General features: G+C 43.6%; 1 protein-coding gene across 1 annotated transcript; it reads left to right on the top strand.

Moving 5' to 3' along the window:
- Window positions 1-14,712: 14,712 nt before the first annotated feature.
- On the top strand, window positions 14,713-48,262 carry LOC147450323 (U-box domain-containing protein 62-like). The gene is made up of 7 exons (XM_086519581.1): window positions 14,713-14,989; window positions 45,965-46,046; window positions 46,165-46,222; window positions 46,325-46,413; window positions 46,602-46,703; window positions 47,677-47,747; window positions 47,925-48,262. The coding sequence occupies exons 1-7, from the start codon at window positions 14,772-14,774 to the stop codon at window positions 48,001-48,003; spliced, it is 699 nt and encodes a 232-aa protein (XP_086375707.1). The 5' UTR covers window positions 14,713-14,771; the 3' UTR covers window positions 48,004-48,262.
- The last annotated feature ends 23,827 nt before the right edge of the window (window positions 48,263-72,089 follow it).

The following is a 72,089-nucleotide window of genomic DNA, read 5'->3' as shown; positions in this document are numbered from 1 at the left end:
TCTACCTAAAACTGCATATGCTTTTTAATTGTGTATGAGAATGCAATTACTGTGCCAATGTTGTTTGATTTTGCAGTGACTGAAGAAGGCTAAGGACATTCATCTCAAAGGCTCTTCCACCTCGACGAACGAGCTTCAACTCAATAGCTTCCGAGGACGGAATCTACATCAGAAAGGGGGGCATGTTAACCCTCACGGCTCACGGACACCCTATCACCTACGACGGACGTTGTATTATTTACTTGGTAGAGTCAGGTACCGGGCTTGTCGGTTTAATAGGAAAAGGGTAAGAGTGATCGCCGATAAGAGGCGCACTCTAACTGGAACATTCAAGGGATTAGTTGGCTAAGCATGGGCGCCCAAGTGTGAATAGGGCAAGCTCATATAAAAGTAAACTAAACCTAAAATTCACTCATTCTCTTATTTGTGCAATTGAAGAGTGCTCTTGCTCCATCTCCATCTTCTTCTTCTTCATCTCCTTGTGTGTGTGTGTGTGTGTGTGTGTGTGTGTGTGTGTGTGTGTGTGTGTGTGTATGCATGAGAGAGACAGAGAGAGTGTGTGAGAGTGTGTGCGATCGAGCATTGCGGCGGCACGATGGCGGCGAGGCAGTTGAGCGCGGCATAGTGGCGTCTCCCTCTTCTTCGCGGTGAGGAATCCTCCACGACAGGAAGCGTAGAGCGGTGAGTAACACACCAACGCCATCTTTGAGCTTACTAGTTTAGGCTTGTTGTGTGCTTGGAGCCATTTGTGGCTCGCACACAGTGTATCGGCAAGTTCTTTGCATTGACACGTGCGACATACGGGCACATTCCACAAATACAACATCACGTGAGACCAGAATACACTTTGTTTGTGGATGGTACAACCTGTGACCTTTGCTTTCAGCACTATAACCAAAAAAAATACATTTGACAACCTTATCATCCAATTTTTTGCGTTGTGCTTGTGGCACTAAACCATAAGCCAAACAACCAAAAGCACGCATGTGCTCAATAGATGGCTTTCTATCATGCCATGCTTCATATGGAGTCATAGACTGCAATGCTTTTGTAGGACACCTGTTGAATACATAAGTGGCACACATGACAACCTCGAGCCAAAACGAATGCGGTAAAGCTTGACTCTTGACCATACATCTTGCCATTTTTGTAAGAGACCTGTTTTTTCTCTCAGCAACACCATTTTGATGAGGTGTATGTGGCACTGTACTTGGTGTTTTATCTTACGACTAGCCAGAAATGCATTGAATTCATGAGACATATACTCCCCTCCTCGATCGGAATGGAGGGTGCCCATAGTACATTTTGAGACATTTTCAGCCATAGCAAGAAATTGCTTGAAGCACATGAACACTTTGGACTTAGATTTCAACGGTTATACCCACACACACAGGTTGAAGGGGGAGAGCCGACACACACTGTGTGCCTCCTTTCTTTCTTCTCTATCTTATGCACTAAGGCACAATACACATCGTACTTAGTGTTAGTGGCTCACACAAGTGTATAGTTGTACACTTAGGGTTAGTAGGAGTTAGTGATGGGCGGTCGGCCACATGGCCATTAAACCTAACATTCTCCCACTTGATGGCCAATGTGGGAGACCATAAGAATGGAAGAGAACCACTCTCCACTCAATGCCCATCAACTCACGAAGTGCTGAAACTGATGGCTGGAGAGACTTTTAGTGAGTGCATCCACTGTGTTCTGTGATGTAGGAATCTTCACGAAATTAAGGCTCTTGTTTGCCAAGCATTCACGACTGAAGTGATAACGCACATCAATGTGTTTTGTTCTGGAATGAAACACTGGATTGTTAGCCAAGGCAATAGCACTCTAATTGTCACAATGAAAAACTGATGTACACTGCTCCAATCCAAGATCTTTCACTAGGTGAGCAAGCCAAATAGCTTCTTTGTATTCCTCACTCAATGCAACATACTCTACCTATGTGGTAGGAATGGATGTACAGTCTTGAAGAACGGATCTCCAAGAAATAGCAGAACCAGCAAATGTGTAAATCCAACCTGTTGTTGATTTACGACTGTCAACACAGCCTGCATAATCACTGTCTACAAATCCCTGAATGGATGACTCTCCACGACCATAGCATAATTGTCTATCCGGAGTGCCACTCAAGTATCTGAGAATCGACTTGACAACATCCCGATCCTTTTTACCAGGGTTACACATAAATCTGTTGTCAACTCCAATTGCATGTGCAATGTCAGGTCTTGTACCACCATGGCATACATGAGACTACCACAAGCTGAAGCATAAGGAACCTTAGCCATTGCAGCTTTTCCCTCAACAGATTTGGGACAGTCGTTCTTGCTAAGTTTCAAATATGGAGGCAATGGAGTACTCAAAGCCTTCCCCTTCTGCATGTTGAAACGATCAAGAACCTTGTGCACATACTCTTTTTGAGAAAGGTACAGCAACCTCTTCTTACGGTCATGAGTAATGCGCATACCCAAAATGTGATTGGCTTCACCCAAATCTTTCATGTCAAATTGACTTTTCAGCTTGGTTTTCAAGTCAACAATGTCCTTCTTGGAATGACCAGCAATAAGCATGTCATCTACATAAAGGATAAGCATAATAAGTTGTCCAATGGGTTATCTTTTCATGTAAACCATTGTCTGAATAATTGCTTGAAGCCATAGAGACTTTCCAGAAGCTTACAGACCAAATGTTCCTTGCCCTTCATCACAAACCCTTCAGGTTGCTGCATATAAATCTCTTCCTCGAGATCACCATGTAAGAAAGTTGTAATGACATGCATTTGATCAAGCTCCATATCTTCAGTGGCAACCAAAGCAAGCAACATTTTCAATGTAGTCATCTTGACCACTAGAGAAAATATTTCCTAGAAATCAACACCGTATTCTTGCTTGAAACATTTGGCCACTAAACGAGCTTTGTAATTGTCAATCTTCTTCTTGTAAACCCATTTACAAGGCAATGCTTTCCTACCTTTTGGCAATGGAACAAGTTCCCATGTTTTGTTCTTTGCAATATTGGACGCAATATTGGACATCTCCCTCTTCATAGCATGTTCCCAATGAACCTTATCATTGGCTAGCATAACCTCTTTGTAACAAGAAGGCTCACCAATATCTGTGAGAAAAACAAAATCCACGCCTGGAACAAAACGTTCTGGTGGATGTGAGACTCTTTGAGATCTCCGCGGCGGATTAGAACTCATACTAGCCTGTGTAGTAAGTGGCTCGGGAGCTGTCTGGATAGGAGGTGATACATCGAAAAATGTTACTTTCCAAAATTCAACCTCTTTCACTAGTTGTCCATGCATCTTAGTCTCATTAAAGACAACATCACTGCTATGGATCACTGATCGACTTTCCAGATCCCATAAACAATAGCCAAATTGACCATCTACACCATATCCAATGAATATGCATTTCCTGGACTTAGGATCTAGCTTAGCACGCAACTCCTTGGGTACATGTGCATAAGCTTCACAGCCAAATGTGTGGATTTTTTCATAAGATAATTTATGTCCCGACCCATAACTCCAAAGGTACACAAAACTGTAATGAAGCATGTGGTGATCTATTGATCAAGTACACGGCTGTGTATAATGCTTCAACCCAAAAGGTAAATTAGCATGTGATAGCATAGACATAATCCGCTCTTGGATGGTCATATTCATTCATTCCGCAACACCATTTTGTGTAGGGGTATAAGGAGCTGTAAACTCATGCTTAATTCCCCTACTTGAACAGAAGTCTGTAAACTCTTTGGAGACATATTCTCCACCATTGTCTGAGCGCAAAGATTTCAACTTATCAGCCTGAGTTTCAACATTAGATAAGAACTTCCTAAAGCAAGAAAAGGTCCCATCTTTAGAATTCATGGCGTAAACCCAAACATGTCGTGTTGCATAGTCAATGAATGTAACATAATAGGACGCACCAGTATGGGATTTAGAAGGCATAGGTCCACATAAATCATTGTGCACAAGCTCTAAGGGTTTTCTTTCTTTGTCAAAAGAATGTGTACGATGTGTTCGTGTTTGCTTTCCATATTGACAATGCTCACAAAAGGGAAAATCAAAAAATGACAAAGACAGTAAGTAGCCCAAACGAGAGAGTGTCTCCATTCCTTCTTTGACATATGTCCTAACCGGCTATGCCACAAAGCAACGGTTGGCAGCTCGGTTACAGAAAGAACATTGTTTTTATCAGATACATGAAGAGGATAAAGTGAACCAACTTTAGAACCATGGGCTATAATAAGATGACCCTTCACAACAAGCTAAGACTGCTGATGAAAAGTAACTTTGTAGCCCAAGTCATCAAGACGTCCAACCGGAATCAGATTGCGTGTCAAGGCTGGAACATGATGCACATTATGGATGATAAACTTCACCCCATTTTCCATAACCATGGCAATATCACCTACGCCAACAATGTCACAAGAGTAACTGTCACCAAATGTAACAAAGCCAACGGTTTCCTTGTATATAGTAAACCAATGCCTATGAGGTGTGACTGCAATGAAGCACCCGAATCAAAAATCCATGTATGGGATACTTCACCACTAACAAAGAGTTCAACTGGAATAGAGCTCTGCAAAGATAGAGTTTCCTTTGCATCATAAAAGACATCAGTATTTTCAGTCAACATATTAATGTCTTGCGCGTCACTGTCATCGTGAACTCTGCTCAGTTCTTCAATCTTAACCAAACTCTTTGGTTTCTCCTCTTTATCATCATAATCTTTGCTTTTACCTTTGCCCTTCTCTTTGTCACACTTCCAAGCATGACAATCCTTCTTTATGTGACCAAACTTATCACAATAATGGCATTGAACATTGTGGCGACCACGAGACTTTGATCTGCCCTTTGATGCATCTCTAGTGCCCTCTTTCTTGGACTCACGTTGCAAAGAATGGCCCTTATGTTGCTTATCATCCCTTTGCACATAATGAGCTTTGCCATGATGTGAGCTAGTCATGGTCTTCTGACGCATCTCCTCTGACAAAAGTGCACTAGTAACATCATCGTACTTTAGCGTATCATTAGGAGCAGAGTTACTAACAGCTGTGCAAAAGATATCCCAAGAGGGTGGCACAGAACAAAGCAAAAAGATTGCTTTCATCTCATCATCAATGGTCATGCGTTGTGCACGAATCTGGGTAAAAAGAGAATCAAAATCATTGATATGGCTGGCAACGCTAGCTGACTTCTTCATACGAAGGCTGAAAAGTTTTCGCATCAAAAAAACCTTATTGCTAGCCGTATCCTTTTTGTAAGTGTCACATAATTTCTGCCATAAAGCATGAGCAGTCTCGCATTCTAACACTGAAAAGTACACCGACTCACCAAGGTGTAGTCTAATTGTAGACCTACATAGCTCATCAAGCTTCTTCTACTGAAACTAAGTCATGTGCATATCTTCAGTTCTAGCCGCATAGGCAATATACAACTTTTGCTTCTTTTGGACAAGCACATCATGCATTTGGTTCTTCCAAAGCTAAAAATTAGTGCCATCAAACTTCTTTATGTCATTAATGTCATGGTCTTTTCTAGTAGACACGGTGACAAAACTACCAAAAAATTATGGGAAAATTTCGGTAGAGTTTCCTTTGTATTTGGGACTATGTCAACCAAAATATGAGACAAAATGACCAAGTATGTCACTCACAAAGCATAAAAGAGGGCAATGCATCTCAAAAGCACACTATATAGAGACCAACTGAGGCGCATAAACTGTTAAACTAACCATAGATTGTCAACTCGGTATCAAAAGCACCTATACCACTCTATACATGTCCTATGGCTAGGCCTCGTAAGGGATGCTCCAGCTACCTGTATCACCGAAGGTATCTCCACATATGAGAATACCCCAACTCAATGAAAACCTCATACTGTCGACCCTCAACAATGTAGGTTATGCAACAAAACGTATATCCAAGTCTCAGAAATGGCTATCATCCAGACCAAGTCTCATAAATGGCTGGGACTACCGTACTAGCCAAAAGATGGCTCCACAAAAGCGTACAATGACAAAATCCACAAAGACGTACAAGTTTGTCACGACACTCAAACAGGTGCCAAAAGCATGTGCATGCAAAGAAATATCCTTGTGGAGAGTCAAATTGCTCTCAAAAGAGCTCAAACAATGTCAAAAGTGCCAACATATGCATGTATGTATAAAAGACTGCTCCCACTGGAACCACACATATTGCAAGCACTGAAACCTATAGCCTGTGAGTTGATGCCGATGCCGTAGCCAAAGCCGAGATCGAGGCCAAGAAAGCACAAAGAAAGCTAATCAAGCCACTCTATGTACATGTACCTGTAGTCGAAGAAGACAATGCCGTCAAACTCCCACTCTGTGTGTGTGTGTGTGTAGGAGGCCACTCCGAAAGAGGCTACACACTCCCGAATGAGTCGTGGGCTCTCGTAGATGGAAAAGACTGCAACAATAGTACTTGCAATGGCTATGGAAGCTTTGCAACAAAAACTACCAAAAGAGGGATGAGAAATTCAGCTCCTGAATCATAGCTCGAATGAGGTTTCTGATGGCATGAGTGGCTCTAAAAGGGGGGTAAAACCACAGGTCACCTGCTGACAACGCTCTCGAAATGCTAAATTTACCGATGCCAAAGTCGGAACCCTGTTTGCACTCTTGAAAGTGCGCGCGCGGAAGCGATTTCGATAATGAAACCGCTTTGATACCAGATGAAGGAGAGGAGCCGTGAGAACAACGAAAGAGAAAGAGAAATACGCACGCACACATGCACACACACATGCACACAGGTTGAAGGGGAGAGCCGACACACACTGTGTGCCCCCTTTCTTTCTTCTCTATCTTATGCACTAAGGCACAATACACATTGTACTTAGTGTTAGTGGCTCACACAAGTGCATAGCTGTACACTTAGGGTTAACAGCAGTTAGCGATGGGCGGTCGGCCACATGGCCATTAAACCTAACAAGGATCATAAGTGCACTCTGCACTAAATGCCCATTCTGCATCAACATGAGCATCACAATCTCCTTTGACAAAAGACTCTACAATCGTTGCACTTGTATTGGACCCTGTAGTGGATCCAACCTCTTTCTTCTTAGCCTCTTTTGCCTTCAATTTCGGACACTGCTTGATCAAGTGATCATTAGCTTTACAATAATGGCAACACATCTTCTTTTTTCCCTTATCACCAGAATTTCCAGACGAAGTGCTATAGCAGAAGCATTAGGAACAAAAGATTTTTCGCTCACAGCAGAACCATAAGAAGTGGTTACATTGCTGTTCCCACCTTTTCTTTGAGCTGCAATAAAAGCCTGTTCAACTACACGCTGCCTAGTCCTGTTTTTTTTGGAAAGTGACTCTTGCCCAGGAATGTGCATAATGTATCAAACTTGACAAATTCATGATTTCCTTAGGTCATAAGTCTTCAAGTACTAGCAAAAGTCTGGTAAGAATCCGGCAAAGCATCAAGAACAGTCTGCACAAGTGAACTGTCAAAAATGACTTCTCCTGCAGATATTAGTTGCTCATTGACATCCTTGACATCAGCAAGGAAAGTGTCCATTTCATCTTCCTCATGCATAATGTTTGATTCCAACTCTTTACGCAGCAATGCACTTTTAGCCTCATTGCGGCTTGCATAAAGACCAGTCAAAATATCCCAAGCCTGTTTTGCAAATTACGCACAAATGTGAGGGTAATGGTGCGCTTCACAGACAACACAATCAACGCATGAGCATGTGCATCCTTTACATCCCAAAGAGCTTGTTCTGCCATAGGCAAAACGACTCTAACAACAGCAAGACCTGCAACATCCTCAACATCGCCTACATCCTCAGAACCAAGACGTACATCAATGCTCTGCACAATATTCCAGACACCCTTTGACACAAGAACATGTTGCATCATGTAAGCCCACATAGGGTAATTGTCCCCATCAAATCTGTCCTCAGTAGCAAACATCTTGTGAAAGGCCTTAGGGAGACTGAACATCGGATCCTCCTCCCAACCAATCTATTATAGGAGGGCCCATGGCCCTTTGTCCAACTAACTGGATCCCCTGTCCACACCTTCAGTCCGGCCCTTGGCCTAAGTCCCTGACTCCCCTAGGTCGGGCCCTGCCCTCTAGCCCTTGGCCTGACATTACTCCCCCCTTGGAGAAGCGTCTTCGTCCTCGAAAACTAAAGAGGTAGGATCTTCATAAGAACACTAATGTTTTCCATAGTGGTATCCCTCATGGATCTAGATGTTAGTTTGATCGAAACATGGTGCAGTAGGAGGTCCAATATAATCAAGAATAACATCTTGATTTTGCACATTGTTGTCCATTTGCAACCATCTTGTGTTTGTGGTTCCAATCCAATCGTAGTGCATAGACTCCATTTAGAACGCACATGAGCATACTAAACGAGTTATCACAACAAAGATGTACCTGAAAGAGTACCGCTTGTTACTTTCCATGAAGGTAACTTGCTGACATAACTCATCAACCAAGTGTAAGTCCTTGACTTGTTCTCCAATTTCATCAATAAACAACCCCACCATAACTAGTGTTCCAGGTTGAGAACCTCACTTATACATGAAGAGACTAAACCTAGTCGCAAACACGCTTTAAATTATGGTAAGCAAACTCCAAGTAGAGCATTTAACAGTAAACAAATGAATGCTTACTAATTGGATTGCTTGTGCTAACGTATGCAGTTTGCATATCCTTTAGCACAAGATTACGCTTTGTAATCTGCCTATCCCCTTGGATAACGGACAGTACTGAGGTGTTTTTTCCCCACAGTTTACAGACAATCTTTCTAGATGACTGGTAAACGAGGTTGACCATATCGTACGTCACTGAGGAATCAACAATTTCCTGAATAACCATCTTGGTTATCTTGGAAGATCCACAAGCACCCAAACCGAGCCATGACCTCTTTTGGTGATTGGTAGACCCAATAGTAATCTCATAGAAATACTGCACATAGAGTGCAAAATGCTTCATAAGCAACAACTTGATGAATACTCATGCCATTCCAAATCAGCTTTGGCTAAACACTAGGGCCCATAACACCGAGTGTGCATGCATTTAGCAAAAAACAGATTTGAACCTAGATCATCCTTGCCAATACTTATGGCGAATGTCATGTGCATAGCACACAGTAAAGAGAAATGTAAATAGTTTTGAAAAGAAATTAAATACTTTCAGCTACAATCATTTTCAAGCCTTGCTAAAATGTTTGAACCATAATAGAAGGTGAAACATGAATCACTTCTAGGGACAAACAATGAAACTTTTTCATTAACAACTCAGAGCCGTGCTATATGTATAAACAACCATCTGTAATGTTGTTTAACATTACTTGTACCTGAACAAGTCATTCTAAGTATCCGACAATTTTTGGCCACCGAAATTGCTCATGATACATCGTGCTGAAAATGGTCTAGAAAACAGATTTGACCCGCACCTAGGGACTTTGTCGTGACACATACTTGAAATAGTGGGCACCAGTGTTAGTCCCAGAGACTCATATTCGCCACATGTAGAATATATCTCTACTAAGGATGTCTGAAAAAAGAACATCCAACAAGTACAAGATGTACTTGTGTGTGGAGGTAACTGCAAACACTCTACGACGGGAGTGAGAGGGACCCTCATTAGCCTTGCTCCACACTGGCTAAACCGAACTCCTTGACTTCCTAGACCATGTTGCATCCCATGTGACAACATGTGCCAAATAAACCCTACAAGTGGGTCTATTACTGCATAATGCAAAAACTTATTTTGGACACTATAGCCCAAATGTCTTTGGCTCTTACATGACCTTGTCATCTCTCTGAAGAGCAAAAATGGATATGCATCCCACGTAGAAAAAGCAAACGAAACCAAAATAGATGCGTACCTGTAGCAGAGTGAAAAACACCTACCCAAATATCCCGCTGGCAAGGCCTAGGAACACTAATCAAAAATTAGTGAAAGGCAAGTAGTATTGCACATGGAACCCTGGGTGTTGCCTTTGCAAACCAGAACCCTTGGGCAAAATCAGCATTGTCAAAACCCTTGGTTAAACCTTGTAGAAAAACTGCTCAACTAGTAGTAGATAGTATCTTATGTCAACTCTGGAAGCTGAAATTATCCACGAGCCCTTGGCAGCTTATGGATTTCTTTCCTTGAAAGTGCAAGTGTGAAGATTCCAAGAATTGACCATCACACGGAATAAGTGATTGAATAATCACAAGCTGGGTCTTACCCCAAAACAGGAGTTGTACAGACACTCTTAGTGCTGTAGATAAAATAGAAGATCCGCTCAAGTTGAAATCGTATTCACAATGGGATCTTGTCGAGACTCGAAATTCATAAACGAGGAGTTTTGTGAATAGCCTTGTTGTTTGAATTGCGTGCTTCATCTATACACCTTGGTAGAGAGACACATTTTTTAGTTTGAGACTTTCAAAAGCTCAACTTGATCTTCACACTCAAAGTGTGTAGTGCTAAAATAATACCCAAAAAATTAGTAATGGCAAGATGCCTGCTTGGCCATTAAAATTAATGGATACTCAAATGAATAGATTTGTTCGAGCTTGAAGGCAATCACTGATAGACTACAAATAGATGGCTCTTAGCCATTCCAAAATAGGTGGCTCGTAGCCCTTCAAAAACAGATGGCTCTTAGCCCTGCTTGTTATCATATCGACATAGAAAGATTTGAGAATAATCATGCCTAGTTTCACCTTGCCCGCAGCTCGCAGAGAATTAGGAAGGAGAGATAGAGAGAGAATGTTGGGTTGAGAAAAAGTTCATATTCTACTGTATCGAATGTCCCCTACGTATGCCTCTAGGCAAACAATAGTTGTGTGATAGCTTATGCTGTAAGCATACAATAGTGTGCATGTGCAACACTCTCCTAGAGAGAGGTACCATGAGTCACATCTTATCGCATGTACCTTGTATGTGATCATGACTGTATCATGGTAATTGAAATGTGGCACTTTGCCTGTGAATAAACATAAAAAATAACATACCTCGTCCTTGACAGAGTAGCGAGTATTATAGCGAAAGCGTATGCAATGATGGCGGTTGTACGCCCATGGACTAGTATGCCATGCATACAAAGCAAGAAATAGAATAATAATCCCTTGGCTTCATACAGTCTCAACCATGTGAGCCGTTGGTATATGTGTCGTGCACAATTACACTGGATGGATATATCACAACAACGTTGCCTGTGAGCTTATATCCACGTAGCGCTAAAGATGTGTGTCATTATCGTTGATCAAAAGTCAATCGAGAATATCTTGGCACATAAGGGAAGCCTTGCTTCACATGAAAGGTGGAAAAACACGTTGCTTTGTATAGCAGCTTTGTATAGAGTTTGTCCAAGCACTTTGCGTTGCAGAGCAGAGAGATATTATGTAATGTAAACGAGTTTTTTGAAAATTTGCTCGAATCTGGCCCATAGCCATATGTACTGCTCGAGCGAGTTAGTGTATGTATCATATACACCCTTGTGGGATGTAAAAACATGCAGACATCTTGGCAAGTGTTCACAAGTTCGTATACTAAGAGCCGATTCCAAATTGTGGAAACCACGAAGCCGTGCTTCACATAAGTACTCATGGAGATTTGGTGCGCATAGCTAACATATACTCTTGCCCATTTACAATGGCATAGCAAAAGAAAGTCGAGCATGTCGAGCATTCACAGATAATCGACCTTGTCAAAGTGTGCAATGTATTGACAAAACAAAAAAATAATGAAGGATATGTACCTCATACCTACATTGCTTGATTATTGTTGTCCTTGACCATATAAATTTGTCTTGATCGATTGATGTGAAAAAAAAATAATGTACCAAGAAGCCATGCTCTAGCAAAATTTCAAATCTTGAATATGCGTATTGAGAAACTCATATGAGATTCTTAATCTGCAACAAATGGTTGTCCATGCCACGTAGTTGACGATGCCAAATACCTTTGTTGCAAGTCTAGCAATCGGCCGTGCTGATCTACTGGAGATGCCAGAACATTTGCGAGTTTCCATGCTTTTGCCCCCACATGCTAATGCATAGCTTAGTAGCCCAACTTTGGATTGCTACCCTGGGTATTAAGTACATGGGCCAATGTTCATGGCAAAAATATTAAAAGCATGAATTGTCGTACTTTGCCCTTGTTGAACAAAGGCAACCTCTACTTGCCATGCTTGAAGTACGGGGAGACCTACAAAATTTCATGAATCTAGGATGTAAAACCTTTAAATTAACTTGGTTACCGACTCTTACGATAATGCATGTCGTAGCATCCACAAATCCAATGTAGTGGCTTGTAGTCTTATGATATGTGTGAGGCCGTAGTCTTGGATTACTCCCCTACTGTGAATGCATAATCCTTGTAGGCACCACCAGACGCCGATAATTAGCCATGCTAATTACACCCGCAAACATAAATCCGGGCAAAAACCAAGCTGTCATGCAACGTTGTTTGTTTGGGAGATAACCAAAATTTTACTACGTCGATTGGAAGTGATGTCGTGATTCGAAAGGGTCTGAAATGCGATCCTGTTGCATTGACGGTTGCTGCCTGCAACGCTATGGCGTGTCGAGCAATGAGGTCGACTGACAACACTCCAAGAGAGGGGGGGACCTTGTGCATGGGTACCCTCCCTTGTGCAAGCATATGGCCCTAAGGCCTTATGGCCTTGGGCGTGCCAGTTTGAAAGGAAGATTAAAAAAAAAAAAAAGGCCCTGTAATCGGCCATGGCGGGCTCGGCACATGCTATAGGGAGAGTGAGAGAGAGCACGCTTTATGCGTCGCCTTGCTGCCCATGGGCCAGTGTGACGAGAAGTTCTAAACATCGCAGGGCGATTCTGTTGAGCTCATCACCCTGTATTTTGAGCAGGTCGCCCCTCAACACCCTCCCCTAGTTAGGGTTGATACCTGCAGCCCTTCATCTTGACGGGATAAGGGTTCTTGCCTGCACCCTGTCGGCTGTCGGTCCCTTCTCCTCGAACCAAGAGGCCATGCCCGCCATGGGAACGAGAGAGAGAGAGAGAGAGAGAGAGAGAGAGAGAGAGAGAGAGAGAGAGAGAGAGAGAGAGAGAGAGAGAGAGAGAGAGAGAGAGAGAGAGAGAGAGAGAGAGAGAGAGAGAGAGAGAGAGAGAGACCATGCAATGCCATGAAAGCACTAGTCTTCTCCTTCCTCCATGGCTACTCCTCCATGCCCCTCGCCCCTGAGCTCTGATACCAGTGAAAGGCCTTAGGGAGACTGAACATCAGATCCTCCTCCCAGCCAACCTATTATAGGAGGACCCATGGCCCTTTGCCCTAACTGGATCCCCTGTCCACACCTTCAGTCCAGCCCTTGGCCTAAGTCCCTGACTGCCCTAGGTCGGGCCCTGCCCTTGGCCTGACATCTTGAACACATCTGTGTTGTTGTTAGCCATGGTAAATGCTGCACGTGATGTGTAGCCCTAGAACGAATGGGTGTATATACAGTGCACGGGGGAAAACACCTCCTAGAGAGGCAGTCCTAAGTGTGTTCACACACATCACTACCACATGTATATGGTAACAAGAGGGGCCTCCAAGTTTTGGCATCAATAATAAATCGAATATCAAATAACAAACTCCACAAGAGGTGCCGTGGAGTTTGGGGCTGCAATCTTTAGGCCTTTCTTGTGTAGATTCTCTTAATTTCCCCCTTTCCTCTCTCTTATGCTATGATGTGTTTCTCTGTGTACTCCATGATTGTGTCTACATCTCTTACACATCTCTTACACTCTTCCCTTGTCAATTTGTTCTCTTGTGTGTGTGTGTGTGTGTGTGTGTGTGTGTGTTTGGAAATTGGACAAAGAGGTTGACAGGTTGATGGTGATGTTTGTGAGCAAGTGTTGAATTGTTTTAAGCAACCGGTCTCCTCGTCTCCCAACATTTGGAGATGGCCTCTAGGCGTTGACAAAGTTTAGAGTCTGTGGTTTTGTTGTCTGCTATAGCCAACTGCAAATCTTTCTCGCTTTGAGAGGGTCCACAAGACCCTTTACATTCCATGAAAGAAGCTTGATTTGTGGGCTTTTCTATATTTTCTATTTTTGTTGGGGGTAGTGCTGGAAACCGCTGCGTGGGAGCGTTGTTGTCTTTTTGGATCTCCATGGGGGAGGGCTTGAGAGTGAGCATCATGCTGTCATCCATCTTGTTTACTTGGGTTTCCAGTGAGGGAGGGAGAGATTCTTCGTCCTTAGATTCTGAGGCTATTGACTCTGAAACTTCGTTCTTCTCGTAGAGAGGGAGCGAGGCAAGGATTGTGTACCGATTTGGTTGGCAGTTCATGGGGTTAAAGTTGTCTCTTCTCTTGTCAGCAGGAGGAGGGGAATTCTTGTTGCTAAGGGGAGCGGGGTTGGCCTTTGGGGGGGGGGGGGGGGGCAACAATAGAGGGGAGAGGGCAGGGTGGAGGGAATTTGACTGGGCAGTTTCTAACGAATTTTCCTTTTCCCCCATAGTGGAAGCATGCCGTGGGGAGGTATTTGTAGTGAAGAGGTTGCTCTAGACAATGGCCATCGTCTGTGCGAATGTCGATGGCTATCGGAAGGTCGACCAAGGTAAACACATTTTGCATTTAAAACATTGACATATTATTCAAATAAAAGAAACCACATCTCTCTCTCTCTCTCTCACACACACACACACCCGGTCTTGAGTTCAAGACTTGTCGCATAGATCTTTTCTCTCTTTCTCTCTCTCTCTCCCCTCCGTCGTGAGTTCAAAACTGTTGGGTCCTGCTTTTGGAATGCACACATGGGGACACCCGCACCAGACTCAGAAATAGTAGTAGCGGGAGGAACTGCCGTGGTGGTGGATGCAGAGCAGACTTCTAAAGAACCGCAACCTTCCATCAAGTCACCACAATTGTGCGATGGCAGCCTTGCCCTCACCCCCGTTGTTAAATCCTCCCCTTCTCCAACAGGCCAGCATACGGAGTCCTCCCTTCGTGTTCTCCTCTCAGACCCTCTCACGTATGTTACCATTTCCTATATTGAAACTTTACCCCCCCCCCCCCCCCCCCCCCCCCCCCCCCACACACACACACACACACACACACAGAGAGAGAGAGAGAGAGAGAGAGAGAGAGAGAGAATTGGTCCCGCCCAGAGAAGGATGAAGTTTTAGCAAGGGATTGCTGCCGGCCCATCTTTCAGGTCCATTAAATGGTGCTACCTGGATCAGTGATCTGGATCTTAAAAAACAGCACTACGGCTCTTTGGGGGCAAGCGTTAGTCTCATGCATGATGATATCATGTATGCATTTTGTCTCCCTGCTACACAGCTACATTAAATAAGGGGATTGCACATACTTGCGCTCAGAAAGGATGGGCCTCTTGATCTAGTTTCAGCAATGGTAGAAGGTTTTTATTGATTTTGTGCATAGTTTTCTATAGGATGATATGAGAGTTTCAAACTAGCAAGACTTTGGGATATATTTGACGTGGAGGTATATGTTTAGTTCTATTTTTTATAAGAATAAAGAAATACCAAAAGGGGCGCAAGGGTTGGGGGGTTGCAGGGTGTCACTGTCTGCATTGTAGCACTCTAGCTACCAAGCTGTGGTTTGTTTGAAGTGTTAATTCCAGGCACAGGTTTATTCGTAAAAAGTTTTTTTGTGTCGTGAAATTCAAGTAAATTTTTTCAAGAGAAGATTCGGGTGAAAGCTAAAGTCCACCACCCTACGGGCCCGGTTTCATGAAGTGACTATAGTGGTAACAGAGCTCAGTTTGCTTCCTTGCCTTTGCAAATCGAAGCACAATCCTAACAGCATGGATGGAGAACATGGATATTCTACAGAATTTGTTTTTTCCCTTTTCAAGAGAAAACCCTATCCTACGTCAATCTACAAGTAAGAGCTATGGAGTGGGATGAAGAAGAAACAACAAGAGGAGGAGGAGAAGAAGAAAAAGGAGTTCGTTTTTGCCCTAAAAGCTCTGAAAACATGCTTTTGTTTTCATGTTTTCTGTGTTGCAGAGGTGTTTGAAAATCTCTTGAACACTTGAGAATTTGGATATGTAACATAAGTAAAAGTTAATCCTCTCGAGGAGCTCTACGCACTGAAACAAATGGATTTTTGATTCCAACAACTTTGGAAAATTAGAGTTTTCAGCAACAAATTAGGGTTTCCGCATAAAATTTCATTACATGTAAAATTAATGTTTTTAAGAGCTCTTGTTATTTGTGTACTAATAACACTTAATAGGAGCGAGAAACATGCATTTGAAAGCGTTTGGAGCAATGACGGCCTAGGAATGAATCAATAATTTTTCGGTTGACAATAAGAACCATGAATTTTGTTTTGTTTTATGAAATTGGAATGAATGTATAATAATGAGGAATAATGAATGATGGAATGAGATTCCTATCTAGATGAGATGACTGGATACTATTGTGAGCGCATCAAAAGTTCCAAAAGGATGAGATGGCTGCACAGGGTCTAGGTGCATCAAGAGTGCTAGACGGGATGAGATGGCTAGATTGAATGATTGAAACACAGTGTTCAATGTGAACCAAGTGTGTGATTTGTTAACTGCATGTTCTATGAAATTATGAATGTATTGACTTGTGGAGTCTAGAACATGAGTGCATAAAGTGAGTGTCTACTGAAGAAAGTTTCTGTTGTTTAGCTGTTTTGTAGGTATAGTTGAGGACATTTACTTTTCTTTAAGAGAGGGGTATGTGACAAGTCACTGACATGGCACCACCAAGTTCAAACCAATAGAATAGATTCTGACCGAGGGGCCTAAACCCTAGTAGAAGAAGAAGACACAAAAGACTTTACCAACTTATTGAAGATGTCTGAGAGGTCTAAAAGCTCAAGAGGAGTCAGTATCGAAATTCCTACCCAACCAACTTACTGAACCTTGGCCGAGGGGCCTAAATCATAATTAAAGCAGATGCTTTTGGTACTTAGTGCTTTTGGAACTGATGCTTGTGGGGCTTTGCTTTTGGGCATTCTTGGTATTGTCTATAAGTGTCTTGAGGGCCACTCTTCTGAGAGCATTTAGACACAGAGCTAGACCCTTGGGGAGTTGTACGTTTGCGAATCAGTAATAATAAAATAATGAAAGGGGCACTAGTCTTTGGGGCCATTGCCGTCTTGGTGTAACGGGAGGGCACCATGTGCCAACAGAAAAAAACAGACTGAACAAACTTCAAACCTTCAAAACAATAAACATTGCACGCAAGAAACGGAGGGGCGGAGTTTCACTCCAAGAGAGCATTAACCGCAAACGATGGCGCCCCTTTGGATATTTCTTTATATTGCTTCAACATGATACAACACCTGTGGCTCTGCTCTACATTTGACCGCGATAGAATGCCAAAGAGAGAGCCCACAATCCACTTTTAAAGGCCCTTGGCCCTCAAAAACAGTTTACATGAAAAGCAAATAGTGTAAAACCATTTGGTCTTCCAAAAGCTAGCGCCTTTGGTGGCTATTCGTACAACAACTCCATATCAGCAATCAGTGCATACTGCAAAAACCCGTATAGGCTATCATCGCGTTTCGCAGGGGTGTTCGTACAGTGTCACCTAGCAATCAACGTAAGATCCGGCAATCAACGTAAGATCCGAATGTCCGTACACCTGGCTCGCTATGTCATGACCTTAATTGCGCATATTTTTGTGTGTGTGTGTGTCCACTTTTCTTTGGGCCCCATCGGATGGGATACCCTAAGGGGTTAGGATTATTAATCGTAACCCAACTTGTCACAAACTGCTGACATGTCAAGCCACTAAAGAACGGAGCCGACTTGCAGACTTGGCCGAGGGGCCTAAACCCTAAGAAGCAAAAGCAGTAGAAGAAGTAGAAGTAGCAGAATAAGTGTTACCAACTTGCAAAGTCTTGCTGAGTGGCCTACTCATAAGAAAGAGTTCCCACCAACTTACAGGACCTCGTCCGATGGGGCCCAAGCGACCTAAAGGAATTAAATAAAGCCGGACTCACACACTCACACAAAAACCTATGCGTAACTAGCTGATCACATGGCAGGTTTGTACGGACAACTTGAAAATTCACTGGACTCTTGACGTGGCAGATGTACGGAACTCTGCATTTTATGTTGATGCTATTCACGTGGCAGAGTGTACGGATTTGCTGATTTTACGCTAGCAGTTTTTTGGGTGCCTACTTTTGGGCCATGTGCTTTAGAGCTTTTGATTGTAACTCCTTTCAGAGGCCAAGGGCCTTTAAATATGAGCCAAGGGCTCATTCTCTGGCATGCTTCTGCGTGAAGGTGCAGAGGATGGAGTACCTGAAACCGGCCTGTTCAATCCAAAAAGGGCGGTAGACTTTACTTTAAACCTTGATTTAGCTTTCACCAATTATTAGTCGTCTATTTTACCTGTACTTTCAAGACACAACAAAGGGGAGAGGGACACAGGTTGCTAGATTGCACCTGTATGAGTAGACGGACACCAGATTGGCCCCTAACTTAGGCGCCCCTTTCGGTATTTCTTTATTGTTCAAAAGAGGGAATAAACGCTGTGGTTCCCTACAAGCTGCCCCGCACAAACTCGGCTGAATTTCCACTGTTCCAGCCTGATTTCGGCAACATAACTGTACTAGAACCCTTCACGGTCAGTATTCCCACGCATTAAATGACTTTCCCGACGCATACGGGCACTTTGTAAAACCTGGCGAGAATCTGCAGCACGCTGAATTCTCTGTTTTCAGCCCTGAAAATGCGCCAGATCACCTATACAACGGTCCCCTTGCGTCCCCGAACCTCCTGGGGGTATTAGGGTCCGTTTAGGGCCAAAACCCTAAACCTGCAAAAATACACAGCAGGCTGTAATTTGCTGTTTCGGGCTCCGTTTCGCGTGCCGGTCGCATCCGTAGCAAGTCCTCGAGCTTCCGCACCTGTAGGGCTACTTGCCCTTTGAATCGGACGAGATTTCTGGCGTGAAACCTCTCCGAATTCACCTGTACCTGCGGGGGGATTAGCCGCTAGCTAATCCAGTACGTGTGCAAGAGGCTCTTGCCTCGGCAATCGCGCATGAACCCACACAACTGTACATTGGTCAAATGAGGAGCCCACTAGAGGGGCATAACATACTGCCAAAGGGGAGAGAGCGGGCAGTGCGTAGCGTGCAGGGCATCACTCCTGGCACCGCACTGTGCATAAGAGGGAAAGCAAGCACTCCATATCTCTTAACCTGTGACAAAATCTGAAAATGAGGCTCTCCCCTCTTCAAATTCAGCGCCACTTCTTGTTGCATGAGGCAAGTGCACCAGAATGTGCCACTTGGCACATTTACAAGCATTTTCCCGTTTCGGGGTTGTCGCCTAAAAATATCCCAACCGGTTGCCCAGTTGACTTCACGGCAGAGTAAGAAAATGTTCCCTTTGTCATTCCGGAGGTAATGACGCCAACACATTTTCAGGTCCCAAAATAGCAGTTCCCTAAATTTTAGGAGATGCTGCCATTGTATCTTTCTAGGTCATCCGACCCTCTTTGTACACTGCGGCCACATCCAGAACTGAAATGTAGCCTCTGTAGCAAAGGATTCCACTTTGGCTAGTCAATGACCCCACTTGGCTAACCATAGTCCTTGTCCAACCTTAGTGCTCTCTTGCCCTCAGGCCTGGACTCCCTCTGGACAGTTCCACACTAGCTATGCAATGCAGGGCAGTTAGATTTCCCGAGGGGTGTTTCCAAAAAGTGAAAGTAAATAGATAATAAGAAAGAAATAAACAAAAAGGATAGATAGTAGTCACACGCTGGTGACATACCCCCCTCTTGAAATCTCAAACGTCCTCGTTTGCATCTATGTCGTACAAGCTCCTAGTCAACATTGATGTATTCAACACCTGTCGACACATGTACGACACATACATGCTCATTGTCAACCCTGGTGTATTCAACACCTCGTCGACTCATGTATTGCCTGCGTGTGAACCCTGTCCCAATGACATAGTGGTAGCTGCGCACTGTGCCATTGCTTTGAGTCACTAACTGTCCAATGATAAAATGGTAGCTGCACATTTTGCCACTGTCTTATAGTACACGTTGGATCCCGTAACACTTTCGAGCATACCCAAACCGACAGTTTAAGAATGCAGTTACACATGTACTCTTGAATAGAAGCAATCACTGTATCCTTGACAAACTGACAAGAAATACTCACTTCTATAGCACTAATCAAACTTTTGGACATTCCATAAGAGCAATTGTTAAACTGACAATCTGTACAGCTCTAACATTCATGTAACAGGTATTTCATTTGAGCTCACTTTAAATACCATGTACATCATTTGTTTCAGAAGCCATTGTCACACTGACAATCCATGTAGCTTTGAAACTCAAGGGGTGAAGGTAGGTTGCAAACCGAAGGCTTCAAGGTAAAGTGATAACACAGTTGGTGACTCTGCAAGTTCACCTTCTTCCATCCACTTAGCATCCATTGGTGGATAGTTTTTGAACTTTACCAAGTAACGCCTAGCAACCTTGCCTTTCACTTTCCTTTCTTTGTGTGCCAAAATTTGTTCAGGGACCAAGATCTCGTCAAGTTCCTCGACTTCCGGCTGATCTTCAGCTGGCATATCTTCTGGCACATCACCCACATAGGGTCTGAGAAGACTCACATGAAACGCATTGTGAATCTTCCAACTGTCAGGCAATTTCAGCTTATATGCAACATCACTGATTATGTCGCATACTTAAAAAGGCCCATAGTAACGCATGCTGAGCTTTGGAAACAGTCTTTCCTTGCCCTTCATCTTCTTTAACCTTGCCTTTTCAAAGCGTAAAAGCACCCAATCACCAAGTGAATATACCACTTCACGACGGTGACGATCAGCTGCTTTCTTTTGCTTTGCCTGAGTCTTTTCTAAGGCCACTTTGACCTTCTTGTACATTTCATCCATGTCCTGAACATACTTATCTGCTTCAAATATCTTGTCCTTTGTATGCAATATGGGAGGAACTTTCTTGCCACCTTCAACTATCTCAAAAGGTGCCTTGCCAGTTGATGAATGCACTGTATTATTGTATGCACTCTCCATCAATGGCAAATACTGCTCCCACTTTCCTTTATGCTCTGACACATAACACTTCAGCAGATCTAGGACAATAGAATTTGCCTCTTCTGACTGCCCATCTGTTTGAGGATGAAATGACGAAGAGAATTTGAGCGTTGTGCCCATATTCTCAAACAAACCTCTCCAGAACAAACTTGTCATGCGTGGATCACGGTCGCTAACAATCGACTGTGGCATGCCATGATACTTGAAAATATTGCTCATAAACAAGCGTGCCATCTGATCTGGCTTTATCTTCTTCCTGACAGGAATAAAATGAGCCTGTTTGCTGAATCTGCAAATAATGGTCCAAATACCATCGTTTCCTGTCTGCGTTCTCGGAAGATCAAAGATAAAATCCATAGCAATACTTTCCCATGGTTTATCTGGAATAGGTAGTGGTTGCAATAACCCTGGTGCCTTTTGCCTGTCAAACTTGACCTTTTGGCATATTAGGCATTCTCGCACAAAGGCATCCACATCCCTTCTCAATGTAGGCCAATAGAAGAATGTCTCAACCGCTTTAACTGTAGCATCGATACCACGATGCCCTGCATACGGTGGGACATGACTCTCTTCCATAACTTTGCGTCGCAATGGCTTTGTGACACACAATCTGCCATGCATCATCATGAACCCATCTTTGAGAAGATAGTGTTCATGACGTCCATCCATTAGTTGCTCGAAGACCCTTTCAAAATCTTCATCATTTGCATACTGTTCTCTCATATCATCAAGTTCATCATGATAAGGAATCGACACAGCTGAAATTTGTGGTTTCCTTGACAAGGCATCAGCCACAACGTTCTTCTTGCCTTCCACATGCACAATCTGAAAATGGAACATGGACAAGATATTTGCCCATCGCATATGCTTCTCAGATAACTTTGTTTGTGTCAAGAAGTATCGCAAGGTCTGATGATCCGTTTGGACAACGAAATCTGCACCTAGCAGGTAGTGTTTCCAACTTAAGAGCGCATGAATCACAGCCAGTAACTCTTTCTTATAGACGTGCATGGTCATCTCTGGCCCTTGCAAAATTCTGCTCTCATAGGCTACTACCCTGCCATCTTGCATTAGCACTGCACCAATGCTACTACCGCAGGCATCACACTGGACAACAAATGACTTCCTAAGATCTGGCAACACAATGACTGGATCTGAAGTCATCTTTTCCTTTAAGAGATTAAAAGCTGAAATCTCTTTCTGTGTCCATCTAAAGGTGACTGCCTTCTTTTGAAGAGCATGTAAAGGTGAAGCAATCTCAACGAAATTTCGGATAAACCTTCTGTAATAGGAGCATAGTCCCAAAAAGCTTCGGACATCATGCACCGTCTTCAAATTTGGCCATGACTTGATCGCTTCAACTTTTGCAGGATCCATTCTGACACCATCCTTTGAGACAATGTGTCCCAGAAAGTGAATCTCTTCCAAAAACTCACTTTTCTTTGCATTGATGAGCAACCTATGACTGCGTAGCTCTTTGAACACAATGGCCAAGTGATGCCTATGCTCCTCTTCATTCTTTGAGTAGACTATCATGTCATCAAAGAATGTACCAACAAACTGCTGGTGTGGACGGAAAATTCTGTCCATCATCCTATTGAACGTAGCAGGAGCATTTGTGAGACCAAAGGGCATCACTAAAATTCGTAAAGGCCAAACGTCGTTCTAAAAGCAGTCTTGTGCACATCCTCTGATCTAATGCGGATCTGATGGTACCCACTCTTTAGATCTATCCTGCTAAACATAGCTGCTGCTTCTAATTTGTCCATAATATCATCAATTCTAGGTATAGGGAACCTATTCTTGATGGTATTCTTGTTCAGTGCACGGTAGTCTATGCACATACGCCATGAGCCATCCTTTTTCTGAACCAACAACACTGGAGAACAGAATGGAGATGAACTGGGCTGAATCAGCCCCTTTTCTAACAGCTCCTGTACTTGGCCCATTATCTCTTTCTGCTGAGCCGCACTAACCCTGTACGGAGGCTTATTTGGTGGGCTACTGCCTGGCACCAAATCTATCGCATGGTCCTCGGGTCTCTCTGGCGGTAATTGAGACGGTAATGAATCGGAAAAGCAGTCACTATACTGTTGTAAAAACGTTGACCTTTCTTTATCTAGCACAGATAAATTTGATTCATCACAATCTGACACTTCACGTGCAAAAACCAAGTACACAGAAAGATGCTTTTTCATTACAGAAGTAATAGCAGAAGCTGATACAGTAGGAATAGACTCCCCTTTAAGCTTTACATCCAGAATGTGAGTCTTTCCCCTGCTCTGTACAGTGATCTTTTTGTTGTAGGCATCGAGGATTCCCTGTACACGAAACAACCAAGGAATACCTAACAACACATCACATCCGTCCAGTGGCATGATGTAAAATTCTTCAGCATCTACATAGGACTGGATATGTAGGCGCAATTTTCCAATGATGGGTGTCACAGTCTCTGTATGGCCAGGACATGCCAAACCTGCCTCTGCTGTATACCCCATCCCATCTCTTCAGGTCTGATTCCCAACTTTGAAGCCAATTCTGGGGAAATGAAGTTGGCTTTGGCACCTGGATCAAAGAAGATAAGTACTGTTTGATCCCTGACCTTTCCCCATGCTCTGCAAAGCTCACTTGCATCTGAATTTGGCTTGTCGCCCACCATATCTGGCACTAGACCAGCCATGGGCTTCTTTCCTTTCCTGTCCTCCTTGTCTTCAGAATTAGCTGGCCTTTTCTTTGTAGGACAATTGTAAGCAATGTGGCCAGGCTGCTCACATAGAAAGCATTTGTTCTCTGTCCTCAGGACCTTCTTTTGCTCTTCTGACTTGCGAGGAAAACGTCTTTTCCATTTCTTTGCTGGTCCTTTTTCTGATTCAGCCGTAGCTTTGTCTTTCCCTGCGTTGGCCGATTCCTGAGTCCCTTTAGGAGACTCATTGGGAACGTGCTTCTTGGCTGAATTTTTCTTGCCTGATCCTGCCTTGACGCCAGTGTTAAATTCACAATCTTCTCCCTTGAGCAAACCATTGCCAGTGTTTGCTACCTCGATGAGCTTCGTCAAAGTAGTGACTTTTGTCTTCGTACAGTACTTTCTCAATCCTTTAGGTAGGCCACAACAATATTTTTCAATCTGTTCTGTCAATGGCACAAACCTATAGGAAGTTACTGGAAGTAGAGCTTTCCAAAACTTCCGATTGTAATCATCCAGATTCCTGCAAGTGGCAGCATTAAGCTGGTGCCATTCTGTCATGACATCTGCTTCAAAGTCATCAGATAACCATGCTGCTGCAAAAATCTGCTTGAAATAAATCCATGTGGACGGAGCTTGCCCTTGAAGCAATAAAGTTGTCCACCATTGTCCCGCATTCCCTGTCAAGAAAGTGGCTGCCTTGCGGACCTTTGAAGCCTCTGTAAAGTTTCCCCCTGCATAGGCCTTGTCAAAGTGCTGGAGGAATGAAAGAGCCTTCTTCTTGTCATCAAACCCTGTAAAGGTCGTGAATGACACACCTTTGCCACCTTTGTACGGAGTTGGCCTCTCCAGCGGCGTTAAATTGTCATATGGAAGTGATTGAAACATGGGAACACTATTAGGGTTCATCTGTGTTCCTTGGCCGCTATTAACTTGACCTGGAAATGCCATATTTGGCTGCTGATTTGTAATTCCAGCCATACCAAAATTTGCCTGTGGCATCCCAAATTGGCCCTGAGTGCTCTGAAATCCTGGTTGCATACCCATGACACTGTACATGGGGTTAGGCATCATCGTTTGAGCAACCCCAAACATTGTTCCTGGCGTGTAAAATTGATTTCCAGGTGCATGACCAGCCATGCTCTGGAATACGGATCCACCTCCAAAATAGCCAGGGTGTACTGAAGGTGGTGGGAAGACCTGTTGCATAGCCTGTAGGTTGCTTCCCTGCCCATTAGAACCAGCTATAGGCTGCTGAAAGGTGGCGGGCTGAACTGGTACAGCTTGAAAGACTGGCATCTCAGCCACCTGTTCTTGCACCTTAGGCATAGGTTGTGGAGACTGCATGTTCTCCGTCAAGTGTACAGGTGTTTCCATTGACTGTGCGGTATGAATCACCTGTACTCGAGCCTTAACAGGCTTTTGAATATGATCCAGTGACCCAACTTGCTGAGACGGAACAGGAGGTTGCAAAAAGGCTAAAAACCTCGGATTCTGCATTACTTGTGTGAACATAGCCACAGCAGTAGCCAACTGGGTCCTGAATATATCATCATCTGTCTGTGGTGGTCTTGAGGACTCACCCACTTCATGTGTCTGTTGACCCTGTGAAGAGGAAACCTCTTCAGTCACATCATCTGGTCTGTCAGCCATAATTGCAATTCACTGTGTCTGGTCTATTATCCCCTGTGTCTTCAAGCCCAAAACTGACCAAGGCTCACTTCTATGGGAAAAAGTGATTTAATCCAGTCGATGGAACCATGAAACCGGCCTGTTCAATCCAAAAAGGGCGGTAGACTTTACTTTAAACCTTGATTTAGCTTTCACCAATTATTAGTCGTCTATTTTACCTGTACTTTCAAGACACAACAAAGGGGAGAGGGATACAGGCTGCTAGATTGCACCTGTATGAGTAGACGGACACCAGATTGGCCCCTAACTTAGGCGCCCCTTTCGGTATTTCTTTATTGTTCAAAAGAGGGAATAAACGCTGTGGTTCCCTACAAGCTGCCCCGCACAAACTCGGCTGAATTTCCACTGTTCCAGCCCGATTTCGGCAACATAACTGTACTAGAACCCTTCACGGTCAGTATTCCCACGCATTAAATGACTTTCCCGACGCATACGGGCACTTTGTAAAACCTGGCGAGAATCTGCAGCACGCTGAATTCTCTGTTTTCAGCCCTGAAAATGCGCCAGATCACCTGTACAGCGGTCCCCTTGCGTCCCCGAACCTCCTGGGGGTATTAGGGTCCGTTTACGGCCAAAACCCTAAACTTGCAAAAATACACAGCAGGCTGTAATTTGCTGTTTCAGGCTCCGTTTCGCGTGCCGTTCGCATCCGTAGCAAGTCCTCGAGCTCCCGCACCTGTAGGGCTACTTGCCCTTTGAATCGGACGAGATTTCTGGCGTGAAACCTCTCCGAATTCACCTGTACCTGCGGGGGGATTAGCCGCTAGCTAATCCAGTACCTGTGCAAGAGGCTCTTGCCTCGGCAATCGCGCATGAACCCACACAACTGTACATTGGTCAAATGAGGCTCTCCCCTCTTCAAATTCAGCGCCACTTCTTGTTGCATGAGGCAAGTGCACCAGAATGTGCCACTTGGCACATTTACAAGCATTTTCCCGTTTCGGGGTTGTCGCCTAAAAATATCCCAACCGGTTGCCCAGTTGACTTCACGGCAGAGTAAGAAAATGTTCCCTTTGTCATTCCGGAGGTAATGACGCCAACACATTTTCAGGTCCCAAAATAGCAGTTCCCTAAATTTTAGGAGATGCTGCCATTGTATCTTTCTAGGTCATCCGACCCTCTTTGTACACTGCGGCCACATCCAGAACTGAAATGTAGCCTCTGTAGCAAAGGATTCCACTTTGGCTAGTCAATGACCCCACTTGGCTAACCATAGTCCTTGTCCAACCTTAGTGCTCTCTTGCCCTCAGGCCTGGACTCCCTCTGGACAGTTCCACACTAGCTATGCAATGCAGGGCAGTTGGATTTCCCGAGGGGTGTTTCCAAAAAGTGAAAGTAAATAGATAATAAGAAAGAAATCAATAAAAAGGATAGATAGTAGTCACACGCTGGTGACAGTACCGGTGTTGTATAGAGTTCAAGCAGTATAAAGAAATACGGAAAGGGGTGCCAACGTTTGGGGCCAGTGCTTGTTAGAGTTTTGTCATCTCAAGTGAACTGCCGAAAGTGATCCCATTATTTATTTTGGCTTTAGGTATTTATTTTACTTATTTGTCAAAGTATGGGTAGGGCAATTTACTGAGGTGGGTATATATGTGACCCCTTGCCCCCATTGTACATTGTATCAATTATTCATTGCCAAGGTCGATTGGTTTAGGAGACTCTCTCTCTCTCTCTCTCTCTCTCTCTCTCTCTCTCTCTCTCTCTCTCTCTTGTGCTTTCTCCACTTGGTCTCTACGCTTCCGCATCGTCGAATTTGACATGGTATCAGAGCCTTGGTGGAGCAAGGCGTCCCGTGGAGATCTTCCCTTGGCGGTGGTGCTTTACCCATAGTAACAGGGAATGGCCGTTTTTAGGTCTCCGTTCCCCGTTCCCATTCCAAGTTCCCATTCCGAATCCTCGTTCCGTGTTTCAAACGTGAGTACCTGTAACTGGGAATGGCATTTTGTTTCGCGTTCCCGTTCCCCGTTCCTGGTAACTATGGCTTTACCCCTTCCTTCTTGGCGGCATCTCAGAACGTTGGCGTTAGTCCCTCTGTCGGTGCCGCTTGTGCCCCCCGTACCGTGGGCGCTGTGTAAGCAGCTAGCGTTTTAAAATGTTGCGCAATTGAGGGTGTTGCATTAGACGAAGCCGCCCGCGTAGTGCCTGTTAACCTTGCGAATTGTGAGTGTTTCAAAACGCTACCGACAGGAGCGCCGTCAACATCACCTACTGTGAACTTGGTGTTGTAGTGCGCGCCACTCTCCATCTCCCCCCCCCCCCCCCCCCTTCCCCCTTTTAAAACCGACCTGTAGGGCGGTTTTCTTTAGCTTTCACCCGAATCTTCTCTTGAAAAACTTTATTGAACTTCACGACCCAGAGAAACCCTATGAGTAAACCTGTGACTTGAATTAACACTTCAAACAAACCACGGCTTGGCAGCTAGAGTGCTACCAAGCAGAGAATGACACCCTGTAGGCTGAAAATGGCCTACTCTAGCCCCAATTTGGCAGTCAACGATAGTAGGAGGCTTCACAGACAAAATCTTCATGCAAAAGGTGGCTTTCCCCGCGCATACGGGCACTTTCCCAAACTTAGTGAGAATCTGCAGCATGCTGAATTCTCTGTTTTCTGCCCCGAAAATGCAGGAGGAGGCTTCACAAACAAAATCTTTATGCAAAAGGTGGCTTTCACCGCGCATACGGTCCCAAACCTAGCAAGAATCTGCAGCATGCTGAGTTCTCTGTTTTCTGCCCGAAAATGCACCAGATCACTTGTACAGTGATCCCCTCGCTTCCCCGAAGCTCCTGGGGGTATTAGGGATCAATTAGGGTCGAAACCCTAAGCCTGCAAAAATACACAGCAGGCTGTAATTTACTGTTTCGGGCTCCGTTTCACGTGCCGGTCGCATCCTAGTAAGCCCTCGTACTCCCGCACCTGTAGGGCTACTTGCTCTTTGATTCAGATGAGATTTCTCGCGGGAAATCTCCCCAAGTTCACTTGTACCTGCGGGGGATTAGCAATTAGCTAATCCAGTACTTGGACAAGAGGCTTTTGCCTCGGCATATGCGCATGAACCCCCACAATTGTACATACAGATGGAAAGCCCTTGAGCTGAGCATTACGATTTTGTATTCAAAGGGTGAGAGGTGCGCGAGGGTTGAATCATCACGCTACATAAGACAAGGGAGAAGGCAAGCGTTCCATTAAAGCTGTGATCACTTGCACCCAGTACTCACACACACGTAAGTTCACTTAATGAAGCAAACTAGCCTCCACTCTCAAATTGGGTGCCCCCTCTTGGGATGAGTTTGGCAATTCGACTTGGAGCCGCCATGTGTGTTGTTTGCCTCTTTTCAGTTAAATTCCTAGTACCCACCGACTTATAAAGTGTGGCGAGGGGCCTAAATGACTTTGAATTGAGCCTAGACACACTTTTACTGGTCGGTTTTCAATGCCGACTGGCCTGACCAACTCGAGGCGATCTGCCCTTCTCAACAGCAGATGAAAGTGTCGACCATCGACCGTTTCACACTGGCCACACAATGTCCGGCCATTTGTTGTTAGACGTACACCACTCTACTGCTTCACAGGTCTAGGGCATACTTGTACGGCTAGTATGTCTCCGGGCTGGCCACCCATAGTCTAGGTTGTACCTGGTCCGGCCGCCCGAGTTGCGGGCGGCCGGACCAGGTACAACCTAGACTATGGGTGGCCAGCCCGGAGACATACTAGCCAACTCGGGCGGCCGGACCAGGTACAACCTAGACTATGGGTGGCCAGCCCGGAGACATACTAGCCGTACAAGTATGCCCTAGACCTGTGAAGCAGCAGAGTGGTGTACGTCTAACAACAAATGGCCGGACATTGTGTGGCCAGTGTGAAACGAGACGGGGAGTGGCGGAGTTCCATCCCAAGAGAGCAATGGTCCCAAACCTTGGCGCCCCTTCCGGTATTTCTTTATATTGCTTCAACTCAGTACATCGTTGGTACTTCCGTAGAAGCATGCCAGAGAATGAGCCTTTGGCTCTTGTTTAAAGGCCCTTGGCCTATGAAAAGCAATTACATGAAAAGCATCAAACTCTAAAAGCATCTAGCCCAAAAGCTGGCGCTGAAAATCAGCGAATGCAAATTACGAAAATCCGTCCAGGTGTTACGTCAGCACAATCAACGTAAAACGTTGAATTCTGTAGAGTCTGTCACGTCAGCAGTCCAACGCGAATTGTGGGCTGTCCGTATAGGGGCTGCCACGCCATCGGTTCTCCACGCAAGTCTTTTGGGTGCTTTATATAATGCCTTTAGTCAATTGGGCCCCATAAGTTAGTGGGAATTCTTCTTTAAAAATAGTCCACTTGGCAAGACTTTATAAGTTGGTAAAACTTCTTTTGTTGCTTCTTCTTCTTCTACTGCTTTTGCTTCTTCTGCTGCTTCTATTGCTTCTAGGGTTTAGGCCCCTCGGCTGGAATTTGCAAGTTGGCTCCATTCTTCAGTGGCTTGACACGTCAACAGTTTGTGACATCCCTCCTTCTTGAAAGAAAGTAATCGTCCGCAATTACGCAATTACAACATATCTGCAAATAACTCAAGTTAGCTCAAAAATTTATGAGGGACACTCCGAGGGACAATCAATTTTCTCATTCTAAATTTGAGCTCTTGATATCTTCCCAGAAAAATATCATCCAATAAAGAGTATATTCTCATTCCACATCGGAGCTCTTGATATTCTGACATAGTAAAATGGTAATCACACCCAGACCGCACTGATCTCTAACAGGTGTCTTGATGTACTAAAATTACATACTTAGGCAATCTCACTTAATAAGGAATATTGAGTGGTTGGCACATCACAGTGCAACACAAATGCTCACATATGCATGTTACAAGACACAACGAACAACGTTGTTGAGCAGTCCCCCGAGACAGACGGTCTGCGGTATGAAGTTACTCAATAACTACCTCGTCACTCCCCCCCGCAAATAACCTAAAAAGGTTTCAGCCATGAGTTCAGAGGACTGATACAACCAAACGCTCCCTAGACCTAGACGTCTCGTTTGTATCGTTCAGAGGTTTTTCAACATACTGCGAAACGCTCCCCAGACATCCCGTCTGTATCGTTCCGAGGTTTTTAAAGCATACAATGAAACGCTCTCCAGACATCTTGTTTTCGTCGTTCCGAGGTTCAAACAATACCAAAACATCATTTCTCACTACTACACGTGGGAGCAGATCACCAAGCATTGAAACCAGTATTAAAACCATAGTCAAACTAGTCAAATCGGCACCAAGACATGTTCAAAACAGATACCTTCCATTTCAAACAAATCCCAAACAAGTTCTCAAACAAAACTCAAAAAACTGCTATTTCAAACTGAAAAAGCATTTTCAACGTAAGACGTCTGGCTTTCCTTCCTGAAACCTGCATTAAAAATAAGGGTTAGATTTCTTCTAGAAGGTTGTAGCTGACCGCAGCATGGGCCATAAGCTCTTGAATAGTCGAAACAAGCCTCGATAGATAGTGTTCCTATGACGATGATGGTAGTCCCAAGACATAGCAATCACACTGGACCTCCACGATTATCAGCTCGAGAAGAGACACCTATTGTGAAATGTCCAAAAATTTCAAGTTGTAATTTGCTAGGGTTTCCGTGGCAAGCATTTTAGGATACCCCATTGTCCTAGAAGCTGCACTCCAAAGGAAGTTTTCTGAAGGCATGTAACTTTGGGCAATTTTTTTTTCTTGAAAGCTTGCCAGGTCCTTGTAGTGAGTGGCTTGGTAACTATAGACATCCACCACTGCATAGCACTACCTCTGAGAAAAATGGTGGCTTCAAAAAAAATTTGATCCTTCTTGTGCAAGTGATCTTGAATTCGTTATTGCTGATGCCCTGTAAGACCTAGCGATGAAGACGGGAACGCACCCGATGCGTGAAGGAGTAAGGGTGGGAGTGGCTAAAGTACGGGATTGTCCGGGGTCGGGACAGGAAGATTCTTTGGAAAAAAAATCTTAGAAGGGCCATCTTGCTTTGTCTTCTCTTTGGTAGGACCGATATGCTTTCAGAAACGCACCCGCGTGAAGCTCTGATACCACTGTCACTGGGACGAGCACCACGTGCCAATGGAAAAGAACAGACTGAACAACTTTAAGCTCTTCAAATAACGATTGAACTAAAAGAGATGCACGACACACGAGACGGGGAGTGGCAGAGTGGAAGAGACCCAAACCTTGGCGTCCCTTTTGGTATTTCTTTATATTGCTTCAACTCAGTACATTGCTGGTGTTGCATCCTCTGCACCTGTGGCAGAAGCATGCCAGAAAATGAGCCCTTGGCTCATATTTAAAGGCCCTTGTTCTATGAAAAGCAGTTACGTGAAAAGCATCAAACTTTAAAAGCATCTAGCCCAAAAGCTGGCGCTAAAAATCAGCCAATGCAAATTACAAAAATCCGTACAAGTGCCACGTCAGCACAATTAGCGTAAAACGCGGAATTTCGTATTGTCTGCCACGTCAACAGTCGACGCGAATTGCGGGCTTTCCGTTCAGCTGCTGCCACGTCATCAGATCTTCACGCAAGTCTTTTGGGTGCTTTATTTTAATGCTTAGTCACTTGGGCCCCATCGGACGGGGTCCCATAAGTTGGTGGGAACTCTTCTTTAAAAATAGGCCACTCGACAAGACTTTATAAGTTGGTAAAACTTCTTCTGTTGCTTCTCCTAGAGGATAGCCCTAGGGCGACTGGTTGGGCAGAGGAGGGTAGCTCTTGCGCCCAACATTCTTAAGTCAGCGGCTTAGGACAGCACCATCGCGGGTGTGATGGGCAACAAGGAGGTCTTCCTTGCGTTTTCTTTCTTAGGGCATCTACACAGAGGAGATGTGATCATCCAGATGCAGAGCACCTCCATCGTGGTGCAGGCATAGGGGAGGAGGAGATCCATGATCTCCATGGGGGCAGCCACACCATGGGCAGCCCTGATCCTGTTCCTTCTCCCCTCAGATCAGCCTTCTTGCCAATAGAGATTTCATGAGGCTTCCCATCTTGAGACTAAGTCAGTCATCTCGTGTGTAGGAGTAGATGGTAGTAGCAGTGGCAGTTGTGTGTGTACCTCGAGTCTATTCATTTGGCATGTCAGATTTATGCCGGACCACCCTTGCTCACTTGTATGAGCAATTGTTATCAGCATGGAGAGCCTTTCCCATCTCTCTCTCTCTCTCTCTCTCTCTCTCTCTCTCTCTCATGGAGGAGAGCAGAGTTCTCGAAGCTTGTACCTTGTTGAAGCAATATAAAGCAATACCAAAAGGTTTGGGGTGAGTGCCGTCTGGGAGTGGAACCCCACCACTCCGTGCCTCTTTTGTGGATTCTCTCTCTCTCTCTCTCTCTCTCTCTCTCTGTGTGTGTGTGTGTGTGTGTGTGTGTGTGTGTCACAAAGTGATGATTGTCTACCGAGAGCAGAAACTGCCAGAAACCCTAATTCCTGCAAACCCTAATTTCTGCCAGAAACCCTAATTTGCAGAAACCCTAATTTCTGGAAACCCTAACCTTAACTGCTGGCTGAAACCCTAAAGTGGCTGGAAACCCTAAAACAGCGGCAGAAATGCCACGTGGCAGTAGTATGGACCTCCGGATTTTACGGCGCTGAAAAAGGCTGATTTGGGCGACGCAAATTGGAGATAGAGAGAGAGAGAGAGGGAAAGCTCTGCTTTATTTTATTAAAGCCACAGAGAGAGAGCTTGTGAGAGAGAACACTTGCTTTTGAACTGGAAGCTTTTGGGGCTTTGCTTTTGGGCGTCCCTTTTAAACAAATAAATAAGTGGTTTAGGGCTCACTCTGTAGAGCATCTGGACGCAGAGTCTGAGAGTGAAACCCTAACCGCTCTCTTGTACTTTGACATTGATTTAATACATAAAGAAATACCGAAAGGGGCGCCAATTTTTGGGGCCAATATCTCAGGCACGGAACTCCGCCGGGCCAGTGCAAGTCTATTGTGATCTGTGATTTGTTTTGAAGTGGTTATTTGGTGTTGTGGTGATTGATTCTTGACTTGGAGTGTCCAAGTCTGTTATAGTGGTATCAGAGCACGGCCAATTTCTCTTCTACGGGAAATCCTATCCCCAATTTTTTTCCGCGGCACCTATGGCTTCACGCAAGGATCAGTCGACTCCCTCTGCATCTGGAGATGCGGGCAAGGATCACAACGAAGATTCCGGCAGAGAGTATGGCCCGCCTCGGCCTACTCAGGCGGAGCGACGAGGGATGGAGCGTCGTCAATTGATCGGCAATGCAACAAAGATGATGCTCAATTTTGCGAAGGACCCAAAATTTGCAAAATATATGAGCGAGACTTCTTTTCAGGAAGTGCACGAGCAGTGGTGGCAGAAAACCACTACACCACCCCCGAAACCCGCTCTCAAGAAACCTTCTGCTCACAAGAAATATTCAGAGAAGGAATTAGAAGAGGTGGTTGATGCATGAATTGCTCAGCTTTTTGACGTGCAAAAGAAAGCCAAAAAGCACGGCAAGAAGCAGAAGAAAGGCACTGACTTCCCGGGTTATTTGGGTCGTCAGTCGACATTTGACAAAGCAAAGAAACAGAAGAAGCGTGTTCACTTTGGAGGAGTACCCAGTTCTTCTTCTTCTTCTTCTGACAGTTCTTCTAGCTCTTCAGATTCGAGTGAAGAAGACAGAAAAGGCAAAAAGCGAAGCAAGAAACAACGCTTCAGAAAGGGCAAGAAAAAGGCAAAGGAGTCTAAATCTCGCCCAGTGACTGACAATTCTACAGAGAACTCGTCTACAGACAGTTCAGACTCTGATGACATAAACTTTTATGCGAACAAGAATAATTTTTATAAAGCCAACCAGTATGACTTTCTGAAAGATAAAAGCAAGAAAGTCCGAGAGTTTAAGGAAGGTGGACAGTCGATCAAATTTGATACTTTTTTAGGATACTCAGATGCTTCGAAGGCTTTGTCTTTTATACAGCAGTTTGACATCGCTTTCGAGGGAGGACGTTACTTAGAGCACTCCAGAGTTGCCTCTTACTTTAAGGGGAATGCTCGCACTTGGTGGTCCACGCTTCTTTTAAACAAGATTGCGCCAGTTAAATGACTGAAATTTAAGAAGCTTTTTATTTCTTCTTGGTTGATGCAAGAGTATGAACGCGATATACGAGCTGCTTGGAACCATCTTCGGATGACCAAGAAAGATACAATAAATGCTTACTGTGAAAGATTTTGGAGCTCTTTTCTACTCGCCTCTTCATTCAAGAAGATCTATTGAGCGGTTTACCTTGGGTCTACCTACAGAGATCCGAGATCACTACGTGGAACAGAAATCAACTTCTATTCAGGAGTTGATGAGTCATGCGAAGCGGGGCTTTGCCATTCACTCTGGCAGTCTGACCTACCCCACAGATGAAGCCATGACACAACGAGCCGAACAGACTTCTGGGAATGAAAGTAGAAAGAGAAAGAGCAACCCAGAAAAGAAGGATGCACGACCCAAGCTTACTCCTGAGGAGAGCTCGCTTCATCAGGGAGGGGAAGTGCTTTGGATGCGGGAAACATGGACATATCTCCGCGAAGTGCCCTAACAAGGAAGTGAATGAACAAGATGAAAGGCCAGAAAGTTCAAAAGCAGCTGAGAGACGTGGCAGAAAAGGCAGATAAAAGGCAGAACTGGTACACATGGCGTGGGACCTGCACCGAATCAAATGAATGAAAGTACAAACTTTGCCGCTTTTAGGGCCCCTCAACCACTAGTGGGGGGGCAGCTAGCTCTGCTCGAATAATGTCATGGGGTACTAAAGCCTTGACTCTAATAAGTTGCGAGATCATAGAGACTAGAGGCTTCTCCATGTCTCCCCGTTCATCAGTGAAACCCGACCTCTCGTGATGGTTTAATGAAGGCCCCCATATCTGAACTCCATAGAGCAATGCGGAAGCCACCAATGTGTCAAAAAGCCAGAGCTTCGTCCGAGGCTCCTGAAACTGAATCTGTGAACACATCCTCTCCAATCCACCCAATGCTACATGTGCTCAAGTCAGTCTAGTGTCTGTTGCTCTCCTCAATGAAAATGCTGGTCCACTAAAGACCACCCCAAGGTAGGTGTAAGCATCTGTATACTCCACTGTCTCATGGCCGTATGTGAAAGTGGGTGCCGATCTCCTGGTCTATTGTGGGGTGGTGTTAAACACCATAACCTTGGTTGTACCAAGGTTGACAGACAGACCACTATCGTGAGCAAACCTATGCAAAGCATCCAAGTGATGTTGCATCCCCTCCGGAGAGTCAGAGATCAACACAATATCATCAGCATATAACAATAGTGGAATCCATGTCCCTACCAATTGTGCACCTCTATCACCCTCTCTCTCAATATAGTTAGAAACCTCATCCACATACATACCAAATAGAGTAGGAGAGAGTGGGCAAACCTGCTTCACCCCGATAGGGGAGTGAACTAATGTAGATAACCCCTTTGGAGTGCGTACATGCCCCACTATTGACCTGTTTAATGCCATAATCCCCCAAATTAGCTCTGTGGGTACTCCCATCTCCTGTAGTATGCGCATCAATCTACCTCTAGGCACTGTGTCAAATGCTTTGCGGAAGTCCACAAAGCTACAATAGATCCGTCTGCCATGTGATCTGCCCTCCTCAATAATGGCTTTGAGTGTCAGAATGTGGTCAAGAGTAGAAAAACCTCTCTTGATCTCTGCATGCCCGGCTGCGCGTATACCCTCCCCTCCCTCTTTGCCCATCTACTCAGCTGTTGCTCAAGAATGGATGCGTACAACCGTGCCGATGTGTGTCCAATCAGGATAGTGCGATAATCCCCAAGCTCCATAGGGTCTCCTGACTTGAAGATAGGTACAATAGTAGATAAACTCCAAGTATCAGGCAAACCCTCACACATGGCACGGTTGAGCATCACTGCTAGAAGCTCTGCAAGCAGATCCCTGGCATGTATAAAATGCTCAGCCACTAAGCCATCATGATCATATGCTCTCCCGGTCCTCATCCTATCAATGGCATTCTTCACCATCTTAGCGGTGAAAAAAGCACATGTGTGTGGGGGGGGGGGGGGTCGGGAAGAGGCAGATGTCCAAGAATTGTGTACATTATAGTTGATATAGATCCTGCTCTAGTCGAGCCAAAAATGCCCTCTTCTTCTGCCGCACTAGGCGTCCGAAGGCAATCTGTGACTGTCTATGAGCGATTTCCCCCAAAAGCACCTCCCTCTCAAACCTGGCTCGTGTCTCACGGCACTCCTCATCATACCAGCCATTTTGGGGCATGCTCCCAAAACGCAGTCTCTGCTCAGGCTAGGTGTGTGGGTATGCCTCTTGTCACAAATTGATGACGTGGCAGTGCCCGAACACACTCACAAAGTGATGACGTGGCTGACAGTATGGACGTGCTGGCATGGTATGACTGTACAAACGCCCTGAATATGTGCTGACAGACAATACGGACGCCCGAAAAACGCGCTGACTGGTTGATGTGGTAGCATATGGATTTTCCGCGTTTTACGCTCGTTGCTAACGTGGCCTAGCTGTACGGATTTTCGCAAACAACACTGACCGCTTTTACTAGCGGATTTTACCCAAGATGCTTTTGGGAGCTCATTGCTTTTGATTTAGTGCTTTTGGGGGCTCTGCTTTTGGCATCCCTTTGCAACCCTTTATAAGTGACCCAAGGGGCTCACTCTGCAGAGCATCTGGACGCAGAGTCTGAGAGCGAGCACCCATGGGCAGTTGTACTTTGCTCAAAGATTAATATAAAAGAAATACTGAAAGGGGCGCCAGTCTTTGGGGCTTATCTCTCTTGGCACGGAACTACGCCGGGCCGTGTCTACTCTTAAATTTGTGAAGTGTTTTGAAGTGAATCTCTTCTGTGTCGTGACAGAATCTTGACTTGGGGTGTCCAAGGTTGTTACACCTTTGCTGCCGCATTATGCAATGTTTGTGTCAGTAAAGTAGTAAGCTCCTCCAGAGGTCGCTCTGGCTCCTCAGTGCACAGGCGTTTGTAGATCCCATCCATGTAGATAGAGTCCGTCTCTCGTGTAAAGGTGTAGTGAGTAAGGGGCCGGGGCTACTATCCGTGATATGTGTGCTACACTAAATTGGAAAGAGATAGTCATTGACACAAGGGCATGATCTACTGCCACACCAATAGGTCTAGGTCCTGATTACTAGAGATAAAGCTCGGAAGTTCTTCTAGCTCTTCCGACTCGAGTGAGGAGGACAAAAAGGGCAAGAAGTGAAACAAAACGCAAAGCTTTGGAAAGAACAAGAAAAAGGCAATGAAACTCAAAATCCGACCAGTTTCTGATAGCTTTACGGAGGAGTCATCCTTCGACAGGTCACACTCCGACGACCACATGTTTTACGCGGAGAAAAAGCACTTTTACAGAGCCAATCAATACGAATTCCTCGAAGATAAGAGTAAGAAGATTAAGGAATTTAAAGAGGGTGGACAGTCAATAAAATTTGAATCCTTTTTTGGATTTTGAGATGCTCCGAGGGCCTTGGCCTTCATCCAACAATTTGACATAGCCTTCTCTTGAGGGCATTACTCAGAGCACTCCAAGATCAGGAGGGTTGCATCTTTTCTAAAAGGAAATTCTTGAACATGGTGGTCCACTCTTCTTTAGAGGAAAGAAGCCCCAGTCAAGTGGTTAAAATTCAAACTGCTCTTTATTTCTTCTTGGCTGATCTGGAAGTATGAACGAGATGTAAAAACCGCTTGGAACCATCATAGGATGACCAAGGGAGATTCTTTGGACGCATATTGCGAGAGGTTTTGGGACTCTTTTCTAATGACCTCTTCATTTAAGAAGGTCACCTTTAAGGAACAGATTGAGCGGTTTTACTGCAGACTCCCTACAGAGATCCGAGATTACGCCTTGTACAAAAGTCGGACTCTATTCAAGAATTAATGGGTCATGCGAAACAGGGGTTCTCGATACATTTGGGGAATTTGACTTACCCCACTGATGAAATCTTGAACCAAAGGACCACTAGAAGATAAACTTGAGAATACAGAGCAGTAGCCGAGTGCAGAAGAAAATGAAAGATGAAAGACGACATTGCGTGGGGCCCGACCCGAATCAGATGAATGAAAGTACAAAACTTTGTTGCACATGGGGCAAAGTGAAAGATCAGGAAGCCCTCGTTTTCTTTCAGAGAGGAGCTAAGGCCAACTTCTTTTCACTTGAATTGGGGGCTCGACTGGAATTACGCCCGACAGGTTGAGGCCATAGATGGAGGCAATTCTAGCGGCACCCGGACGGGATGTTTCCATTACACCGATCATTGACAAACTTCGTTTGCAATGTCAGGGGTGTTGAGGGCACGAGGACTTTTATATCATGCCTTTGGAAGGGTGTGATGTCCTTCAAAGAATCCCTTGGTACCACAAGAACAATCTCGTGGTTGACTATCGGGCTAAGAAAGCGACTTTGACAAATGAAGGGCAAGAAGATTGTACTTGATGAAATTCAATTTCTTTACTCGATTTTCTTGAGAGAACTGAATGATGATTGAAGGTCGAACATGTTTGACCTCGAAAAAGAACGACAAGATTTTCTGCAATAAGGGCTGATTGTTTCTCTGAACTTTCAGATTGTCCATGTTTAGGGACATAAAAACTTAGTGGCAGATGCATTGTCTCGGAAGCCCCTACTCTTGGCTATTTCCGCGATTCATCATAGAAGTTTCGAGGATATGGTTGATCAGTATGCGGATTTTTCCGGTGTGTTTACTCTGATACAGAATGGGGAGATAGTGCCAAGGTATTCCATACGCGAAGCCTACTTGATGAGGAAAACAATGTTGTGTGCTACACAGCCGTTGAGAGAAAAGGTTTTGACTGAGTGCCATTGTCTACCTTTTAGGGACCATGATACCACCTTGAAAGATACGGAGCGTTATTTCTTTTGGCCGAGACTCAAGAAGGATGTGGACGACTTTGTTCGCAGTTGTTTAGGATGCTAGAAGGTCCAGTTTGACAAGCATAAAGCACAAGGATTACTACAGCCTTTACCCATTCCCACCCACCCCTAGGAAAGTATTGCAACTCCTCGTGCTTTAGTAGGATTGATCTGAAGAGTGGATATCATCAGATCCGAATCGCGCCGAGAGACGTCTACAAGACAGCCTTTCGGACTACTTTTGGGTTATTTGAGTTTTTGGTGATGCCTTTTGGCTTAACCAATGCTCCCGCGACATTTAACCGGATGATGGACAGGATTTTTCGAGAGTACAGGCTATTTGTTGGCACTTTCTTTGACGCCATCATTGTTTTCTCCAAGAATGAGGCAGAACACAGAGATCATCTGCTTCAGGTCTTTCAGACATTACGAGATCACAAGTTAGTGATTAATGCAAAGAAAAGTGAATTTTTCCTACCAGAGATACACTGGACACATTGTCTCAGCAGAAGGAGTGCAAATGGATCCGGCCAAGATAGAGACTATACGTGATTGGCCCGATTTGAAGAATGTCCATGAAGTTAGAAGCTTCTTGGGACTGTGTTCGTACTACAGGCGGTTCATTCGAAAGTTTGCAGAGGTTGCTTCCCCTTTGCATATCTTGACATAGAAAGGAGTCGGTGACTGCCTTTCAGACATTGAAAGAGAAATTGACTACGGGACCAGTTTTTGACTTTGCCGGACTTGCAGAAGTCATTTGAAGTATATTGTGATGCTTGTGGTTGTAGTCTGGGTGCGGTCTTAATGCAAGTAGGCCATGTCATTGCTTACGAGAGCCGATTGTTCTCTAGGCCGGAGATGACAGCACAGATTTATGAGAAAGAGCTTTTGGCGGTTATCCATGCTCTTACTCAGTGGCGGCATTACCTACTCGGAGCGGATTTTACTGTCTTTACAGACCATCAGAGTTTGCGCTACTTCTTGTCACAGAAGCAGCTTTCGGAAAAGCAGATGCGGTGGGCGAACATCTTGTCACAGTTTCACTTCCAGATTGTCCATGTGTAGGGACAGAAGAATGTGGTGGTAGATGCTTTGTCTCGAAAGCCGTTGATTCTGGCTATTTCCGCGATACATCATAGGAGCTTCGAGGATACGGTCGACCAGTATGCCACAGAAATAGATTTTGCAGACGTTTTCATACGGGATGGGGAAACAATAGCAGAATACTCCATTTGGGAAGGCTACTTGATGAGAAAAACCATGTTGTGCGTTACACAGCCGTTGAGGGAAAAGGTTATGACTGAATGCCATTGTCCACCTTTTACGGGTCACCGCGGCATTGCTACCACCATGAAAGGGGTAGAGAGATACTTCTTTTGGCCGAGACTCAAAAAGGTTGTGGAAGAGTTTGTGCGCAATTGCTTAGTATGCCAGAAGGTCAAGTTTGACAGGCATAAAGCACAGGGATTGTTATAGCCTTTACCCATACCCACCCGTCCCAGGGAAAGTATTGCAATGGACTTCATTTTTGATCTCCCGAGAACACAAAATGGTCATGATGATTTTCCGATTACATGGCATGCTTGAGACGATTATCTCCGACAGAGACCCCAGATTTACGAGTTTGTTTTGGAAGGCAATTTGGGAGAACATTGGCACGCAGTTGCAGTTCTCATCATCGTTCCACTTGCAGACTAATGGGCAATCTGAGATTGCCAATTCAGTGGTTTTAGATTTATTGAAGTCTTGTATCTTGGATCAGAAGACTCAATGGGAAAAGTACTTACATTTGGTGGAATTTGCCTACAATAACACGATACACTCTGTGACGTGGAAGACACCATTTGAGATTGTTGAAAGTGTTGCGAAGGTTCCACCCTTCCTAAGCACGAAAGATAAGATTTTTGAAGCGGATGAATATACATGAGATTTGGATACGGCTTTTACCAAGGTTCGCGAGACTTTGCAGAAGTCTCAAGAACGACAGAAAAAGGCAGCGGATTGCCATCGTCGCGACTTGAAATTGAAGGAGGATGATTGGGTGCTCTTACGTTTTGAGAAGGCACACCTGAGAAAGACAAGGAAAGGAGAGGTTTTTTTCCCCAAAGCTTAGTATGCAATACTACGGACCTTTCCAGATCACTGAAAAGATAAATAATGTCTCCTTCCGATTGAAACTACCAGATACTTGGAGGATTCATAATGCATTTTATGTGAGTCTCTTGAAACCTTTTAAGGGTGATGTGCCTGATGATGTGGAGCCTGATGAGCAACCCGAAGTGGAAGAAAACGAGGAGATCCTTGTTCTTGGACAGATTTTGGCACATAAGGATACGAAGAAAGGTAAAGTCCGAAGGCGGTTCTTGGTTAAGTTCAAGAACTATCCTGCATTTGATGCGAAGTGGATGGAGGAGGAGGACCTTGCAGATACTCCTCGGATTGTGAAACTTTACCTCGATGCTTTTGGTTTAGCATAGTCTACTCCAAATGGAACCCAGAATTCAGCTTGGCCGGAGATCTGGTGCAATGGGATGCACAAGAGGGGAGTCACTCAGTATTCTGCTGGATGACTTTATGAAATGGAATTCTTGATTATGATAATGATTTGTTCTTGACTTCTTTTAAGTGCAGGAACTGATAGACGAAATGACTGCAGCATTTTGGTCTGATTGATCTCGAATAGACATGGTTGCAATAGGGGTTAGTCAATCGGACATCGATGAGGTCCCGATTGGACCTAGATGCGATTGCTAGCTACATTGCCGATAAATCATGGTCTAAGATCCGAATGAATGTTGAATGTTATGTGATGTCCTGTGATGTCTAGTGATGTCCTATGATGTCGTGTGATGTGACTGTCGATTTGGTACATGTGCTAGATGTGTGTTCCTAGTACGTAGGTACTAAGAGTGAGTGTCTGCTAAGACGGTTTATGGCTTCTGTTGGTTTTGCAGGCGTAATCAAGGGCGATTACAATGCTTTCAAGAGGGGGGTATGTCACAAAGTGATGACGTGGCTACTGAGAGCAAAAACTGCCAGAAACCCTAATTTTTGCAAACCCTAATTTCTGCCAGAAACCCTAATTTGCAGAAACCCTAATTTCTGGAAACCCTAACCCTAACTGCTGGCTGAAACCCTCAAGTGGTTGGAAACCCTAAAATAGGCGGCAGAAATGCCACGTGGCAGTAGTACGGACCTCCGGATTTTACGGCAAATTGGAGATAGAGAGAGAGAGAGAGAGGGAAAGCTCTGCTTTGTTTTATTAAAGCCACAGAGAGAGAGCTTGTGAGAGAGAACACTTGCTTCTGAACTGGAAGCTTTTGGGGCTCTGCTTTTGGGCATCCCTTGTAAACAAATAAATAAGTGGTTTAGGGCTCACTCTGCAGAGCATCTGGACGCAGAGTCTTAGAGTGAAACCCTAACCGCTCTCTTGTACTTTGACATTGATTTAATACATAAACAAATACCGAAAGGGGCGCCAGTTTTTGGGGCCAATATCTCTAGGCACGGAACTCCGCCGGGCCAGTGCAAGTCTATTGTGATCTGTGAATAGTTTTGAAGTGGTTATTTGGTGCTGTGGTGATTGATTCTTGACTTGGAGTGTCCAAGTCTGCTACTCTCTCTCTCTCTCTCTCTCTCTCTCTCTTGAGGCTCCATCACTGGCAATCACACGAATGGAGATTAATAAAATCATCTGCCAGGATCTTATACAGTTGGACACTAAGAGGACATGGGTAGACCCTACACAAGAATTGGGCAGGAAGATGGCCGACTACAAAGAAAACTTCCTACAGCTATCTGAAGATGGTTTTGTGATTCGCTCGAGCTACATGTATCCACCTATCTCATGGTTTGAGATGTGCTATTGGTCAGATTCGTACATCCTCACACCAGTGGGAAATTGAATTTGGCAGATTTAGGGGAATCCCACCTAAGAGCAGAATTTGCAAGTTATGCGGAATGGAGCCGGAGGCAGAATTACACTACATATGCCATTGCACCGTATACTATGAGATACATGGGCGTTTCCATTGCCTATTCAAAGAAGGCTTTGGACCTCTAGATAGAGTCATGCAATACCAAGATCAAAGGTAATTAGGCCTGTACCTACTGGAACTACATCGGCATAGGGATAATCTAATGAGAAGACAAAGAGCACTACAGCCTCAGAGGCAGATCATAGATTTCTTCGGATCGAGAGAAGCAGGAATGGAAGGAGAAGCAAGAGGCCAGCAGCGAGCACAAAGGAGTACCCACATTCATACCAAAGGCACCCTCATTGACAGGGCGATTGAGCTTAGGAAATCGAGACGACCACGACCGAGATGCAGAAGCACACTTCACCGGAGGAGACTACAACAAAGGATTAGAAGCATTCTAGCCAGACACCCAGAATGCTCCTAAGAAGTTTATCTAATACTTTGTATTTAGTTTTTCGCATTTATTTTCACACTCTCACACTTTTTAGACATTGTAACAGATTCATCACTTTTGTATCAGTTTGGTCTCATAGGTCACTTTGGCCTTTTGAAGACGTTAATATAACATTTCATTTCATTTCATTTCTCTCTCTCTTTCAGTTGAGTTGTTTTGAAGTGCTAAAAGTATGTTTAGTGTGTTCTTTCAGTTGGCACGTGGTGCCTTCCCGCTACACTGATTCCTGTACTTTTGGGAATGTCTTTGACAAGAAGAGGAATCACATGATTCGGGAATCTAAGTTTTACAATTTTGAATGGAGAAGGGGAAACAAGGAATTCAAGGATGGGGGTCAAAGCATCAAGTTCGACACTTTTTCTAGTCAAAAGGATATCCATCAAGCTCGTTCTTTCATACAACAGTTGGGGTCAAAGCATTAAGCTCATTCTTTCATACAACAGTTTGATGCCGCCTTTTTCGAAGGCAATTTCATAGCAACCTCAAAGTTTGGGAAGGTAGCTTCCCATCTCAAAGAGAGTGCTCAAACATGGCGGGGTCCACACTCATCCACAGACCGATAGACAGTTACAGATTATTGACTTAGTGGTTTTAGACTTGTTGAAGTGTTATATATCTGAAAATGAGTTTCAGTGGGAGAAATATTTACCTTTGGTTAAGTTTGCTTATAACAACATACCGTTTGAGGTTGTTGAGGATGGAAAACCTATTTTGTGCACTGAGGACAATTTGTTTGACGTGGATCAATTTGTACATCACCTAGAGACTGCTTTTGCCAAGGTCAAGGAAGCTTTGCGGAAGTCTTGGACATGGCAGGAGAAGGTATTAGACAAGCATCGACGTGGCTTGCAGTTGAAGGAGACTGATTGGGTGCTTCTTCGTTTTGAGAAGGCACGCCTTAGAAAGAGGAAGGGTAAGGAGAGGCTTTGCTCAAAGCTAAGTATGGGATATTGTGGCCTGTGGGCCCTTCCAAGTTTTGGAATAGATCAATAAGGTGTCCTTCAGAATGAGGTATCTAGATAAGTGGAAGAATCACAATGCTTTTCATGTGACTCTATCGAGACCTTTCAAGGGTGAGGTGCCAAAGGATAGGGAGCCAAAGGAGCAATGTCACGCCATCTATAGCATCACTGCGGAGCAGGCGGAGCAGAGATAGCATACGCGGATAGGTACACTGAGCACACCACGGTTGCATAGAGTTCAACGGTGGAGTCCATGATAGGGGTAGATGGCCACACGGGATATTAGGAGGCATAGGATGGGGGCACGTGTGTAGCCTAGCACACCACATACTTCGTCATGCTTGACGAGTGTCAGGCCAAGCTTATATAAGAGTGGTTGGGTGGTAAGTCTTATTGCAGTGCTGAGTCCTCCTATGGAGAGAGCTCCTCTCAGAGAGTCCACATGAGAGGCGTTCGACGCCTATGTTTCATTGGTCTCAAAGCAGGTGGTATCTTTGCCTGTGAGTAGAAATCTACACGCGTGTATCCAGGTGATGTCTCTCCTTCGCTTCTGTGTGTGTGTGTGAATGAGCTCTGGAAAGAGATAAGGCTTCTTTCTATTGCAATTTGAACAGTTGATTGTGGGAGCGGCAACATGCTTTTCTTCGACGCTGATGCAGGACCCAGGTTAGATCTGTTTTTTTACTTTTGGCAGAGGTGAGGAGTGGCAGTACGCTCCACCTTGTTGGTTCCTACTCCATTCATCACATGAGCCACCTTGATGTATAGCTTGATTATGGCATAGGCCTTCTACTTTTCTATGGCCATGTATGCAGTTTTGCATACCCCACAAGACAGGCTTCTTTTAGCATCTTAGGGGATTTCTATACAGAGTAATAAAGATATGACATTTTCGTAAAGAAGAGAGAGAGAGATTGCTTGAACCGGCTAACTCAGCAATGAGTTAGATGATGATACAATTGGGGAAGAGTGCTACTTATATACTCTCTAGGGGTACCCCTCATTTAAATTCCCCGACTGGGACTCATGTCAAATAAGTAAAAGAAATAAATGACAAATTAAATAAATAGGATTGCATTGAGCATTCACTTGAGATGCATAAATTTTAACAAGTGGGAGATGATTGTTTGAGTGGGGTAGTAGAACTCGTTGTGTGTTCCAATGAATGCACCTTTAAGCCAAGGGCTTGTACTACTGCGGCTCGTGATACAAAAATTGAATATTTTTTCCTTCTTAGGGGAGCTCTTATGGATGATGCCATGTTACTACCATGCGGACATTCATTTGGATCTGGTGGGATTCATCGAATCCTTCAATCTGTAAGTGTGTACATCAATATTATCCCCTACTTGGTTGGTAGTTGAGCTTAATTAAACTGAGTAAATGCCTTTCTTTCTGTTTTACCATACAGATAACCTGATGTAAGGGTTGTTGCAGAGTGCATGCATAACGTGTGGTGTACATGTTTCCCGCGAATCTCTGACGCCGAACTTTGGTATTCTTCATGCTAACTTTGAACAAAAAACATCAATATCGGCTTGAGTTTGAAAATGCTTGCTATGTAAGTGTTTTTGTTGATATCCTGTTGTATATGCAGCACTACAAGCAGTGGTCAAGGCCTTCAGGCGGGAGCAAAGAAATCGGAAGGCTTTGTCACGCAAAAGACAACGAGAGCGTTTTATCCAGGTGCCTACATCATGATATTCATGTTTTATTATTGAGCATTTACATGGAGTAAAAAAAAATAAAAAAAAAATAAAATAAAATAATAATAATAATAAAAATATATATATATATATATGTATAGTATATACACATACACACTCTGGGAATGCTATGTTTTGAGATCTCAAATCTTGATCATAACAATGCAGGATCATACTGCAGTAACTGATTGCACTATTCGCGCTCGACGATTGAGAGAAGTTCGAGATGTGCAATTTCCTTTCAAAATTGGTGACACGGTGATGATTAAGGTGACATAATTTTAAGAATGCTGATGCAAAGTTTTTTGCCCTTATGCTTTGCAGTTTACAAGGTGCATGTCTACCCTGTTCATTGTTATGGCGATTGGGATAAGATGTACTATAGATGTTACATTAGGTGACTATCACTAAAAAACCATCGAGAATAGAGATAAGAGTCAACTTTTTTTCAATGAGTTTTATAAGAAAAGCCCATTGACTTAGACTCGTTGATTCGGTTAACCTATTCTTCCCTGCACATTGTCCACAAGCCAACTCCACATTGAGATCTTTGATTTAAATTTCGTTGTAAGCTCGCTGGTTTGTTCGTTTGCTTGTGTGTGTGTGTGTGTGCATGGGGACATGTATTGACACCTAGTTTTACACACAACCCACTGTTGGGCATGATGAGGTTTGTGGGATATGATAGTGTCCAAATTGAGTTTGATGCATAATGTTGCTGGTTATATTTCTACATTATGTAGGTGTGAAGCCATCTATTTGAACAGAATTGTGCATTGGCGTGTGCATCGGATGAAGATGAAGAAAACTTCGTGTTTGTTTGCTGCATAAAAACGCAATTGAAAGAGCTTGTATGTTGATGGTTTAGTTTTAGGAGCATTGATCTCTCAGATGACTTCGTTCAGTTTACATAGGCTGTATAAATGTTCTTCGTTTTCTCTACATTTTGTAGAACTGTGAGGCTTCTCGTGGCTGGAAATAGATGAGAGTCCAGTCTTAAGACATCTCAGTGATTCAGGGTTGTCATCGTATGGTCATCTGGTCGAGTACAATGCAATTTTGTATGGGAAAATACAGTGTATCAAATTTATATCGTACAGTAAACTCTCAAGAAATATTTCATAGCGTATGGTGTGTTGTATCGTACGGTCACATAGTACGGTACGTCTTATTTGTAGGATATGAGCATTTGTAACCGTATGGAACCTTCCATTGATTGATTGGTTGTGCTTGTCTGAATCAGGGGAATAAACGCACACCCGATCGGTTTGTCAATCGCGAAGCTACAATAACTGCACAATGCTTGAATGGCTGGTACGACCTGTCGATTTACTCTCTTTAGTTTGGAAAATAAACAAGCTATCATGTGTGAAGTGCCTCTGCGCATGGCAAGAATTCTAAAGCTTGACGTGTTTTGGCCTGCTAAAACAGGCCTTAGAGAGGAAGGGAGAAAGGCGTACTTCTAATTTTTTTTGGGTGTTTTTGAGTCAGGTTCATGCTGAAAATTGCAGACAATGGGGAGGTTGTTAAGCTGCAGCATCGCTCCCTTATAAAAGTAGACAGTCAATAAAACAAATACTATTGTAACTTATCTTGATAATACTCATGGTCGAGCCTAACAGTCAAGAACTGATTCTCCCTAGTTTGTTTATTATTCTTTGAACATGCTTTGACCCACCTGATCTTAATGATTTGTCTGTAATAATGTTGGGCATTATCTGCAAGTCAGTCAAGCAGACAAAAGGTGACTTAGCTATGAAGCTAATGGAAACTTTCGTGTCTGCTAAAAGAAATAGCTGAATGGGGCATAACTTTGACAAATTTCCTTTGTTTGGCAGCACTTAGGTCGATGTTTGTAAGTCCTTCAAAGTGGTTTCCTTACTAATGTTAGTGTGGTTTTTTGTACTTATTTGAGTGGAAACTGTTATTTCGGAGGGTTTATCCACATTAAGACTTCGAGAGTTCTGGCCATCTAGAGACTAGGTCAGTTTTGTCGAGTAATGATTATCAAAATCATTACCGGCTATTTACTGATTGGAAGCTGGGATTTTCCGTCGCGCCCTGCTATTTACAGATCAGAAGCTGGGATTTGACCTTTTCCGTTGCAGCCTAGACCTGTTGCCTTTCATTTAAAATGTTGTTTCAAGTTCACTATCAAAGTCCTAATCTTTTCATATGGTTCACTCCGCGAAAATGTGAGTCCATTGCAGTGCAAGATTGCATTTTGACACATGTTGATGTTGTCTTGAGAGAGGATCTTTTGTTGGCAAGCATATTTGTCTCTGTTATTAAGTGCAGCTGCTTATGTGCTTGTCTAATCGTGGGGTGTGATGATCCATCCATATGGTTCTTGTGGTAAAGCTGTCAAAGGTTTGAACCTTTGCTTTTAATCTGCAATAATGTCGTTTGTAAGCGAAAATAGTGGGCTCTCTGACTTTGCCCGTTAAGAGTTATGATAAGAATCACCTTAACAGAGTGAAGAGATCAGTAAGTTTCATAAGAAAACGGGATCATCTTATTTGAATTATGCTGACACATGGTAGTAAAATGCCTTGGACTGGCCATGGAACTTTCTTTCCACCTGACAAGAACTCTATTTCACGAGTGATGTATCTATGGTTTGTCCCTGTTGTATAAACTGGACAAGCACCGACCTTATGGTAGCATTGCCTCCATTGTAGACCTTTCAAGCCCTTGAGTCAATTTCATGTCTTCCTTGCTTATCTTCTGCCGGCCCTCAGAAAGTCCTGTTTGTGTGATCGTGTCAAGGAGCCACACATGCTTTTGATTAACATGGTTGACTTTGGCTTTGATGTTATTATTGAAACTGTGATGTAGTAAACAAATATGGATGTGGGTAATGAATCAAGAGGTTCTTTATTGGCCATGCTATGATTTATTTTTGTTGGAAGGTGGTAGATCAATTTCAGTGGTTTGCATTATTCTTAGCTATCTTACTTCAACTATTCCCTCACTTGTATCGAGGCAACTAGCTCTTCTTTGGCCTTGATATTTGCACATTATAAATTGTGCATATGCGAGCTTCGGCTATGTTTCGCATACACTTTGAACTAGAGCCTTTGATGCATGTGACGGTTCATTACCATGCAAAAGTCACTACTCGTGAGTCATTAAAATCTAAACAATCCTCTGATTATCCATTTTCCAAATTTCACTTGAGGTAGGTGTATGCATTGTTTCCACTTGAAATTGGAAGCAATGGCTTGTTTGTAAGTGAATGTGGGGCCAATATTGGCTCGGTAAAATTTGAATTACAACAACTCAACAAATCTTGTACATTGTATTTTATTCTAATAAAAGGAAAATTCATATGGAGGACTAGATGAAAATTTTGCATCAAATTTTACAACCTTGTTTCAAATAGTGGCCACCTACACACCATTTTTATGAGAGGGAGAGAGAGAGAGTTTCTTCAAGCTTGAGTCAAATACTGCGTGCATAAATGTGCTAGTGTGAGAAGAAGATGAGAGTGAAGGAGAGAAATAGAGAGAGTGGATACACATGTAGACATCAATGAATACTTCAAGAATGATAAGAGTGTAACATTAAGGGGGGAGAGTTTCAAGAACAAAAGAAGAGAATCCGAACCAATTACTTATAGGCATCCCTAAATGTAGCCCATAGGCCATGTTTGACCTTAAAGGACCATTGTCCTCACATTATTAACCCCTCTTGTAGCCGTTTTCATCTTCTCTTCTTAAGGACACTAATGTTTCCTCAGGTGGCATCTTTCGCAAGCCTATTTTTTGCAAGCTTATTTTTCCACTTGATGGTGCACATGATGCAATTCACGTAACTCATGAGTGCCCCAAAACGTTTCTAGCTCATGTGTTATAGGATCTCTATTTATACCATTCCAAATATAAAATTATCATTCATGCCTAATCATTTGTGTAATCAGCCACAAGGAACAATGGATGAATACAAGAGATACGTGGAAAATTTAACTTCTATGCATCTTTTCCCACTCTTCAAAGTATAATAAATGGACTATAATACCTTAAGAACAACTTGTAAATTTGACTAGTTTTGAAAATGCTCGAGGTCTTATCTACTCCAAAAGAAACTTGATCTCCTTCCTCAAAAGCGATTGATCTTCATTTTTTGTCAGCATATTTGTGGTAAATGGCCTTGAGTTTTTCTTATATGTACATGAACTATTTGTAACAAATTATACGATTTTGGAGAAAATTCTTGATGTGGTAGATTTTCTTTATAGCTAAACTCACAATTTTAGGTAGCTTAGGTTGGAAAATCATACATGAGCATAAATGGACTAAACCCTATAGCTAAACTCCCAATTATAGGTAGCCTAGGTTGGAAAATCATACACAAGCATAAATGGACTAAACCCTATAGTTACATGTTCTGACACTATTGTTGCTTAAAAAAATTGCTCAATCCGCTTAATTTGACCACTCATTTCTAGATGACCATACATGAGCATGAAAATGGACTAAAGCCTATATTCACATGTTTGTTGACAATATTGTAATATAGGCAACTAGTTTTCCCTTGAGATTGCTTCTTATAGACCTATGTTGTTAGCATATCTTCAAGAACTTGCTCAACCTGCTTAGTTTGACCATCAATTTCTAAATGATCAGTGGTGTTGAGATTGTCATTGATTAGGAATTTGGAATAATGCTCACCAAAAGTGGCTGTTCAACTTAGAAACATGATCAGTCATGATATTTAGAGCTTGAGGGTATTTTCCACAAACAACTGTGCCAATTCATGACTTATTTCACTAGTCTTAGTTAGTAAAATTTATTCATCTTTGTAAGACAAATAATTTTTGCCCATATAGAATCATGCCCACAATTTTTAGTAGGGAGCCAACTATAAAGTCCATAGGGATGCTTTCCTGTTTGCCGTTAGGGATCTTTGATGGATGTAAAAGTCCACTACCTTAAGGCATTCTTTCTTGTCAACTTATATTTTACAAAAATTATAATGTCAAGCATAAGTATGAACATCCTTATGCAACCCTTACTAGTGGAATTTCCTTCAAGATAATGAATACGTCTTTCTTATTTCAAGGTGACCAACACTTGAACTATAATAAGTCTCTTATAAAAAATGGAAATGTCAAGCATAAGTATGAACATCCTTATGCAACCCCTTATACAGGCATTCTTTCTTGTCAACTTATATTTTTCAAAAGATGAAAATGTCAATCATAAGTATGAACATCCTTATGCAACCCTTGCCAATGGAATAGGTCTTTCTTATTTCAAGGTGACCAACATTAGAACTATAATAAGTCTCATATAAAAAGATGGAAATGTCAAGCATAAGTATGAACATCCTTATGCAACCCTTGCCAGGGGAATTTCCTTCAAGATAATGAATAGGTATTTCTTATTTCAAGGTGACCAACACTTGAACTATAATAAGTCTCATCTAAAATTTGACATCGTGCATTGAGTTTATAAGGAATTCCAATAAAGGGATACCTACTATTGAGTGTCATCTTGTTTAAAGCACAACAATGGAGCACATACTTTTTCCTTATGAAGGTAAGTACCCATTGTTGATGCATAAGTAATCTCCTCTATTTGGTTCACTACTTGTAAGAACAGAAATATGGGAAGGGTCAACTTAATCACTACCATTGGAGCGACAAAGATCATGTGCTTCCACACCTTGGAGTAAACTTGATGATGCTTGTAATTTCCCTTACAAGATTTTCCACTTTAGTTCAATAAACAAAAGAGCATTTATCTTTAAGGTTTGGTTGAGAGAATTTTCCACAATAGTATATCAATCTTTGCTATAATGTAGCTTGTAGTCATACTCTTGATGAATCTTAAGCCATATGGCCTTTTAACCCTTCAAAACAATTTTTTGTGCAAACCACTTGTTACTTTTGTGGTTAAATATAATTTCAAGCTAAGCATCATATAATCATGTTTCCCTTTTCTAAATACATAGACATGTCATAGAGCTCTCTTCATATGCAAAATAAAACCTTGAACCCTAGCAAATTTCTTTTTCTCAAGAGAACCATGTCTACAATCTTGTGGTAGAACGACGTCAATAGCCCATTTCCTACGATCATTGCCACAACAAAACTTTTGTGGGGCATCCTCTAATAAATTTTGTGAAATATTCAATTCAACCATTCAATTTTGTGGTTTTCTCTGTATCTGCTTAAGAACTCGCAAGCACAAGACTATCTTGCAGCCGTACCATCAAGCAAGTCTCGACTTGGCTCAAGGTTGGTTTCAAAGCAAGCTGCTACTTTTTCTTGTCATTTGCAATGCTACTCAAATTTGTCTTTAGATGCAAGGCAAGTTAAGGTGCTCTCATTAAGTTTGAAGACACATTTCTTCACACCATCATTTGATAATATATTTGCTAGCACATACAAGGCATGTCTACAAAGATGCATCAATTTTGCTTATTTTTTGCTAGAATACTTCTTCAATGGCTACATGCAAGGCATGTTAGTGTTGCACCTCATTAATTGTTGATGATTGTTTGTTGTAGTGGCTTTTATACTTCAGATGCAGGCATGCACATGATCTACATCACTCTTCATCAACTTCTGCTTCAGAAGGCTTTTGGGCCACCTTTTTGTTGATATATCCAAGTGATTTTTGCTAGGCAAACATAATTGAGAATTGTTTGGCTAAAATTTCACCCTTTTGCATATGTTATGCAATGCTAAACATAACATGCCACAAGCATACATATATTATACACAATATGCCGATGAGAAGAGGTCACCACGGATTACCTTTAACATCAAATTTGATCGCTTTTTACACCTCCAATCAGTCTTATACCAAGAGGCATAGCTATGCTTACAACATTTTCTTTAAGTCTATTAAGCAAGTAGATGGTAAGATATCAACGTGGCTACTAGCTACACTTCATGATCAAATGCAATAAAGATATAAGTGTACATGGGTCGCGTCGAACATGTCATGAGGATTCAAAAGGAGTTGTCACAACCTAACTATCATGTGCACTAAGGTCCTCTACTCTATGGGACAAGGAAACTATGCCTCCCTCTCTCACTAAGATACTTGGTGAAGTGTTGAAAACATGTCGTCCTGCAATGATGGACTTCACTAGATTGTTAGCAAGAAGTTGGACAAGAACAACTTCCATGCTTGGAAGTTCATATAATGATCGATTTCCTTATGGGTAAAGGTTATTGTTGGGAGTACATTGATGGAGAGCACGATACATCACCAACATTACCAAAGGAAGGTTCAACCGCTACGTAGATAAAGTTATTTAAAGATTCAAGCGAGGGAGCTTGGAAGGTCATGTATTGCCTTTTTACAAGTGTGCATGACAGCATGATTGGGCACATATATGATGATCGCATCCCTAAGGAGCCTTGGGACACTTTACTATCTTTGTGACCAACACAAAAGCAAGGAATCCGTAGTTGAAGACTGAGCTGAATACATTACATAAGGAAAACCTATCTATCAATGACTATTCGCTAAAGATAAAGAAAATATAGGCAAAAAAATACTTATGCAACCACTAATAGGAATATAGACAAGCCTGAGGGGCTATTTGTGATGCAACACATGTTAAATACTATGTTTGCAAATGTGGAAAAATCTGGTGATAATGTCTAGTATGTGGATTTGAGTGTGTCAAATCACACGATCAGTTATGGTGGTGAGTGGTTCAAGGAAACGTAGACTTTGTAGAGCCCTAGCTATGTAGAGACTGGTGGTGATATTTCACATCCTTCATACATACAAAAATGTATCATTGTCTATGATAGATGGGAAATTAAAGTTCCTGGATTATGTACTACATGTACCTAATATCACAAAGTTGGATACATAGTTGAGCAGGGTTTGCAGATCAGGTTAAGTATGATGATCTCTTTGTCAAAGAGCATAAGTAAGTTGTTTATGCTAGGAAAGAAAGTGGACAAAATGTTTAAATGTAAATGTGCCCGAGGTGAATGCTACCATGTTTGCACAACATGCAGCACTTGTTGAAAATATTGAGATTTGACATAAACATATTGGTCATAACTTTGCAAAGACTGAAGATGATGCAAACTAAAGAGATGGTTACAGTTCTACAACCTTTAAAATTTGCTGAAATACAAAAAAATTGTGAGGCTTGTTAGTTTGGGAAGAAGGAAAAAGCATCGTTTTCTCATGACAAGCATGTAAGTAGAAATGAAATTGGATTTAGTACACAGATGTGTGGAGTTTGGCAAAGACTGCATCTATGGGGCTTCATTGATGACCATACAAGGAAGATATGGGTCTATTTCATGAAGCAGAAAAGTGAGGTACTTTATGCACTTTCAAAATTTCAACGCTATGGTTGAAAAATAGATTAGAAAACATGTAAAGTGGTTGAGGTCAAATAGAGGGAGATAATACTTCTCCAATGAGTTCAATGGTTTTCTAAAAAAGCATAGAACTCAGAGGCAATTTTCATGCAGGTATACTCCGCAGCAACACGATGTTGCTGCTAAGTAAAAGAACAAGCACATAGAAAAAGTTGCTAGAGCATTGATGAATGAGAATAATTCCTCATTGTTATTGGGATCAGAATGTTACTACTGGTGTTTACATTATGAACATGATCCCTACTACTACAATACATGATATGAACATTACTACAAGTGTTTACATTATGAACATGATCCCTACTACTACGATACATGATATGACACCAAAAGAGAATTTTTGAGGTGAAAAACCAGATGTATGAGATTTAAAGGTGTTTGGATGTATTGCTTATGTGCGTGTGCCGGATGAGCTGAGAAGTAAGCTTGATCCCACAACATAAAAATGTAGGCTCATTGGTAATAGTCACAATCTTGTCACAGGTAAAGTCAGGGTAGGCAAAGATGTTGTTTTTGATGAAATGGAAAGTTGGTATGCAAATGTTAAGGATGATATAGCAGCTGATATAAAAGATAATGTGGCAGCAAAAAATACAAGTATGCAGTCATATGTTTTGACTGGGCCACAAGGATCACCTTAGTGTAGTTTATGGTGAGAAGCCATGGAGTGGCAGGTTGCGTGAAAGAAGGAGTCCTGCTAGCTGATCAAATGTATCAAGAAAAGGGAGGGGAAAATTTAATGATGCCCCTAAGCTACCAAATTTGAGTGCAGGTCATGATGATGGTGACGACAGTGGTTCTGAGCATCAAGGAGTTTGGCATACCCTTTGTGAAGACTCTAGGCTGTGCTAAGAAATATGAAAGCAGGTAATAAGGCATCTGGAAGTGTTCTTGGACCACTCAAACCTAAGAGAGTAATAAATCCAATGCAGAGATTGACTTACAATAGTTATGTGGCTTATCATTGTGCATATATAGCAAAGATTACATAGGAAGTAGAACCACCTTGTTTTGAAGATGTTGTCAAAGATGAGAAATGGTGGCAAGTTATGGACGAGGAGATGGCTGCCCTTGATGAAAATTGAGCATGGAATTTGGTGCCATTACTAGTGGTAAAGTAGGAAATTGGAGCAAATGGTTTACATGATAAAGCACAACCGTGATGGTGGCAGTGTGAGTAGGTACAAGTCAAGGCTTGTGGCCAAGGGTTATGCACAAATGCATGGGATTGATCAAGAGGAGACATTCAGCCCTGTAGCCAAGATGGCTACCATTCGTGTGTTTATTGCAGTGGCTATAGCTTTAGGATGATTGTTGATGAAATAGATGGATGCAAAATCATCGAACATTGTGGAGAGATAGACAAGTGCTCTATAATAGCTATTGAGTGCTTACACAAAAAACAAAGCCAATAAAAATTTTATAGCATTTGGGAGAATATTAATTTATTATTCATTACTTTATTATTGATGTGACACATCAACAGCCTCATACCCTATCACACAATCAACAAAATAATTGCAAGATAGTGCACCATAATGTGTTCATTATAAGATCATATAAAAAACTAGCACTAGGGTCCACTTCATATTCCTACTTAAAAAAAAATAGAATTGGAAAATGCTATGCATCGATGCTCGGACCTTGGCTAAGTGCCCTAAATATATCAGCATCAGCTAGAACAGGCTGATGGATAAATATGTTCTCATTTTGGCTTAGCCCCAAACAAATTCAAAAAAATAAAATATAGGTGTTTGCATGCAAGATATGGTTTTTGCTTTGTCACCCAATCCATGAAGTCTGGCATGTGCATGATGGATCCTTGCAAATACAAAAAAGTGTACAACCCAACATGACCATGTTTGCTATGGGTCTCTACTTTGAAGACCTCATAAACACCATCTACTCCACATATCTTCTCTATCACCTTTGCTTTCAGTGCTGATATTTTGTGCAACATCTTTGAAAATAGAAGAACGATACTTTACACACACACCATCCGCATTGTGGCTTGTGCCGCTACCTTGAGGAGTGCTATATCATTTGACCTGATAGGAGTGTTGGTCTTGTTTTGCACAAGAGCAATTGGCATTACAAGAGAGTTTCCTTCATTGCTAAATGCCACTTGTTACTGCCCTTCAAAAAATATTTGCACCTTATCCCTAGTTAGGTTAGTGCGTGCCCACATGCATGATCCAAATGTATGGTGGTTGTTGAGACCCTAGCTCTATGTTTTGGTCTACTATGTGGGAATGCAGGACACAATCTGGAAAAAACCAAAACCACTGGTGCACCACACCTTTGGGATGCTCTCTATATCCTTCAAAAGACGGGGCCAGTATACCAAGGGTTGAACCTACAATATTCAGCCCACACCTTTGCCCTCCTCTTGACGTGCCACTGCATGAGACTCTATTGCCTTGCAGTGTTCGTCATATAGCCCACATTGCTTCATTTACCTTGCATTGCATTACACACTTCCCACTTAAATGTGTCCAGCGTTTTGGGATTTGTGATGTGCTTTCTTGCACAAAGTTAATCTTACGTGGCCTCCCACACTTCTTACAATCTTTGATAACGAAGTTGTGCTCTGGCCTGTGTGATGCATCATCTTCCACATTAATAACTTCACTTGGTCTTCGCTTCTACCATGACATCTCCTTATCCCCTGTCAATGTAGTGTTTGATTTGTACATTGAAGTGCCCTCAATAGACTCATTCACCATCCTTATTACTTGAATAAGACAACTTCCATGGCGTTCGACAAGCTTTTGTATTGATGGGCCCTTCCCAATGTGTTTTTCATGACTGTACAAAATGGCCTTTGTGCTGTGTAGAATATAATTTTCTAGGACGTTTGTACATGCCATAATGCCACCCCAATGTGAAATACGAATTTCCCACCAACTTAGCCATTAATCCATGTATGGAATGTTGTGGTCCATGAAGTGATCATTGCACCACCATTGGCATATTAGGTGAACCTCTGCTGTTGTAGCCTCCTTTTTTTGGTGCTTGCCTCCACTTCTCACACATTTCTTTGTGTATGTGTTGAGAAGCTTGTGCCACATAATTTGTTGTATGTTGATTCAAGATTTGCTTCATCACATTATTCTTCTCGCCGCCATTGAAAAAAAATTAGATTGCATTCCAATTTTCTTGGGCTTCATCCGCCATGAATTGAAAGAAGTTAGTTCTTTCACACCCATGTAATATTACCTCATTGAGGAACTCCCAAGACAAACATTGAGATTCAATATCTTCCTCCTTCATTTCACAAGTTGCAATAGTAAGAAGGTCCTGCATGCTGCAAACAAACTGTCAAAGGATGTGTCATGTGAAACTTATATTTCTACCAAGGTTGCCCACATACCTTGGATCATAGACATGACATGCCATGGTGACCCAATCGTTCACGCGTCTAGTGTGATCAAAATAAATCCATGTATATCAAAGAATGCTGTCCCCATCTTGTCTCATTCAGTTCACCAAGTCCACAATGGATATTGGACGTACTGCGGACATTAAACATTTCTCTCCTTCCTTTCCTTGACTAGGGAACCTGCTATCGTGGAAAAATTCATATGTGTAGTCTCGCTTGAGTTTAAGGAGTGCATCAATGCCAAAAGACTCTTTGTCACCACCTCCCCGTGAATCAGACACTGACCCTTGAAACCTGCCAAGCTCACAGTGTTAGGATTAAATAAACACAAGAATTGAGTTTTGCATTGAAACATAATAATGACAAATGAACATACCAATTTTCTTGCACCAAGGGTCCCAACTCTTCTTTGATTGCAAATAGTTGTTGTTCACCTAAACTTCCATCCTCAGTGTTGCTCCAAAGAAGTGTTGTACTAATAATTTCCTTCACTAAGAACATTTGAACCTTCCTGGATCTTGCATGTGGTCCAACGTCAAAATCCTTTGCACCAAGTGTCTTGGATGCACTAATACGCACATCGTGTCTATGTGTGCCATGATGAATCATGAGTTGGGTGGCCCGCTGGTGTGACATTATACACTACACACTCACATGATGCAATGCAAAAAGCAATTGTCTTACATAAGTGGGATGTAAGACTCTTATCTCCCATCTCACAATATTGCCCAAGCGTAGAGGCCTTTGTAGGTAGTCGTTGAAATGGATTGTATTGGCACTATGATAATTAGCCAAGCAGACACATTGTTCGTTTGTGCACTTCAAAGACCCCAGACAATGACTAACATGTACCACTCTAGGGATAACTACATTGGATGTATGAGGCTTCGAGCACAAATGAGCTTCATACTTATGCTCCATTGCATCCTTATGTTGCAACTTCCCCATGGTAGGTGGAAATTCTAGAACAAGGTCTCCATTGTAGACTCTTGGAATCTCTAAACTTGCTCCACTCATTGTATTTGCATTAAAAGCTTTCTCAATGTGACCATCTTCTTGGCTTGGATAATTTTTTGCCATGTCTCCTCTTGAAGCTATTAGAGAGAGAAACCTGAGGAGGGTTACTCAAATTTATGATCTGCTTTTGATCAGCTTGCATGGTCGGAGGACTATCTATTATTGCAATGGGACTTGTAGTGAGTGAGCCTATGGAGTGCTCAACATAGGTTACATTGACCTTGTATTTACTTGAAAGTTGCTGATCTAATACATAGATCCCTTCACGCAAATGATTCAAATGTCCTCTCAAGAGGCACATTCATTTCTATATCTTCCACTTTGATCACAACATCTATTGCTATAAATTGCATACGCAGCCTCACAATTTTGTAAAGAAAGGACAAGAGGATAAAGTGTGTAGATGTAAGAAAGATTTGTATGGGTTGAAGCAATCTCCCCATGCTTGGTATGAGAAAGCTGATACTTATTTGGTCAAACAAGGATTTCATAACATTCCAACAGAAAGCACATTGTATGTAAAGCATAAGGGTGATGTAGTTCTCATTGTTGTTCTCTATGTGGATGATTTGCTGATCATTGGACCAAATGAAAGACATATTGATAAATTTAAGGCTGGTTTGAATGCTACTTTCAAGATGAAAGATTTGGGGTCGTTGCATCATTACTTGGGTATGCTGTAACAAAATATGGCTAATAACATTGATTGTAGCAGAATTAAAGTGACAGTAGTGATCATTTCCTTAAGAGACTGCTTAGTGAACATAGGGAGAGTATTTGATTGAAGATAGAAAAATAAACATTATACCTGTTAGCTTGGAATGAACAATACTTGCAAGAGAGAGAGAGAGAGAGAGAGAGAGAGAGAGAGAGAGAGAGAGAGAGAGAGAGAGAGAGAGAGAGAGAGAGAGAGAGAGAGAGAATTAGAGAAAATAACAACAATTGAGGACCAAATTTACTTGGAGCCGGTCCCCCTTCCAAAAGGCTTTTGTATTATAGATTCTCCCATAAAGAGAGACTTGGTACAATACATTCTTTGTGCTCCTTGAGACCTTGTCGATGCTATGAAGATTGTAAGATTCATGCACCAATATTATGCCCGTAGTGAGCTTGCAATAACATGAACTTGTCCCTGGTCTCAATCCCAAGACCTCAAACACCTTCAAAGCTGGAGAGAGCTAGTAGGAAGTAAGGGAAGGGAAGAGAAGAATATGTATTCGTACGAGAAAGAAGTATCCTCACATATCATTGCTCTTAGAGCATAGCATAGCATAGTAATGGAGATGAAGAAGGTGATAAGCATCGCTTTGAAGCTTGACTCTTGGTTGGATTTGCATTCCATAGCCAAGAGGTGTTGGTGTAGGCTCTCTACTTCTCAAGCTTGGAGAAGGAGATGGATTTCTTGCTCAACACATGAAAGAATGTGTTAGTGTGTGTGAGTGAATGCCCAAAAGTGAGAGCTTTCCCTTGCCTTGGTTGACCCTTCTCCCTCCTAGCCTAGCTTTCACCCCATTGGTCCATGCCAGGGCCTAACCAAAGCAAAGGCTTTGGTCATAACTAGCAATAAGGTAGCATTTGAACAAGTGTCCTTCTTTCTCCCTTTGAGAAAGAGAGTTTAATTAATTATTTAATTTCATCTAAATTCTCATTGGACCTCCCTAAAGGCCATCCAATAGGATTTAGGCACACTATGGGAGAAATATGGCTAGGGGCTTGACATGTATCCTTTATGCCTCTTGTGTCTTGGGCATGCCTTGAGTGTGTGTGAGTGTGTTCTCTCTCATCCCCTACCTTTAGGGCTTGCCCCCTCCTATGTAGGGCTCATGTTTGACTTGAAAACCTCAAGAACCTTGGTCATCAAGCACCTCAAGCACCTTAGTCAGCTCAAGCACCTCAAGCACATGCTTATCTTGACTAAGGTCTAAAGTATCTAAAGGTCCTAGGTCTAAGGACTTATAGTAGTAAACTCAGGAGGTCTTTAATGAAGCTAACCCTAAGGTCTTTTAAGATCCATTATCTGCTCATTGCTCTTCGGTAGACCATCTCCATTTTGGACCCTCAATGAGATGTAGCCTTCTCTCCCTTTGGTCCCGTGCTGAGGTAGGTCTAAAAGCACATATCTAAATTCTAATTCTTGTTCCCATTTAATTTTCCACATTAAATGATTAATTCAATATTAGAAAATTATTTGGAATAGGTAGATATTAGTTTCTATGACATATACAATTTAAGCAGTGTGATGATGGTATTGCCATGTAAGTTTGGACTTGATGATTGCAAATCTATTTCTACTCCCATGGAAACAAGTTTAAATTTGAGTCTTCATGATGGTGGTGATCCTGTCAATGCCACTCTTGACCAAACTGATGTTGGCTGCCTTATTTATGTATGCAACACGAGGCTTAATATTGAGTTTGCAGTCTCATAGGTCAGCATATTTATGCATAGCTCAGGGTCTAAGCATTGGCAGGTTGTCAAGAGGATTTTTTTCTACTTGAGTGGCACTTTACATCTTAGATTTTTTTATCCCAAGGGGGGATCATTGCAGCTAGATTTAAATGCTTTTTTGGACTCAGATTGAGTTGGTTGAATGTCCACAAGTGGTTTTTGTTTTATGCTTGGTAGTTCATGTATCGTATGGTTGAGCAAGAAGAAACCTATTGTGTCCACTTCTAGTTGTAAGGCTGAGTAGATGGAAGTCTTCATAGCTATGATTGAGTGTGTATGGCTCAGACGGGTGATTTGGGTGTTGGACACAGGACATTGCCAACACGATCTACACTGACAGTCAGAGTGCATTGGCAGTTACAAGGAACCCAATTTTTCATGCTTGAACAAAGCACATTGAGGTGCATTACCACTATCCGAGGGAGAGACTCTCAGTAGGAGAGATCAGCTTGGCTTATGTGCAAACACAAGACAACCTTGTAGATCTTTTCACAAACTTGCATTGTCTCATGAGAAGTTAGAAGCTTTCCACAAAGATTTGGGATTACTCCCCTTTGTGGACTTATCATGTCCTCAAGGCATGGCACTTTCTTATACTCTATGCGCCAGCCATCGTTCACCGCATCACTCCCAGGGGGGATTTGTTACCATATACATGTGGTAGTGATGTGTGTGAACACACTTAGGATCGTCAAGGCATTTTTTTCCTTACTAGGAGGTCCCCCCTCACCCCCCCCCCCCCCAACCCCGTGGATCGTATATATGCCCATCACTCTAGGGATATCTTATCTTTCCATTGCACACTAAGTAATACACTCTCTGTTGTGTGTCTTGATCTTCCTTCATATTCTCTAAGTTGTATGTGTTTTCATACAATCCTAATTCCAACAAGTGGGGGAGGATGTGATTGGGCCAAGTTATTGGAGAAGTCCATGACCACATGAATGGCAGCCATCCAGGAGAAAACGTTATATACATAGGATCCCATATGGCAAGAAATTTACAATCAAACCAAGAGGGAGGAGGCAAGGAAAAAGCGGCCCAACAATTTCAAGGAGACTACCAAAGGAGGAAACTCAAATTCTACAGTAAAGAAGCCAAGGATTGGGATGAAGATAATAGAGCAAGGGGCAAGTCATGGGGATACCAATTTATCTTTGAACTGTTAAGTATGGAGCCTGATTTACCCTTGTAATTTTCTGTGGTAAAAGCTCACATTTGTAAGGCCCCCATTATGAGGAGAAGCCATCGTGCGTGAAGGAAAATCACTCACTGGAAACCAAAATTTTCACGGACGAGAATTAGGGGCAACTTTAGAGGCCGGACGGAATATTATGGCCGGACGGCGGCCGGAAAGTGGTCGGAAAACAACCGGTCGGTTGGCCGGTGGCCGGTGGCCGAATTCAAAAGCGGACTTGCCTTCTCAAGGGCGGCCACACATGGGCGGATTGGAGGGTCCGATTTGGACTTATTCGCACAAGGGCGGCTACACATGGCTGTCTCTCATAAGAGAGGGCAGCCCTTTTGGCCTATAAAAGGAGGCCATTTCTACACACATTTCATAGTGTGAAGTTGATGCAACAAGGTGAGTGTGAGGTGGTGAGAGTGAAGCAAGGCGGGAGCTCTATCAAGGGTTTAATCCCTTTGTAAACTACTTCTTCTTTTGAAGTGCTAAAGCCATTGAGTGGCTGCTTCCCCGTGGACGTAGCCCACATTGGGTGAACCACGTATATCGTGTGTACTCTCTCTCTCTCTCTACTCTATAATCTCTTGTGTGTGAAATCTATCTCTCTCCATTAAGTAATCTACTCAAAAATCTATTTAGCTATGTCTTATTTTCTAACACGAACAAATTCCAAAAATGTCCCCTAGTGTTATTATAAAATCTCAAAGCTAGTGGAATAGACCAACAAAAAAATCTACATAAAATAGTTTAAAAGAACTCCCAGGGCCCTTGATAGCCAAGCCATTGGCACCTTTGAATTGAGAAAGCACCTCGGGTGTATAGGCGGGTCAATTAAAGGAAACAACGTGAGGGGATTTAGGTGGATCCCACAAGAGACTCAAGTATGATATCTGGGTTGTCTGTTGGCTTGGACTTGTCCCCTAAGTAGCAGACTGCTCCCCTCCTCCTGTTTATTAGGAGAAAGTTGGTGCATTGGAGTTTGGCACAACTCTCTTTGGTAGGCAAAGTTGTAGTGGCCAACCTGGTGATATTGTCTACTATGTGGTACATCACGTCTTGCTGGATCTTCTCAAGATCTTGTATCAACCAGCTAGAGAGGCTGATGAGAAACTTTATTTGGTCAATGTGTGACACCCAACTCGACGGGAAAAAGTAGCGTGGCAGGTCATCACCTTACCATGTTTTGAGAGGGGGATGGAGATCATCAACCCAGCACAGAAGAGCAGATTCCTTCTTAGGAAGTTTGTGGTCAGAGGATTGCTTCCAGAGGAGGAGCCCCGGAAGGAGTTCTTGCTTCATCGACTTTGAGCTTGAGTGCCTCATGTAGGAGGACCTTGGAGCTGTTCCATCATGTGTATTTTTAGAGAGATACACATAGTTGGTCTGAGCAGGAGGTCGGGAGGATAAATTTTCTACGAGCCCGCTTAGGATCTGCAAGTTGAGGAGTGACCTAGAGCAGCATCAACCCACTTACAGGGAGGAGAGCTTGAGCGAGCCCCTTGTTTGGAACCCCATGGTCAGCACTCAGAGAGGCCACCTCATTGTTGGTAGTAGGCCGCATGTTTCTTGGGGTCCCATGGCAGAGGGTCCAACCCGCATTCTCGATGACTAGCTCCAGTTTTCAGGTTTGTCTAAGGAGGCTCAAAGCATCTAGCTATGAGGCATGAGAGGGGTGAAAATCATGTGCCAAGACATTACAAAGGCTTTACCAGGCGAGTGGCTCACCCTCTAGAGACAAAAACTCCTAGATGTATGGGGGCCTTCATGCGGTTGAAGGTCCTCATCGCAATACGGGCTTGCTCGGAGTCTGTACCCCACATGTTCTTTGAGGTTCAGGGAGAGGGTCACCTTCATCGAGTCTCATTAGAGGCTTTATAGGTTGCAAAGTGTTTCTCTCAGAGGATACAAGTTTTGGGCATCTGTGGGAGGACCCGTGTCATAGATCTTGACCTTTTAGATCTTGAGATAGGCCACTATCGGCTTTGGGCTTGGGAGAGTTGCCCCTTGCAATGGGATCCTGGAGAGTGGTTCTGGAGAGACCCCTTCTCTTCAATCGATCACCCTGGGATCCCATTTTTTCAGTACACAGTGACGAACGCAAAGAAGACCCCGAACCCCGACGGCCTCTAAAACGCCGGGGGCCGAATGGCTCGCCTCGAGCCTACCATGGTAAAGCGAACAGGGGGCACCACCTAGCTTTGAGCGGCTAGGACGCAAAGCCCACGATGATATGAACACCGCAAGCCTACACACACACACACACACACACACACACACACACACACACACACACACAGAGAGAGAGAGAGAGAGAGAGAGAGAGAGAGAGAGAGAGAGAGAGAGAGAGAGAGAGAGAGAGAGAGAACACTCGCAATTGATAGAAACAACCTCGGGGGTGTGAGGGTGAATTATTTCTGCAATATTTACAAGGTGGCATGCCGTGGTGGTAGAGAGGTAGGGGGAAGAGATGGTGCAACCTACTTGGTGCGTTCTCTAGGGCGACTCAATGACTGCAAATGCTCATTGCCAAGAGCGTGCATATGTGTGTGCATCGACCATTGGAGTCGAGAGATGGGTGTGAGTCCCTTCACATGGTGCAATTTCCAAGGCAAACCCAACACACAAGACCCTAAACCCTCTCCCCGTGATGGTGATGGTGTCAATCCCTCCCACTACACTCTACCCAATGCTTGGTTCCACATAAGTTGCCCCCCCCCCCCCCCGCGATAGTGACCTCTCAGTGCCAATTTATAGGTGTTGGCTGCTTGGATTATGGTAATCCCAGTGTGGTTAGGGTAATCTTAATCGGGGAGACAAAGCAAGTGGTGGGCCCGGAGTGGTTGACCCTTGCTTTGTTTTGGGGATGGTTATTAAAAGATGGGAATCTCTAGGTGGGCCTTTGTTATCCTCACCTAGAGAGAGGATATTTACAAAAAGGGAAATTTACAATGGCTTGGGTGAAAACTGAAGATAATGGTAAAATAACCTAAAATTACTGAGATGGCATCGAGGTTGCGTGTTGCCGGCAAATGGTGAGCTGCCGGTGCGTTGGTGTCGAGCGTACTTCTTTTCGGAGTCGGCCGGGGCATGCCTTCGGAGCATTTTCTGTTTTTGTCGTTGGCCGCGCGTGCTTTGGATCCTTCTTCTTCCGTTTGTCGATGTCGTAGGCGTTTATGCATGTGTGTGTGTATATCTTTTTTTTTTTGTTTGTGGGTGAGTGCGTATATGTATATGTATGTGCGCATGCGTGCGTGCGAACACGGGAAAGGGGGGGGGGGGTTATATAATGTATATATATATATATAATTTTGATATATATTTTCTCTTTTTTTTTTCCTGTGGCGGATGGCGGACTGTTTGCACATGGCGGAAGGAGGGGGGGGGGGGGGGAGGAGTGTGGTGGGGTGGGGTGTGTGTGTGTGTGTTTCAACTGCTGCCGAAAGGCGAGTGTGTGTGGGTGTGTGGTATGCTGCGGATTGCGCATGGGAGAGTGTGTGTGGGTGAGTGGTATGCTGCCGCAAGGAGAGAGAGAGAGATTTTTGCTCTGGCAGAATCCGGATGAGAAAGAGAGAGAGAGAGTTGGCGTGCTGCTGCAAGGTGTGAGAGGGAGAGGGGGAGGGTGAGGGGGTGAGGGGATAAGGGATAGAGAGAGTGTGTGAGGGAGAGAGGGGGTATGGCGGGGCATGGGTTTGTGTGGGTGGGTGAGAGGGAGAGGGGGAGGGTGGTGTGTCTTGCATGGGCTTCAGGACGAAGGACAACTAAGTCAATGGGGGGGGGGGGGGGGGGGGGGGGGGGGGGGGGGGAATATATCCGCGGGCCGGGGGGGAGAGAATGAGGCCGAAGGAGGGTGGGGAAGAGGGAGGGGGGGGGGGGGGGGGAGGGGTAGGATAGGGTAGAGGGTAAAGGGTAATGGGAGAGGGGTGAGTGTAAGAGTGAAGGGGGGGGGGGGGGGGGGGGGGGGGGGTGGTCTCACGCGGCTCACACCGAGGGACCACGAGAGAGGGGTTGGGGGGGGTTTCTTCCTAATTTCTGCCTGGCTGGGGAGGGTAAATCAGGGGGGGGGGGGGGGGGGGGGGAGGGGGAGGATGGTATGTAAAGAAAATGGGGGGGGAAGAGAGTGCGAGAGTTTTATCAGATGCCCGTGGGGCGGGAAGGAAAAGATGAGTTACGGTGTGGGGGGGTACTGAGAGTGGGGGGGGGGGGGGTGAAATGAGTTTTTTTCTTTTTTTCTTTGATTTTCCGAAAGCTGGCTATCATTAGCCCTTTCTCTTTTGGCTAGAGGCATTCATGCTTCTAGCTCTTCTTCAGTTTCTTCAGCTGTAGAGTTAGAGGGTTCTCCCTCTTCTGGAATGTCTAACACGAATTCTGGGTCAAACCTAAGAAAATACCTCTTCAATCTCCATCCATTGACTCTAGTCTTGTGAATTCTCCCATCTGCCTCCATCAGCTTATAGCTGCCGTTGTCGTAGCGTTTCTTGATGATGAATGGACCTTCCCATCTGGGCTGAAGTTTCTTATCCTTCCTGGTATCAAATCCGTTGTCGTATCGCAGCACTAACATGCCTTTTTCCAGTCCTTTCTCTTTAAGCCCTTGATTGAAAGTGAGTCGGCGTCTTTCTGCCTGTGCCGCATAGTGATTGATTGCTTCTTCCCTATCCAGTTGTAGTCTCTCTAGATCCAAGATGTGGTTTCTAAGGTTTACGATTGGACGGTGGGTTTGGTTGGCCAAGACTTGTAAGCTGGCTATTTGTACCTCAATGGGTAGAATTGCCTCCTTCCCATAAACTAGATGGAAAGGGGTGAAACCTAGTGATGTTCGGAACATTGTTCTGTAGGCCCAAAGAGCTGCCATGAGATGTTTATCCCAATCTCCCGTATGGTTGTTCACCTGTTTGGTGATGATCTTGCAAATCATTCCATTTACTTTCTCTACCAGACCATTGCATTGTGGATAGTATGGTGTGGAATGCCGACGTGTGATGCCTAACTTCTTCATCAGTTCTCCTACCACATCACCTCTAAATCCTGGTCCTCTATCTGATATTATCTCAAGAGGAGTGCCAAAACGGCAAACGATATGCTCAAAAATGAACTTTGCCACCTCTTGGGCTGTAATGCGGGTGGTGGCTGTTGCTTCTGCCCATCGCGTCATGTAGTCTACCCCCACAATGATGTATAGTTTACCTGATTGGGCCCTTGGTAAGGGACCAATTGCATCTATTCCCCATTTCTCAAACGGACCATATGAAATGATAGGGGTTTGTGGCTCGTAGATTAGCGTGCGATCACTGGCCACTTGACAAGTTTTACATGTTTTACACCAATGGTGTACATCTCTGTTCAAACTGGGCCAAAAGTATCCTGCTTGTAGAATCTTCCTACTGGTGATATCTAGAGCAAAATGACCACCGCAAATGCCGTCATGGCAGCTTGAGATTACCTCGGTGATTTCACTAGACGTTGGCACCCGCCTGAGAATTTGATCTTTGCCCTTACAATACAAGTGGTCGTCTACAAGGCGGTACCTAGTAGCCTTCCTTACCAGCCATTGTTTTTGGCCTTTCGTGTGTCGTGTTGGACATTCCCTTGTATTCAGGAAGATGATGATATCAGGCATAGCTTCACTGCCTTGAAAGAGGGGAAGCTTTAATTTGATTGCTCCTATGGAAGCATCTTGTATTCTTTCTTTAGCTTGTGCATCTGCCTCTTGATTTTCTGCTCTGGGAATGTGGAAGAGTCTTACCGCTTCAAAATTCTTCAGAAGGTCCTTAACTTGGCGAAGTTGACCAAGTAAAACCTGATTCTTGCACTCCCAGGTGCCATTTATCTGCCTTATCAAAAGTAAAGCGTCGCCGAACACATTCAAGCGCTGAATTTTGTGTGAAATACATTGTTCCAGCCCAAGGATTAGGGCTGCATATTTTGCCTCATTGTTAGAGTGGGAGTGTGATAACTGCCCCATGGAGAATACTCTTTCCTGCTGTTCATTGAAAATGACCATGCGTGCTGTAGACTGATCCATTGTTCTCTTGTATGCTCCGTCAAAGAAAAGAGAGTGAGCTCTCTTTAGCTTAGGGCTCTCTTTATCTGGTGTTCCTTTCTTTGCTTCCGTGTTGACCTTCAGTTTCCTGTCGTAGTGGTGATGAGTGAGAATTCCTGCTAGACTAGCCCTGGTGGAGTTTTCTACTTGCATGGTGTAATCAAACTCTTGTAGTCTAATTAACCACTTTGAGATCCTAGATGAGACATCCATGTGTCGCATTACATAAGGAAAAACCTCTTCCATTGTCAGGATTACAAATGGTCTAGGCAAGAGATAGGAGCGGAATTTCGTGGTAGCAAACATCAGTGCCAAAACCATGTGTTCTACTTCGGTGAATCCCTTCTCTGATGGGGTCATGACCCGACTAGAGAAGTAAATAGGGAGCATGAAAGAAGTTTTGGGATCCTTTTGCATTAGTACTACTCCCAGAGTATCATTTCCCACACTAGGGTTCACATAGAATGGCTCGTCCCATTTGGGGGGTGAAATAGTGGGAAGCTTAGATAGGACTTGCTTTACCTCAGTGAACTGCTGTTCATTCTCTTCACTCCATGAGAAAACATCCCTTTGGGTGAGTTTTGTAGAGGAAGGACCACTTGAGATAGCAGGTGAATGAACCTGCTTAAATATCTTACCTTCTGAAGGAAAGAAACCAACTGCTTGGCGGTGGTGGGAGATGATAAAGATACTAGAGCCTGAATTTTGCTAGGGTCAGCCTCGATTCCTTTTGCTAAAATTACATGACCAAGGAGAGTGACCTTGCTCTCACCAATGTGACACTTGTCCACGTTGAGTTGGCCACCCAGGGTTTGTAGCCTGGTTAAGCCATCATAGACTTTGCTTAGATGAAGGGCTCATGAGCTATAGATGCAAAAATCATCTACGAAAACCCGTATTGATGTTCCAAAGTAGGGTTGGAAAACAAAGGTCACATAGCGTTGAAATGTGGCTGGGACGTTGGTGAGGCCAAATGGCATCACTCTGTAGGCGAAACATCCCCAAGGTGTGATGAAGGTTGTCTTCTTCTGATCCTCCTCCACAATGCTAATCTGGAAGTATCCTGAGTAGCCGTCGCATACTGTGTAGCGTTCGTGACCTGCCACTTCATTGAGTATTTTGTCCTGGAATGTGAGGGGGAAATGGTCCCTCTTCGTGGCTGCATTGAGAGGTTTATAATCCACACAGACTCTCCATTTACCATTTTTTTTTGGTGTGACTACTACTGGGGAGACCCATTCTGAGTCTTCGACACGGTAGATGAAACCTGCTTGTAGCAAAATCCTTACTTCTTTAAGCAATGCCTCTTGTTGAATCACTCCAAGTCTTCTGAGCTTCTGTACTACGGGTTACTGCCTTCCTTGAGTTTTATGTGGTGTTGCACTATTGTAATTCCTATGATCTTATCATAGCCATCAATGAACAAAGTAGTGAAGTTGCCTAACATAGAGACATACTCCTTCCTCTCTTCATTGGTTAACTCATTTGAGAGCATTTTTTGTAGCTTACTTGCATCCTCCAATGACTGCTTACCTGATGGTCCCTCTTCGTTTGCTGAGGTTGCTTCAGATTGTGTTAATCTGTTTGGGTCTTTAAGAACGACTCCCATTACTTCGATGCTACTATCACTCCCGTCGGTGGTGGTTGTGTCTTCTCTTGAGGTAGATGAGGAGTTGCTGGTGGACTCGTCTTCTGAAGCCTCTAAGATCATATTGCGCTGCTTCCCAGTCCTCATGTCGTAGAATATGGACTTCCCTTTAGCATCCTTCATCTGGATCATCCCGGTGTTCCAGTCTTGTTTTGCTTCCATGGCCATAAGCCAAGGACTTCCAAGAATGATGGGGTAGCCCTCTCCTTTGTGTGGCATGACAAAGATGTCTACCTCCACTTCCGTATTGAATGCTTTTACTTTGACCGCATTTACAATGTCTACGCATTTTACTCTTACATTGTTTGCCATCTTGGCTCGGCAGGGTGCCAGCCTACTTACCTCTAGACCTAGATGGTGTATCATCTTTTCACTCATGACGCATATTTGCGCACCACCATCTATGTAGACGTTTGAAATCCGCTGCCCTTTGATGTGAGTGTCCATGGTTGGCAAGATGTCGTCGAGATCCCTCCCAGAGATAGCCGTGGTTTTGACTTCCTGGTACTTACCATCTTCGTCCATTGCCTCCTCATTCTGGGTGCAAGGTGGAGTAATTGGGGCCACGTTATCTTCGGGCCCTGCATTAACACATCCTGAACTAAGTCATAGGGTTGTGCCTTCTCACCTAGTGAGAAGTCCACTATGTCTATCTTCCGCCGCGGTTTAGCTGCTTGTTTGCTAGACTCGGCTTTCCCTTTCATCTTCTCTTCCTTTTGAGATGCCTCCTCGTGCCTCGCACGTTTCACTCCCATAGCATCCACTTCTTCTACCTTCGCTTTTCCTTTGTGCTTCTCTCGAGCTAACTCCTCTACCTTCGCCTTCCCTTTAGCCTCTAAGCTAATGACACTCACCGCTTGGTTCACCGCAGGTGGTGGGGGTAGTGGCGGAATGAGAGGTTGGGGTGGTGGTTGCTGTTGTATAGGTGGTCGTAGGATTTGGATTGCTAGGATTGGTCCTGGCTGTCTTGGTGGTGGTCTTACTCTTGGCGGAGAGATCTGATTATGTCTCCCCCCTCTATTAAAGTTCTGCCTTCTTGGGTGTGGACAGTAGTACATTCCATGGCCGTCTTCTCCGCAATTGTAACAGTGGTATTCTGGGTTCTGCCTTCGTTATCCTCTTCCTTGTTCTGGATTTCTGCCAGATGCATGCCCTTGCTGCACCAGATGCACATATAAACTCTCTAGTTGGGTGGTGATGCGACTTAGCAGATCTTGCTGCTCCTCTGTTGTCTCCTGTGGTTGGACTCTATGGTTGGTTGTTGCAGCCACTGGGGTTGGTCGGGCCGAGCTTGTTTCCTCTGACTCATTTACTCTTGCTTGCATGTGCAGCTTCTTGTCTTTAAGGTGGGCTACTTCGACTGCCAACTCATATGTTGCAGGAAACCTTCCCTTCACCTTCTCTCTAAGCAGCGACCATAGACCAGCAATGAAACGGTCCTTCTTCAGGAAATTAGGCGCTCCTTCGCCTTCCTCCAGTGTGGCAACCCATCTCTCCCATAGGCCCACAAACTTTGATTCATAGGTGGCGTACTCCAGCAGGCCTGCCTGCTTTAATTCTGTCAATA

Source organism: Adiantum capillus-veneris, chromosome 9 (genome assembly GCF_014529385.1).
Source record: "Adiantum capillus-veneris isolate H3 chromosome 9, ASM1452938v2, whole genome shotgun sequence".
Lineage (NCBI taxonomy): Eukaryota > Viridiplantae > Streptophyta > Polypodiopsida > Polypodiales > Pteridaceae > Adiantum > Adiantum capillus-veneris.
The sequence above is the reverse complement of the archived record's forward strand: the minus strand, read 5'-3'. Positions and strand labels throughout refer to the sequence as shown.

Excerpts from the sequence above, each read along its gene's own strand:
- LOC147450323 (XM_086519581.1), top strand. The coding sequence starts at position 14,772 with ATGGGGACACCCGCACCAGACTCAGAAATAGTAGTAGCGGGAGGAACT. Across the intron at positions 46,047-46,164 it reads TTCATCGAATCCTTCAATCT|AGTGCATGCATAACGTGTGG; the intron begins GTAAGTGTGTAC and ends GGGTTGTTGCAG. Across the intron at positions 46,223-46,324 it reads ATCTCTGACGCCGAACTTTG|CACTACAAGCAGTGGTCAAG; the intron begins GTATTCTTCATG and ends TTGTATATGCAG.